The following is a 72089-nucleotide window of genomic DNA, read 5'->3' on the forward strand; positions in this document are numbered from 1 at the left end:
CCAGCAGCTAGCTACCAAGCTTCTGTGGATCTGATTGGGCCACCATGTTGGATCTCTGCCAAGTCCTCCAAAATTTTGAGCAATCCACGTTGCTTGTGACTGAGCAGTGACAACTCTACAGTCAGCATTACAATACCACTGCTGTGTTTACTGAAGAAATCAATGTTGAAGATGGAAACCGCTGGCATGATGCAAGTGGGGGAATCTGAAGATGAAAACGATCAGCGTGATGATACCAACATCAGGCAACCTGCCTCAGGAAACGCTGGTCCCAGCTATGACAAAGAACAGGACGAGGAACAGCTGGAGTTGGAGCAGGAATTGGATGCCCCCACTGCCGAGGGACAGAGCGGTGCACGTTGGACTTCCACAATTTATCGGGAATGGACAGCAGAAGAGGAAGAAAGTGATGCTAGTGACGAATATGGTGCATCACAACAATCACAACGCTCACAAGAACATGAAGACAGAGGAGTCTGACAGGATTCTCTGGCACACATGGCTCAATTCATGCTAGACTGCAATGAACGCGGCCCGTGCATTATTCACTATTCATTATTATTCATTATTCTGGACAACACCAATTACTGGGTTTATACCCAGTTTATACAAACACAATGTTAAAAAACTGATTGAAGAAAGTGTCAGACAGGTCAAAAATGGAACAATTCCAGCAGGCCCTTGAGGATGGAGACTTTAGAGAGGAGATTGACATCCTCCTCCTTCTCTAGCCAGTTGTACGCCGACAGACTGACTTCAGCAAACCCAGGAGGACCAGGAGGGCAGCAAAGAACACAAGCTGCTGCTAGTGCCCAAAAGGGAATGGTATTGGCAGTGTCCTTGGAGTGGGAACATTTTCTGACACCCATGCAGCAGCCCACAGAACAGCAATCGGGCAGTTCCACGTCCTCCAACACCAATCGCCTGGAGAAGATGGTCAAGGTCTACATGTCAAATGGCGTAGTAGCTGTGTTGAACAATCCATCTGCAGACAGACGGTGAGTGTGACAGCACAGAAGGACCATGGCAACTCACTCATAGTACCACAGTTTGATAGTGCTGCCCAAAAAATTATATGGATCCGTGGACCCGGGCAGTACTGGGAAGTGGGAACGCAGATTTTAGTACCTAAACACACGATACAACATGTTTTCCGGGGTCGGACTCTGAGGCACATACAGATGGTCCCGATCATCATCCTCATCATACAACTCTTCTCCTGAGTCTGACCCACCCACCACCTCTGCCACCCCAACATCCCCAGACACAGACCCCTCATCGTCCTCAACATTAACTTGGGATGCTGGCCTGAGCCAGACCTCCTCCTCCACATCAGGCCCCATCATCTCCTCAATGGCAGCCCTCATTAATCGCTCTGTCGATGGACCAATGGACACAACGTTCTCCTCCGGGGAGGGCTGCTGCTGACCACTGGCTGCTGGGGTGGATGTTATAGCTTGCGTGGGGCGTTGGCTGTTGCTGTTGTTGGGAGTGCTGCTCACAGCGGAGGTCTCTGAGGAACTCATGGTGAGCTCATATAGTGGTTGGCGGTGAGTGGAGTATTACTGATCCCAGCAATATACACACTGACTGGCAGAGTACGCAATGCTATATAGTGTGGCTGAGCGGTGTACACAGAGTGGCAGTAAACAATGATATATAGTCTGGCTGAGCGGTGTACACAGAGTGGCAGTAAACACAATGCTATATATAGCGTGGCTGAGCGAGGTACACAGTGGCAGTACACACAATGCTATATAGTCTGGCTGAACGGTGTACACAGAGTGGCAGTACACACAATGCTATATAGTCTGGCTGAGCGGTGTACACAGAGTGGCAGTAAACACAATGCTATATATAGCGTGGCTGAGCGAGGTACACAGTGGCAGTACACACAATGCTATATAGTCTGGCTGAGCGGTGTACACAGAGTGGCAGTAAACAATGCTATATATAGTGTGGCTGAGCGAGGTACACAGTGGCAGTAAACAATGCTATATATAGTGTGGCTGAGCGAGCGGTGTACTACTGTTCCCAGCAGCGACACACAATGACTGGGGGGGGACCCTGGCTAGCGTGGCTGGAGAGCGAACTACCCTGCCTGCCTACCCAAAGCTAAACCCACAGAGAAATGGCGGAGATATGACGTGGTTCGGGTATTTATTTACCCGAACCACGTGACCATTCGGCCAATCAGAGCGCGTTCGGGTCCGAACCACGTGACCCGTTCGGCCAATCACAGCGCTAGCCAAACGTTCGGGGAACGTTCGGCCATGCGCTCTTAGTTCGGCCATGCGGCCGAACGGTTTGGCCGAGCCCCAACAGGTGTTCGGCCGAACTCGAACATCACCCGAACAGGGTGATGTTCTGCAGAACCCGAACAGTGGCGAACACTGTTCGCCCAACACTAGTAGATGCTTTGTACTGCTCTTTAATCTGACTTGTTGTTCAGCTATTAGAAAAACAATTAACGTATGACCAACACAAAATCTTCTTTTTGTTTAGCTAAGCTAAACTAGTCTGGATAGCCAGTGAATTAATGAGCTGATAACAGAGGAATTCAGCTCTGTGACTGAAAAAATAATGCACACCATTGGAGTACCTCATCATGGAATTTAGTCTGTAGCTGCTTTTCCTGTTCAGTGCACACTGCTGTAACCTGGACACAGGTAAATGTATGTTACTCAGCAGGGACCCCCACCCCCTCCAGTTACTTAGTGCCCCTCACAGGTTGTAATGCCCTGACGGCAGCTCTGGTGATGGCCATTGGGTAACTGTGGATCAGTGTAATGCAAATTCTTTAACTATTTCTGGTACTTGAACTTTATCCTTTCTCATTATATATGTTTGCCTTAATGCTTTATGCTACTACATAATTTTCCGGTATAAGTAGTTTGTATTTATTTTTCTGCTGCATAAGATTTACAGTTATTCCCACGACCTGCGTTTGACCTGATAGAGGTCAGGACAGGAACTGTAATCTTGAGGACTTACAGGATCAACAGTGTCATTGCCTATATGTAGCAGCTTGGCATCAGTGTATATCTCATCAGGTCATTTATTTAGCTGTCAATGAGATTTTGCTATCATTGAAAGCAAAGATATAACGATAGAATAAACTGAATGAAGAGAAAACTAGGCCAAAGCCATTTCGGACCTCTGTCCTGCGCCGTTGCAATGTCTGGGATCACTGGCAAATGAGAGTGACAATAGCTGTCTACATAAATTACCATGACATGTGTTGAAGGTCAACTGTAATCCTTGTGCTTCACACAGTGGTTAGCGTTTGGCTCCCTGGCAGTTTACATTCACTGTAGTAATAAGATAGTAATAATATAGAAATCTAAGCACAAGCTAAATTATTGACTATAACATCAGCAAATTAATAGTGCTACCATGTATGTATACTTGAACGTCATCTTAATCTGACTATTATACTCTCTCTGATGTTAATCCCGCAGAAAATATTTAAGCTACCCAAGATAGCAGATGGATGGATATAGACAGTGTTACTGAGTTGCCATCTGCAGACTTAAGTACATCTTATGGCCACGTTAAGAGGTGCATCAATAAACCGAGTGCTCAGACTGCCTGTGTGTAGCTGTAACTTCCTATGACAGAGACAGATGGGAATCCCCAATTTATCAGGGGGGAACCAGTTACAGTTGGATGGGAGAATCCAGGTTGGGAGATTGCCTTTGTTTTCATTTGATACAAAGTAGCAGATTGCCTCTCTTTAACCATAGCTAGCCTGAGGGCCCTTTTACACTGGCGCGGTGCCTCAAATTGATGCACTGCTACTGCAGCCTAATACTTCCCACGTTGCTAATCTATTGCTATCGCAGAACTGCGTTACCGTGCGGGACCCGCGGCGACCTGCGTTGGGCCAGCATGTCATGTTAGCCTATGGCGACGCTGGGTTTTTAAAACAGTTGGCGTCGCAACTTTGCAGCGCGCATGCGCAAAAGTGTATTTTTACAATAGGCTGTAGCCTACCCGAAGCAGGAAGTGACTGCAAGCGCGCTTCACTTCCTGCCTGGCTGGTGGCCAGACAGGGAACACCTTGTACTAATGCAGGTTTTCTGAAGGTCTGTTTGGGGTGGTGCGGTGCGCCGGGCGTGATGCACCACACTGCTGACGCTGGTTTAGGCCTCGTTCACATCAGGGACGTTTCTGTGCGCTTTCCACAGCGCACTGCCCTGTGCGTTCAGCAAGGTAATTATTTTCCCATGTAATTAAATGTAGCTGGTTCACATCTATGCGCTGCGCTGAGCAGCGTTACAAAAACGTAGTGTTGCATGCATTTCTATGCGCTGAGCTGTAAAGCGCACATCAATGCAAGTGAATGGGTGTGCTTTTTTAGCGCATAGAAGCGCGTACAAGCGCATAGAAGCGCATGCGTTTTTTACCCCTAATTGGAGAAAAAATACATTTACATACAAAAACAAAGTTTTATTGACAACTGTTGCTGCTACAGTAAACAAAACGTGCTTTAAAGAAGCGCAGCGCAACGCACAGAAACGCGCACTAAAGCGCGCACAAGCGCATGCGTTTTTTGCCACGCGCTTTAACACGTTTTTCAGTGCAGCAGATGTGAACGAGGCCTTACAGTGTGAAACCAGCCAGAAGGAGGACAATGAACCACTTGAGGACCCAGCCTTTACCCCCCTCCCCCCTTAAGGACCAGCGCTGATTTAGAAGATCTGTGCTGGGTGGGCTCTACAGCCCCCAGCACAGATCAAATAGCAGGCAGAGCGACCAGATCGCTCCCCTTTTTTCCCCCATTAGGGGGATGATGTGCTGGGGGGGTCTGATCGCTCCTGCCTGCGTGTGGCTGGCGGGGAGGGGGGGCACCTCATAGCCCCCTCCACCGCAGGATTCCCCCTCTCCCTCTCCTCCCTCCCTTCCCCGGAGATCGGAGGCTGCACAGGAACGGATCTGTCCTGTGCAGCCTCTAACAGGCTCCTGCCTGTCGTGACAGCGATCCCCGGCCGTTGATTGGCCGGGGATCGCTGATCTAGTACAACGCTGCTGCTATAGCAGTGTTGTAAAAATGTAAACAAAGCGGATTATTTCCGCTTGTGTTTACATTTAGCCTGCGAGCCGCGATCGGAGGCCCGCAGGCTATTCACGGAGTCCCCCGTCGTGAATCGATAGGAAGCAGCCGCTCGCACGAGCGGCTGTTTCCTCATTAATTAGCGTGCAGCCGGCGACGCAGATGTGCGTCGCTGGTCTTGCAGCTACCACTTTGCCGACGCGCGTTATGAGTGCGCGGTCGGCAAGTGGTTAAGAACTTTATCAAACCCTTTGCCTGCATGTACATGCCTGGAATCTAAAGTTAAGATGTTTGAGGCCGGTTTCACTCCTAATGCATGCACAATATCACACCGCAGAAACCAGCCTACATATGACCCTGCACCATGGTGCGGTCCCAGTGTCATATGCATAGGATTCACTAGGATCCTAGGATCACTAGGATTCCCAATGTCCCGAGCATGTGCACCACGTAGCAACACACTCCCATCGTGCACACTTAGGGCTTGATTCAGTAAACCATGATAATTCACACCTTATGAATGATATCACACCTTATCAAAGATATCACACCTTATCAAAGTTAACACGCCTTATCAGAGTAGCATAGCGAGCACTACGAACGAATGCCTGCTAATTGGCGATGGCACTTGTCTTGCCCGGAGCCCCTGCGAGTTCGTAGCGCTCACTATGCCACTCTGATAAGGCATGTTAACTTTGATGTGGTGTGATATCTTTGATAAGGTGTGATGTCTTTTGATAATTGAGTTATCATGGTTTAGTGAATCAAGCCCTTACTGTGCCGCCCATTCGCAAAACTGTGCATATTTCAGAGTGGCCCTTTATTGTGGCCAGTGTAAGGCACACCTGTGCAATATTCATGCTATCTAATCAGCACCTTGATATGCCACACTCGTGAGGTGGGATGGATTAAGTACAACATTTTGGCTCAACTTTCTACTTTACTTGAAATATGAAAAGAATTCTAAGTTATTGCAGAAATATGCAAATGTTACTGCAAATCTATGCAGCTTGACTATGGACAAGTGAAGTGCTTTTACTGCAAGATTTGAGTTAGTCAATTTTACAATAGATTTTCATAATTATTAGTATAATTCTGTACCATAATAAATAGCATAATTCTCAATCATTTCAAATTGATTTGCGCTTCAGTAACAATCCTACTGACCGATTTGGACTTTGGTACATGTAGATTTGTTCAAGACATTTAATAAACATAATATAAACATAGCTGGCATTGGGATGTAGCTTTTGTAAAAGATAGCTGGCGGTCTAAGGGTTAAGTGTGGGAACATTTCAAAGGTTTATTACTTCTCTTTCAGCTTACAAGACAGAGTGTGGACTCTAAACATAAGCTATGATGCAATATTAAAAATTAAGACATTAAACTCAAAATAAAATTATAAAACTGATTTCCATGTTACCAATGTTTTACTTATCATTCATGTTACACATAGAATTAATTATCTTATAAGCTTATTTTCACTTCAGGTTCACTTCAACTACTGCAAGACCACTCCACGCCAATGGGCGTGGCCGCGGCGGCAGCCCTAGGACCGCCTAACGCCAATTGGCGTCAAGTCCTGGGGCTGCAGTTTGCAGGAGATTGCGTGCAGGCTGTGCGCGCATCTCCTGCTCGGGAGACTGTTAGACGGCGTAACCGCCGTCTATTTACATGTACAGCGCTGCGATCAGATTAAAAAAACAGACATAAATATATATATATATATATATATATATATATATATATATATAATAAACCCAGGGGGGGGTTTACGTTCAGACCCCACCAACAGAGAGCTCTGTTGGTGGGGGGAAAAGGTGTGGGGGGGGGGGAATCACTAGTGTGCTGTGTTGTGCGGCCCTGCAGCTTGGCCTTATGGTGGCCACTAATGATCCAATCTATTTCATCCAATCTTACCATTTCTATGTAATATAAGGTAACTGCCTGAAGTATCCATTCAATACATTCACTCAGTTTACTCTTCCACTACATAGATTTGGTAAGATTGGATGAAATAGATTGGATCATTAGTGGCCACCATTAAAGCTGCAGTGGCCAATTATGAAAATAATAGCCTGGCCTTTAGGGGGGTTTACCACTGTGGTCCTCAAGTGGTTAAAGTACCGGTTTAAGAGCCCAGCTACTGACCACTTTCTGCACCACAGAGTGTCTTTGCTGCAGGCTGCATTCTTCTCAGAGAGCTTGTGTCTGTCCCTTTTGCAATCTGAACAGTAGAATGATGCAATTCAAACAGCAACCTCAACCCTCCCACAGAGCCTGAATTGAACACTCTACTACTCGTAATGTAATCAAAATGTTTAGAAATGATTTTGTTTTTAGCAACAGGAGCCCCAATTCACTCAAAAAGAGCACTATCTCTGCAGGTAAATTTTCGAGTATCTTTGTAAATACACCCCTTTGACTTTCACTTTTTATCCTAATTTTTAGATATTGAATGTTCTAATGATTTACCTTGCCTGAAGCATACTGCTTGAAGATTTTCATTTATAGTGACTGCGATGCTGAGACTTTTTGTTCCTGCATGCTATATTTTACTTAACCAGTTGAAGCTTCATGACGTTAAAATAAGTCTTTGCACTCTCTTCCCTACAAAACCCTAGATAAGGTACATTAAAGCTATAATGTATGAAAGTGGATAAATTGTGTATTTTTCACTTTTTTCTCTATTTTCATTTGAAAATGCATAGAAAATAAGGTAATTACTGAAAACAACTATAAGCCACAAAAAGCCTAATTTGTCTGGAAAAAAAACAATATATAGATCAATTAGTTGTAATAGTTATTGATAAAGTTATTGCCAAAGTAATCAGAACTGAGCTGAACTGTGAAAATGACCAGGGACGTGAAGTGGTTAAAAACAGCCCTGCTGAAATCCACTTTTGTATTTCACTCCTTTTACTTCGTTGATCGCAACGTAACGTAGCCAAAAAGTCGCATTGTGCCTCAATGTTGTGGTGTAATCATTCAGTGAGGCATGCAGTACAATGATTGTAGGCCTCACTTCCACTGTAAATGCTTGTATTACATGGTTGACTCACAGCATGCTGCGTGTTACTGTGTCAGAACCCACTGCACTGCACTGGATGTTAAAGACCCAGTGGAATATAATTTCATTGTGTTGGGACGCAATGATGTTGTCCTTTCGGACACAACAGACTCCGTGTGAAAAGATCCCAAAGTGTCAGTCTTAAAAATTACAGAGTACAGCAAAATTGCCGGTACTACTGCAGGCAATGCACCGCGAGCTATGCTGTTAGGGTGATCCATAGTATTCAAGTAACGTGAGCATTGCTACGGTCAGGGGCATTGCTAGGATTCTTGGAGATCCGGGGCACCCATGGGCACTAGGGAAGTAAAGCCTGCGGCGCGCCCAAAACATAGGTGTGGCCATGGTCATGGGTGAGACCAAATTACATGAACTTAACAGTAACCTAGCGATAAAGGGCCTACCCAGCAAAATGTTGAATGGAGCCCCCCATCCTTAAATTTGATAGTTTACTATCAGTATAGGCATAGAGTAAAGATGCATACACACAATTTTGACTGGTCAATCAGTGACCAATTTTACCATCACTATGTAGTATGCAGGCCAAGAGGCTGAATACTATGAATACAGACTAGTAAAATTGGCTAATCAAAATTGTATGTGTGTAGCAGGCTTTACAGCTAATCCTGTACATACTGGAAGTAGCAGGGATCAGCACATGCTGCAGCTAGTTTAATAACAGTACAGGCACAGAGTCACAGCTTATACTATACATACTGGAGGTAGCAGAGATCAGCACACACTGCAGCTAGTTTACTATCAGAACAACATATACTGTACATGCTGGACGCAGCAGAGCTCAGCATACACTGCAGCTAGTTTACCATTAGTACAGACACAGAGTAACAGCTTATACTGTGCATACTGGAGGTAGCAGAGGTCAGCACACGCAGCAGCTAGTTTACTATGACTACAGGCACAAAATAACAGCTTATACTGTACATGCTGGACGCAGCAGAGCTCAGCATACACTGCAGCTAGTTTACTATCAGTACAGGCACAAAGTGACAGCTTATACTGTACATACTGGAGGTAGCAGAGATCAGCACACACTACAGCTAGTATACTATCAGTACAGACACAGAGTAACAGCTTATTCGGTACATAATGGAAGTAGCAGAGATCAGCAGAGGGGACAGAGAGAGAGGGGAGAGAAAGAAGAGAGAGGGGGGGAGCAGAGAGAGGGGGGGGAGGGGACAGAGAGAGAGAGAGAGAGGACAGAGAGGGGGCAGAGAGGGGGGGGAAGAGGGGGTAGAGAGGAGAGCAGAAAAAGAGGGGACAGTGAAAGGGAAGAGAGGGGGCAGAGAAAGAGGGACAGACAGAGAGGGGGGAGAGAAAAGAGGAGAGGAGAGAAAGAGGGGAGAGAGGGGGTGGGGCTGGGAGGGAAAGGGGGGACTACTGGGCTGGCTGTGGTTGCACTCCTGTTCCTAGCCTGCTGCTCCACTACTGACTGTCTCTCCCCCCAACCCCCACCCCTTGCAGTTGCCAGCAGTTACTTAATGTTTGTGAACTGCTGCAGGCTGCCTGCCTGGTGGTCTCTGTGACATCTGGCTGGGCTGGCTGTGACAAGGCAGGCACCTTATCCTGGTGGTGGTGAGTCCGAATCTGGCAACAGCAGGCCAGGGAGGAAGCCAAGCTGAAGTAGTCTGTGGAGGCTGCGTTCCTGGGTGGTGATGAAGAGGCTGTGGCAGTCTTGGGCCCTCGAAACCGGATCCGGTGGGTGGCAGGAGTCTGGACGCCAGGATGGCACCCGGCGTGGGTCAGCGGTCGGCCAAACAGCGCCATGCAGGGGGTAGAGCTACTTGCTCACTCTCCCTGCTCCGCTCCTGATTCGGCTGGGGGTGGGATGCTGCAGTCACTCTCCCTGCTCCGCTCCTGATTCGGCTGGGGGCAGGATGCTGGTGGTGTGAAGCCTCCCTGGACTCTGCCTGCTGCCTGATGACGTCCGCAGGCGCCACCCCCAACATGGCGGCCGCCGTGCAGAGCAAACGGTGGCTGCGCTTACTGGGATTTGGGGCACCACAATTTTGGCACCCCAGCGCAGACATACGGGGCACCCCAAAGCCATATCAGTGGCACGTGCCACGGTTATATTTCGCTAGCGACGCCGCTGGCTACGGTAACACTTGAGTTACCATATCTACGCTCACATTACTTGAGTACTAGAGAAACACAAATTTCATGCAAACTGGGTGCATGAAACAACATCATCTGGGAGTATATTTTATTGGACCAATTCCATGCTTCATTTAAAGTGAACCTGAGATGAAATACATCTCAGGTTTTATACTTACCTGGGGCTTCCTCCAGCCCCCTTTGAGCCCCCTGTGGTAGGGAGTGAGGGAAATGTTCAGAGCTCACCTCTCAATAGCGTCTAATGTAGATATATGACAAAGATTGAGACGGCCAGGCTGCAGGATGATTGTTACTCCCTTAGACTCAGGAATGCTGTCAGCAGCACTGCGCCCCCCCCCCCCTGATGTTTGAAGAGGGAGGTCGCCTGGGGCACGTGCCATGCCTGCACCCTTCTAGATACGCTTCTGCAAGATTACCATCCTGTTCTGCAGCTTTCCGTCCCGAGCCTGACTCGGGATTACCGATAAGGAGGTTAAAGGACCTCTGTCACAAAAATCTTACAGTTTTAGATACATGTAAACACATACAGATAAGAAGTATGTTTCTTCCAGAGTAAAATGAGCTATAAATTACTTTTTTCCTATGTTGCTGTCACTTACAGTAAGTAGTAGAAATCTGACATTACCGACAGATTTTGGAGTAGCCCATCTTCTCATGGGGAAGGGGTCCTCAAGGTTTTCTTTAATTTTAAAAGCACTTAGTGAATGGCAGTTGCTCCATCCAACTGCCAAAAAAAGCGTGCAGCGAGCAGGGAGGCTGGCCAGCATCTTTGTATAAATCTTTTTCAGGGAATGTCTTTATAAAGAATAAAGGCCATGCTGAGAATCCCCTATGGAGAGATGGACTAGCCCAAAATCTCGGGAATGTCAGATTTCTAATACCTACTGTAAGTGACTGCAACATAGGAGAAAAGTAATTTATGGCTCGTTTTACTCTGGAAGAAATGAACTTCTTATTTGTATGTGTTTTAAAGTTTAAGATTTTCGAGACAGTTCCTCTTTAAGAAACAGTTTTGATGCACAAGCTCACCAATGGCAACAACATATCCCTTGTCTGGTGAGTCCTAATTTACCTGGCAATATGCCTATGTAACTGTATTAATGTACCTTGCTCAGAGAGTATAATCAGTTCCAGCAGGTTGGGATGGGGCTACAAACTCAGGTCTGGTCACTGGAACTGCAGCAGCAGTTATGTGTCTTTAGCTGTCTAAAACTTGGCTTGAGACACGTAACGGCTCAGAAAAAAAGACAATCTTTAAACCGAAACAGATAAAGCTGACAAGCAGTTTCAGTACTGCTTTCTGCACTTTATTTTGTAAAACCACATTGGAAGGTTTGCCTAAAGTTTTACTTTAACAAGTTTAAATTGCATTTTAACACATATACATACATAATATATTAAATCAGTTTACTTCCCACCTAAGTTCACATTGGGGTAACTTATTTATACTTATTTTACGGTAGTTCTCCCTCTTTTGTTTGTATAATGTGTGTGTGTGTCCAATTTGGGATGTGGCCAAGGTTAGCTGTAAGAGAATACATTGTACCTTGGCTGGTGAAGTGACAAAAAAATTTTTCTCCGAATGTGCGAACTGCAGGCCTATGCCAACACTAACCTTCACCTCTCTAGTGTCTAATGGTAACTTCCTCTCACCCAGGGGTCTAGTCCTGGGAAAAGAGGTGAGTGGACTCACCTGAAAACCCCCTGCAGCGCGCATAGCGCAGCGCACCAAAAATGGTTGTGGTCAAGCATATTGTGGGCGTGGACATGGGTGGGGCCAAATATACATGACCTTAACAGTGGTGTAAAAGGTCAGCCGGGGAAGTTTGAGCTCTGCCGTAGTGTATCCCCCAAATTAGATGTAATCTGACAGCATTTCACCAAAAAGACACGTAATCTGGCAGAAGTTTCTCCAAAATACAGATAATATGGCAGTGGTTCCCCCAAAATAGACAATGTGGCAGCAGCAGTTCCCCCAACATACACACAATCTGGAAGCAGTTCCCCAAAATACGAGAAACCTGGCAGCGGATCACCCAAAATACACGTAACACCCAAAATACATATAATCTGGCAACTGTGGTCCCCCAAACATACACATAATCTGGCAGCTGTTCCCCAAAATACACTTAGTCTGTTAACAGCGGTTCCTCAAAAATACAGTTAATCTGACAGCAGTTCCCCCAAAATAGGTACCCCCAGCATAGGTAGCCAGGTCTATAGGTGTCCCCAGCATAAGTAGCTATGAGTATAGTTGTCCCTAGAATAGGTAGCCAGGTGTATAATGTCCCCAGAAAAGGTGGCCAGGTGTATAGATGTACTCAGTATATGTAGCCAGGTGTATTGGTGTCCCCAGTATATGTAGCCAGGTCTATAGGTGCCCCCAGAATAGGTAGCCAGATGTCCCCACAAGGAGGGGAGGCAGCGCAGAGAAGAGGGATTGGTGGGCACAGCGGGTAACGTCTCCTCCCCCCCTCAGGGCTCCCCTTCCTCCCTCTCCCCCTCCAGAACTAAAATTTGCAGGTGGCTGGCAGTGGGCAGGACTTACCTCCTTCCTTGTTCCAAGCGCTGGGTAAGTAGCGATGTCCGGTTTATTTGAGCCGGTTCTTTCCTGTGAGTTGAGTGATCCGGCTCATCACACTGAACCGAATCAGTTCAGTGGATGAGACAGGAACTGCAGCTGCACATTGTGTTCAGCTGCAGTTCCTGTCTCATCCACTGAACTGATTCGGTTCAGTGTGATGAGCCGGATCACTCAACTCACAGGAAAGAACCAACTCAAATCAACCGGACATCGCTACTTACTCAGTGCTTGGAACGAGATGGAGGTAAGTCCCAACTCCCGCCCGCTGCCAGCCGCCCGCAAATTTTAGTTCGGGGGAGGGGGGGGGGGGGGAGAGGGATACCCAAGGTGAGGGGGGGGGGAAACGTCCCCCCTTCCCCGCTGAGCCCACCGATCCCTCTTCTCTGCAATATAAAGATACAATAATAACATTAGAAATATCATATAAAAGTTGTAAAAAAGCGTTATCACTGACAAACTATGAAGTTATAAATGGACAGGAAAGGAGAGAGGATAGCAATGGCGATTAACATAGATTATTGGCTAAGCACAATAGGTAAGATTAGGGAGAGGAAAAAGGGGACCTCAATATGTATAAACTAAACTCAAGTCCCATCGCTTATTTAAACCCTGTGGTGTACGGGTACCCAACCTATGAATTCAAAAAGCCTCACGCTTCAAAAGCAATCTCTGCATATCACCTCCCCTAACTGGACAAACTACCCGCTCCACCCCCTGGAAAGCAAAAGAAGAAAGATCCCTCTCATGTACTGTTTTGAAGTGTTTGGAAACCGCAGATTTACGAAAGGTATTCCAATTTGTGCCACAATAATGTTCCGCTATGCGGGCTCTGAGATGACGAGTGGTACATTCCACATATTGTATACGACATGTCATGCAGGAAATAACGTAAATCGTGTGTTTAGTATCACAGTTCACAAACTGCTTGATAGGAAAACTTTTATTATGTGCAAAGGAAAATATCGAATTACTTTTTTTGTGACACTGGCAATAATTGTATGTGGAGAACCCGCAAGGGTAAGAACCCACTGTGGCTAGCCATGTCGGGGTAGGGGAGGAGGAGGGAGACCGAAAAAGACTGGGTGAAAGGATGGACCCTAAAGTACGGGCCCTCCTGGCAGAAAAGTGACACCCTTTGTCCAGGATGGTTTTGAGTTTTGTATCCGGATACAGCACAGGAATGTATTTTCTGATAATATTTGTAATTTTATTGGGCACATATACCCCTGGCTACATATACTGGGCACACATACCCCCTGGCTACATATACTTTGCCCATATACCCCTGGCTACATATACTGGGCACATATACCCTTGGCTACATATACTGGGCACATATACCCCTGGCTACATATACTTTGCCCATATACCCCTGGCTACATATACCCCTGGCTACATATACTGGGCATGTATACCCCTGGCTACATATACTGGGCACGTATACTCCTGGCTACATATACTGGGGATATATACCCCTGGCTACATATACTAGGCACATATACCTCTGGCTACATATACTGGGGACTACTATATTCATGGCTACTTATACTGGGGACACCTATAGACCTGGCTACCTATGCTGGGGGTACCTATTTTGGGGGAACTGCTGTCAGATTATCTGCATTCTTGTGGAACCGCTGTTATATATTTTGGGGAACAGCTGCCAGATTATGTGTATGTTAGGGGAACGGCTGCTGCCAGATTACGTCGTGTATTTCGGGGAACAGCTGCCAGATTATGTGTATGTTGGGGGAACGGCTGCTGCCAGATTACACGTATTTTGGGGAACTGCTGCCAGATTGTGTATGTTTTGGGGACCACTGCTGCCAGATTATATGTATTTTGGGTGTTACGTGTATTTTGGGTGATCCGCTGCCAGGTTGCGCGTATTTTGGGGAACTGCTTCCAAATTATGTGTATGTTGGGGGAACTGCTGCTGCCACATTATCTATTTTGGGGGAACCACTGCCATATTATCTGTATTTTGGAGGAACTTCTACCAGATTATGTGTCTTTTTGGTGAAATGCTGTCAGATTACATCTATTTTTGGGGGGATACACTACGGCAGAGCTCAAACTTCCCCGGCAGACCTTTTACATCACTGCTAAGGTCATGTATATTTGGCCCCACCCATGACCACGCCCACATGATGCTTGAACACGCCCATTTTTGGTGCGCCACGCTACGGTTTTCCAGGTGAGTCCACTCACCTCTTTTCCCAGGACTAGACCCCTGGTTTCACCACAATGTCAGCCATACAGAGCGCCCTGATGATCCGCTACTGATTGGGATGAAGTTAAATTCTTGGTCACGGTTTCTCTTTACGCAACTGCCAAGTCAAATTCCTTGTAAGTGCAAACTTATTTGGCCTAATAAAATTGATTCTAATTCTGATTAATATAACATTGTTATCTATATACAAATAAAGCAGTTGAACATCAAATGCAGCCATGGCTCTCCTGAAGAGTTAACCGAAGCCAATTAATTATATCTGGGAGGGCAAACACTGTTTGAAAGATTGTTCATTATTTCTTCTTGTTGGTAACTAAGAAGTTACCAAGATTGTACCTCACACTAAAATGGCTGCTGTGCAAGCTTCCGAAATTAAAGGACCACTATAAAAATCGTAAAAAAAAATTAAGCATATCCAAATTTCTTCCAGAGTAAAATGAGCCATAAATTACTTTTCTTCTATGCTGCTGTCACTTATAGTAGGTAGTAGAAATCTGACAGAACCGACAGGTTTTGGAGAAGCTCATCTTCTCATGGTGGGTTCTCATATTTTTTTTTTCAAATGCACTTAGCGAAAGGCGGTTGCTCCATTGAACTGCCAAAAAGTGTGAAGCCAGCTGGGAGGCTGGCCAGCCTCTTTGTATAAATCCTTTTCTGGGAGTGTCTTTGATATGACTAAAAGCGATGCTGAGAACATGAAGAGATGGACTAGTCCAAAACCTGTCGGCTCTGTCAGATTTCTACTGCCTACTGTGACAGTATCGTAGAAGTAAAGTAATTTATGGCTCATTTTACTCTGGAAGAAATGTACTTCTTATTTGTATGTGTTTACATGTACTTTAAAGTTTACATTTTTTTCACAATAGCGGTGCTTCAAGGATAAATAATATACCGTAACCTCTTAAATTTATTATAGGAATATGAGACTGCAGGAATGTTCTGTTTACCATTCCTGCTACACATACAATTACATACATACTAACATCTTTTCTACGTTCCTCATCTCTCTTGATTATCCATCATGCCATCATAGCTGCCTTGACTAGAACTGCCCTGCTGGTTCTAATATTTACCAACATAGTGTGAGCTCACACCTGTTCCTTAACTGGCCAGTTGTATGTTTGTGTGGCGTTGGTCTGCGTGAGCTGTGAGGGAATGGCCATCTCATTAGGTTTTTAGTAGTTGTAGGTTAGATGTGTAATTAAGATTTAATAAATGTATACTTTTCTTTGGTTGACTTTTTGCCTTAACTGTGATCACCTGTAGCCTCATTACTTCTCCATTCTATTGTGCCTATTACACATACAATTAATTTTCTCATAACTTTATTTTCATTTTAGATTTTCTTTAAGTGCAGCCGCATTTTTGGATCACTTTGCTAACAGCAAAGATTTTCAGATCATACACTATTATACCAAATTTAGCATTTATATATAGCAACCAGGCCTGAAACTTAGTATCTGCACCTTATTTGCTCTGGACCGGTACACACACAGTAGAAGGCCTGCACTAATCCCGTGATTTTGCTATATATATATATATATATATATATATATATATATATATATATATATATATATATATATATATATATGTGTGTGTCTGTAAAGACTATAATCCTATTTCCACTACAATGAAAGAACTGCTTTGTCTTTGCAAGATAAGACTAGTGCGGTTTATTGCCTAGTTTACATACATATTCTTTCAAAATACTGGTGCTGATGGAATCAAATGTTTCATAATGAAAATATAGTTACAATAATAAAAATAATGTTAGTAATTTTTACTCATCTTTGCACTAGAAGTATGTAAATGTATAGTATCAAAATGTGTTTTCTTTTCCTTAACCTTTTCTGTAAAACGGCACATCAGACATTTAAAGTGTCTTGATCATGAATGCTGTAGAGGGACAGAGTATATTTAAGAGATAATGATGGTGAGAGAGAGAGAGAGAAAAAGAGAGTGGCATTATCTACCTAAGTGGATAAAGAGTTTACAGAGGTGTTGACTCAGGAGTATTAGTTCCTCACCTGTCATGTAGCTAACTCTCCTAATAAGACATTCCTGCATTCTATCACTCAAGATCTGGATTACTATTTTACATCTTGGCTGATTTTTCTTCTTGGTTTAGGTATTTTTATATTTGTACTTTGCATTTCTTAATGCAAGATTTCCAGGCCACAAGTTTCTGTACCTGCCATTTCCTCTTGCACAGTATCATGGACATCAAGTACCTGATTGAGGAACTTAGTCTGTAATTCTAGCTCGACCAAAGGGATTTCACTAAGCTGGAAGCGGTGAATGCAGTGGGCTGAACTCCTTTTCAGACAAGGTTTGCTTTCTCTAGGTATCAAGTAGTTCATGTTTGGTTCAGGAAACTAAACAAAGATGGATTTTGGGGCACTGGAAACAGTGGTAGCCAATTCGGCATATATTACAGCCCGTGGTAGCTTTGATGCGGGCTTCAGCACTCAGATTACCAGGAATAAGAAATTTCGTTCCAAGCTCAAGCTTCCTCCCCTATCAGAATGTGAGCATTTGAAGGAACAACTTGATTTGACATTTGAAAGTATCTGTGTTAAGCAGCCAATTGGCAAGAAGTTGTTTCAGGAGTTCTTGGGGTCAGTGGACCAATTTGTCCCAGCATTGGAGATCTGGAGTGATATTGAGGAATACGATCTTGCTGAGGACGAGGACCGGTTGCATAAAGCCGCCAGCATCATCAACAAATATCTTGATACACATTCAAAGTATTACTGTATGTATTTAGAAGAGAAACAAATTTCGAAAGTAGTTGAGGTGTATAACAAAGTTCCGGATGGGCTTTTTAAATGCCTACTTAAATCTACTACGGATTATTTAAAGGAAAATGCGTACCCACAGTACAAGGAAAGCAAATGTTTTTCAAGGTTCCTTCAGTGGAAATGGCTAGAAGCACAACCCATTGGAGAGGACTGGTTCATGGACTTTAGAATTCTGGGCAAAGGTGGATTTGGTGAAGTCTCAGCTTCCCAAATGAGGGCAACAGGGAAAATGTATGCCTGCAAGAAACTCAACAAGAAACGCTTGAAGAAAAGGAAGGGATTTGATGTAAGCTTCTTATTTTTGCATACAAAAACATTCAGCTGGTCATACTTCCTTTAAAATATATATTTGTGGTTAGCACTTGTCCTGGAGTGCTGTGATTGGCTAAATGTCATATGACCAGAATGTTCTTTGTAGACTTAGCCTTTTGAAGGTCATAGCTAATCACACCTAGCACAGTGAGTTTTAATAATTTGGTCTACTTAAAGGACCACTATCCTAAACATTTTTAAAATTTAAAATACACATGTATAAGAAGTACATTTCTTCCTGAGTAAAATGCACCATAAATTACTTTCCTAGTATGTCACTGTCGCTTACAGTAAACCGCAAAAATCTGGTTTTGTACTTGTCCATTTCCTCAAGGGGGATTCTCAGTATTTCCTTTAGGCCAGAAACCCACTAGGAGCAATTTCTAATTGCTAGTGATTTGAAAAAGCTCTTGCTAATGCAATGCTATGGGTGATTTTTATAAAATAACATCGCTCAAGTGGTATCACACCCAAAGCATTACATTAGCAAGAGTTTTCAAATCGTAAAGTGCTCAGAAAATTGCTCCTTTGGAGATGGACTAGTTCAAACCCTGTCACATCTGTCAGATTTTTACTATGTAATATGGCAGCAAAATAGCGAAAAAAATATAGTGCATTTGACTCTGGAACAAATGTACATTTTATACATATGCATTTTAAATTTTACACAATAATAGTCCTTTAAAATCTTTGTTCCATATTTATAAGAAATTAGTTATTTACATATAAGTGACATGTATAAAAGTAATGAGCTACCTCATTTATAGCCACTAACTAATTTTATGAGATCCTACCATTACTTTTTGGCAACACAATATTTTATAGCACAGATTATTACAACTTCTATTTTCTCCATCTCCACTTGTACAAACAGCTCTTTCATGCTGGACAATAAATATATAACAGTATGAGGGTTTGATGATTCCATGTGTATTATTATATGGATGTGAGAAAGCCTATTTTTTTATTTTTAGCAGTATCAGCGCATTCCTCAGTTGCAAAGACAAGAGGCAGTAGCTGGGTGATATGAAGCACAATCCATCTATTACCTAAAATGACAGCCCAGTAATGCCTATGCAGTGATCAATAATTTCTACTCAGAATTGATATGTGATGGGGAGAAAGTGTTGCATGCCACATTTATTTTGCAATACAGCATATTTTCTAAAATGCATTGCAGCATGTGTTAACCCAAAGCACATTGGTCCTGATTCATACAATTTCTCATGAGTTAACTCAATGTTTTACTAACCTTATCCATACAATACATTTTCAGTACTCATCCAATGGGGCATTTTTAATTGTTAGGTGCTGCAAAATTATTATAAACTTAAATGCAATAATCCTTTTTCCTGAATGTTCTTGGAGGAGTTTTTATTTATAACTCTACAGCTTTTTGGCACTTAGCAAGTGGAAAAGTACAAAAAACTTACAATAGCAAAGTAACATAAAACTTTAATTAGGCCAACTTATTTTGAGTATGTTTTGCTTGGTGTTGGCAAAAAAGTTTTTTTTCTTATAACGGCCCTGCTATACAGTAATTAATGTTTTTTTCTGAGTTATATTATTTAGTATAGCAAGCATAGCAAGCAAAAAAAAGAAACCGTCACTCAGTATGTTAAGTCTGTTATTACGATCCTTAACCTTTTTTTTCAAAGATTTCTGTTTTTTTTCCTTGCTTGGTGCTGAAAAGGCATTGCAATAATGTAAGAAAAAAATCATACTGTATATACTCGCATATAAGCCTAATTTTTCAGCACACAAAATGTGTTGAAAAGTTACCCCCTCGGCTTATATACGACTCAGTTGAGCAGAATGAATGGTGGAGCAGGTTTTGTAACTGGCAGAGGAGCGTAAGGATCATGAACTAGTGATCCTGCTCTTGCCAGCTGGCTCCCTGCTGTGTCCCTGCCCTGCGTCCCCTTCAACATGGTGCAATGATCAGGGATTCTTCCTGTGTGGCAATCGCTGTGTCTTATATCTATGACCCCATCTAGTGGCGTCTTGAAACACAACTATCATCCTTGTGGCACATCTGGCTATGGGGAGGGGTGCTGACTTGTATTGGGGCCACATATGGCTACTGTGGAGTAGGCTATACTGGAGAGGGGGCTTATATGCGAGTCAATCACTTTTTCCTGGTTTGTAAGGGAAAAGTGGGTACCTCGGCTTATACACAGGTCGGCTTATATGCGAGTATATACAGGTAAGTTAGAACTCAAGAGAAAAGTTTGAGACATTAGGGCTTAGGTTTGAAAAAAAGAGGAAAAATAGAGATATGAGATATGAGAAAAGCTGCATGCATCAGGCCACTGACAATCGTTTTTTTCAAAAGCGTGTGACTGAATGTTGAAATACACAGAAAAAAAAAGAAAATAATCAAATTACCATAATGCTGTCTTTGATATGCTATTCAAAATACATTACTTTGCATGGAGAAATAGCAGTCACATGAGTGCTGCTGGTCCTCTTGCCCTTTCAAACCACTAAGAATGATCTGGAACTCCTGGCAGTCCATGACACGCTCCCTACCATTATGCGCCATTGAAATGGTGAACATACGTTATAAACCTAGGACACGTTGGAAATTTAACAGTGATGAGAGACAGAAGTGAATAGCCATGGTTAACTGCTTTCGGACCGACGCAGTTTAAATCTACGTGAGGCAGGGGGCGCTGCTGTTCTGACTGGACGTAAACTCTACGTCCCATTCACCGCGCGTCCCCGCCCGTTCCCGCCGCTCTCGCCGCTCTGTCCCTACCGCAATGTGCTGCCCTGCCACCTCTATGACGGCAGAGCACTGTGAGCCGGGCAGGAGCCATTTTCATTGGCTCCTGGCACTGTCATTCCTGTAAGCCGTTCCCATTGGCTTACATTGAGTGACAGGGCCAGGAGTCAATGAAAGCGGTGGTAAAAATAAAATATTAAATTCTATGAAGGTACGGGAAATCATGCACTTGATAAAACAAAATACAAATACAGGATATATAAATATAAAATAATTAAACAATATTGTCAAGAAGTGACTGTAACTACTTGAGTAGGTACAGCTAAACTCTGTGTAAGGTTTTTCTTCCTGGCTGTGTCCCTGTGGGAATGTTTCCCGCTAACCTTACTTTCAAGGTTATCCTAATCACTTAGATCACGTAAACAGGAGAATTAAGAGTAACCACAGAAGGCCTGAATCTATACTATATAAAAATGTGTCATTTATTTCCAGAGGGAAAATTTGTCCTATGTCAATACAGTAATTTGGGTAGAGAGCAGGTGGAAGACTCATACACAATTTACTTTGTCTCTTAAGTTTTCTCCAAGGAGATAATTTTTCGTCTTTTACAATTAAAGTGCCAAAAAGTAGGAGAATTTTTTTTTTGCTTGCTGGCAGCTTAAAAGGCATCTTATTGATAAGGTGTGAAAATATCACCTAGGAGAAAACTTGTGAATTGAAAGTGAATTGCATGAGTGCTGAAATCTCAAGATGGCAACACAAGTATGACAAGAGTAAAATAAGGGTAGTATTTCCTCAATTTGTGAGAGACACAAACTACTTGTTTGGAGTTTCAGTTTAATAAAAAAAAGTGTTAATATAGCTCCACCAACATCATACATGTATAATTTGTCGGAATCTTTTAGTACTTTTTTAAGTACTGTGGCTGGATAGTGTACTGGCTAAGGGCTCTTCCTATTCAGCAAGCCAGCACCTATTCAGTAAGAGACTTTGAGCAAGACTCCCTAACACTGCTACTGCCTATAACGCTCGCCCTGACGATGCACCACTTCACTTAATGGCGTGAAACGGCTGTCGACTTCCCCACTTGCCTGAACCTTATCTCTCACAACATGGGATATGTAATGTATGCCTTTTTACTATTTTCAATAAAAGCGAAATTTTATACTGGGATGTGCATGGCCGCTCTCTCTTTCTACTGAATATAAATGATCTGTGTCTGTCTTTTTTGGCAGAGATAAGTTCAAATAAAGGAACATTGAGTTCAGCTATGCTTTAAATGCCATGTTTGGAAAAAAATGTCCATATCAGAACCCCTAACTTATTACCAAGGTAATACTCAGGCCCATGATGTTAATGATGTACAGAAAGATTAAGATTTTATTTAGCCATTCTCCAGCTGTGGTTTCACCTACAGCATTGTATATGTGGGGAACCCTGAGATTCACAATTCAGAAAGCACTGGGAAGATCCAGAGGAGGAGGATGGCCAATAAGAGGCAGGCTTGCTGATAGGATAAAGGCTTGATGGATAGTAGACTTGCCTATGAATGATTGATTGCCACTATGCCACTATGCAAGGCAAGCCTTACCTTTGCCACTGCCTCTTCCTCCAAGCTCCCCTCCTACAGGCCAACAACAATGTGTGGCTTTGCTTGATGCCACTGCCAAGGCACAATACTGTGAGGTTGAAGCAGTGGCATACTAAGAGATTCTTGTGGGGGGGCCGATTTCTTCAGGGAACACTTCAGCATTTGCTGCCTATGGTGATCTGTGGTGATCTTTAATATGACCCAGTCCCTCCCCCTTCACAGAAAGCACATACACATAGTGGAGTGGTATCACGATCAAGGATATAATTTAAGCTTCTCTCTTGGCTCTTGATCAGCTTTACTATTCCTTAAATGCTGAATCAACAGACATGGGATGTTTTTTAAAAGTTTTCAAATGTCTGTATAGTTAATTTTTTTTGCAAACTCATGTGACTTGCAGTGAGGTCCTATTTTGTGGACAGACATTCAGGTTTTATCCTGTGCACTCTGAAATCTAGCTGTCAAGAAAAATCCTGTTTTGTGGCTATGCCCTCTCCATAGACCATAATGGAAGGCACTGTTATTGCATCTAGCCACATAAAATGACAGAAGGCAATACTGTACACTGCAATGACATAGTGCACTCTCTCAGAAGATTAGGAAAGACCCTATTGGCTCTCAGTGTGAGTCACATGACTATGCTGAAATGTAAAAAAATAGTTTACACTAAGCACCTTCTAACGACTGTGCATCCAACAAGAAAGGGTTTTGCTGCCCCCTTGCTGGGTGCTCAGTATACCAATGCTGAGATTACTTAGATTGCCATGTATGATACAAAACAGAACTGTAGTCTCCCCCTCCCCCCCCCCCCCCCCCCAAAAAAGAAAAAGGTGTTAAAGCCTGACTGTGTATAATTCTGAAATAATGCCCACTCCTCTCATGCCACAGTTTAAGTCAGGAACTAGCTTGCCAGCGAAAACAACTGCCAATTATCTTGTTAGAAGTTCTTTGCAAAGTCATGTGACTTGCACACTTGGTTACCCATATGAGTGGACCGCCAGATTATTTCCTGCTAACTTGCTGTCTGCAAACCACCCCCTCCACTAGCCACACCTATCCTCCATGTGCTAGCAATGAGGGATGAATTCACGCTACACAGTGTGCACTGTCACAGCGCATGCATGTCACAGTGTGTTAAAGCGTAGGCACTGGGAGCCAAAACACATTAGAACTTAATGGGAAAACACTTGTGTCACATGATAAAATGTCCAAGGTCATGTTAAGTTGCAATATGTGGGAGCGCACAGTTGTACTGTGAATTACTGTGAATGGTAACATGAAAGCCTATAAACTTTCATATTACTGTGTGGATTGCAAACTATGTGGAGTGCCTCATGACTGACAGCACCGCACATAGTGTGAACAGTGGCGTAGCTAAGGAGTTGTAGGCCCCGATGCAAGTTTTACATGCCCCCCCCCAAACATTCTATACGTAACAATTGATATGGCGCTCTAAAACCTGCCAATGGCAACTACAGTGTCAGAGGTGCAAGAAGGGAATGCAGAACAGTTTGTTAATGATTACCACTATTCAAAGTATAGAAGTGATTATTATGAGCACAGGAATAATAGAGAGCTAATACTGCAGTTGAGGGAGGGCCCTTTGGGGCCCCTCTGGCCCAAGGGCCCCGATGCGGTGGCTACCTCTGCAACTCCTATTGCTACGCCTCTGAGTGTGAATGAGCCTTATCAAACTTTACAAAGAGAAAGGAACAGTGATTCGCCATGCAGTCACTTTCTTGTTGAATCATTGCAGACAAACATGGGGGTGGTAGGGCGGGTAAATTTCATCGGAAAACACGAAATGTGCATCTGCTGAGCTAATTAGTTGCTATCAGAATGTGCAGTAAGCCCCAGGATCCGATGAAAAGGGATCCCACCACAGGCAGATATAAAGGGGGGGGGGGGTGGCAAGATGGTTTTTTCACTCCATTTTGCTTTGTCTGTGTGATAGGAGCTAGAGACAGAGACAGGGACGGAAGTGTATGCTGTGGAGAAAACATATACATCGGTTAGAACTGTGTGTGTTAAGTTACAAACTTCAGCAAAGTGATTTTAATCCTTCAGCTTTTTTGCAAGCTGTACACTGCAACTAATACTGTGAGATGAACTGTCAGCTATAAGATTCAATGCAGATTTACATATGTTAGAACTGTGTGTGCTTAGTTACAGTTACAGCAAGATACGTCTTGTCCTCCAGCTAGTTGGCTAGCTGTACACTGAACCTAGTACTGTAAGAAGAACTGTCAGCTATGGCATTCCTTGAGTGCTGCTGTGCTTAGCAACTTTAGTAGAAGTGTGTACGAATGGGTTAAACACTCCACTACTGCAGGGTCACATTGTCCCGTAACTAGCTGTATTGTACTATAACTAGTTATTGTATACTGATTTAGTACATATTTACTTACTGTACAAGCCCAACATAGCAGTTGTGTTATACTGTGTCCATTGCCCAATCCACTACAAATTAACTTCATTTTGTTCCATTTTGACATTTTCACTGAGTAGGGCTGACTGTTACATATTGCGGCCATTAGCGTTCTACAGATAAGCACCCCAAACATTACACCTCTGAAAAAATGTTGTAGGTTCATTTATTTCACAATTTAAGGACACTGACATGTTGATTGTGTTGCCTCAGCACTGATCCCACCAGATAGGTGTTACAAAAAAAATGTACCGTAAATACTCGCATACAAGCCGAATTTTTGACCCCCAAAAAGGGGGCCAAAAGTTGGGGGGTCGGCTTGTATGCGAGTCATGTTGGTCCGTGGGTCCCCCCCTCCGCTGGTCCGCGGGTCCCCTGCTCCCCCCATGGCCGCCGCCGCTGCTATTACCTGCTCGCATCTTCTAGTTCCCTCTCCGTGCTTGTAAACATTCACAGCAGCGCGCCCGGCGCTGCTACTGTGACGAGGCAGGAAAGAGCGCGGCTTCCTGTTACTATGGGAACCGCTCTTTCCTGGCTCGCCGCTCGTCACAGTAGCAGCGCCGGGCGCGCTGCTGTGAATGTTTACAAGCACGGAGAGGGAAATAGAAGATGCGGGCAGGTAATAGCAGCGGCGGCGGCCATGGGGGCAGCGGGGGACTGTACTGGCTAAACTGGGGCACTTTACTAGCTATACTGAGCGCTATACTGAGCACTATACTAGCTAAACTGGGGCACTATACTAGCTATACTGGGACACTTTACTAGCTATACTGAGCACTATACTAGCAATACTGAGCACTATACTAGCTAAACTGGGGCACTATACTAGATATACTGGGCACAATACTAGCTATACTGAGCACTATACTAAGCACTATACTAGCTATACTGGGGCACTATACTAGCTATACTGGGGCACTATACTAGCTATACTGAGCACTATACTAGCTATACTGGGGCACTTTACTAGCTATACTGAGCACTATACTAGCTATACTGAGCACTATACTAGCTAAACTCGGGCACTATACTAGCTATACTGGGCACAATACTAGCTATACTGAACACTATACTAGCTATACTGAGCACTATACTAGCTAAACTGGGACACTTTACTAGCTATACTGAGCACTATACTAGCTATACTTAGCACTATACTAGCTAAACTGGGGCACTATACTAGCTATACTGGGCACTTTACTAGCTATGCTGAGCACTATACTAGCTATACTGAGCACTATACTAGCTATACTGAGCACTATACTAGCTAAACTGGGGCACTATACTAGCTATACTGAGCACTATACTAGCTATACTGAGCACTATACTAGCTAAACTGGGGCACTTTACTAGCTATACTGAGCACTATATTAGCTAAACTGGGGCACTTTACTAGCTATACTGAGCACTATACTAGCTATACTGGGCACTATACTAGCTATACTGGGGCACTACCTACCCATACTGGGCACTTTACTAGCTATACTGGGACACACTAGGGGAATAAGGCGTAGGGGTGCTCGGAAAATTCAGCGGAATTATTATTTCCGCGATTCCGGACGGAATTGGATTAATTCCGATTCCGGTAGTCAAAACGGAATTCCTATACCTCTCAAACGGAATTCCGCGGAAATTTTATAATTCCGGCGGAATTTTCCGCAAAATCTCTCTCTCTCTCTCCTCCTCCTCCTCCTATATATATATAAGCTGTTTTGAAAATCTGCAATTCTGTACTGGAGATATAAGGGATGGATGGATGGATGGATGGAGGAGGAGGAGGAGGAGGGGAGAGAGAGAGAGAGATTTTAAAATTTTTCCGACGGAATTCCGTATACCGCGGAATTCCGCAGAACTGGTCCGGAATATCGCCGGAATTAAAAGGAAGCGGAATTTGGGATCGGCGGTATATGGAATTACCGCGGAACGGAAAAATTGCAATTCTGAGCATCCCTAATAAGGCGGCCAGCATTTCCTACCCCCGGCTTATATGGGGGTCAATCATTTTTCCCTGGTTTTTCAGGGAAAAGTTGGGGGGTCGGCTTATATGCGAGTCGGCTTATATGCGAGTGTATACGGTACATTCATTTATTTCACTGTTTAAGACACTGACATGTTGTATAACATTGCATGATGGGTGACTGCACCAGACAGGTGTTTGAAAAAATTGCACATTCATGTATTCCAGTGTTTAAGACACTGACATGTTGTACAGTGTTGCAGTACCACTAATTGCACCAGATAGATGTAGCAAAAAATGCTAGGATCATTTATTTCAGGCTCTATCTCAGGTCCTCCATCCTTGGGCCCAATATCACTGTGCTACTTCTAGACACCATTATGGGGGACATTCATTCCAGATGTCATACAGTTCATGATGCCAGCTAGCAATGCTGTCTCCTGCTCAGGTCCTGCTTTCATAGCATGTTTCTGCTACCTTCTGTATGCTGTCCATCATGCAAAATACCTATTTGCCTGGTGTCACTTTAATTTAAAGTTTCTATAAAACAAGGTTGATTTTTCTTCCTTATTGCCACTGATCTCTCACATATACCTTGCATTTGGTGATTCTAATATGTATAGGGGCTTTGCTATTTACTTTGATAAAGACGTTTACCTGTTTGTATAGATGTATTTATATTGCATATAAGTGGTAATTTGCATACACCATCTGCAGTGATTGTTACTCTCCTGCTTTGACCTTTTTATGCTATTGTTCATGACTTGAGATCTATCTATGGCCTAATGTTTAGGTAGTATTTTGCTGTATATCTTTTACCTTTATTACCAATAAAGTGGTTTGATTAAGAAGAAAAAACACCCATTGACTTTAAAGAAAACCTGTATTGAAAAAATAGGCTGGGGTGGGGGTGGGTACTTACCTCAGGAGGTGAAATCCTCTGGATCTGATTGAGGCTTCGCCCGTCCTCCTCTGTCCCACGGTGGTCTCGCTGGGCCGCTCTGAACAGCGGCCATGTAAATATTTACCTTCCCGGCTCCAGCGCAGGCACAGTAGCGGCTCTTGGCTCAGGATTAGGTGGAAATAGCCGATCCCAGTCTCATCCGCTCTACTGCGCAGGCGCAAGTCATCTGTGCCTGCACAGTGGAGCAGACCCAACTGGGATTGGCTATTTCTGCCTGATCCGAGCCAGGAGCAGCTACTGCGCCTGTGCTGGAGTCGGGGAAGGTAAATATTGCAGGGACTACTGTGACTGTGCCACAGCCTGACAAATTGTTGGCTTTGGCTTCAAAGGGGCCCAGCGAGACCACCGTGGGACGGAAGAGGACAGGGAAGCCTCAACTGGATCCAGAGGCTTCCCCCTCCAGAGTTAAGTACCCCCAGGGCCCTTTTTTCGATACAGAGTCCCTTTAATGGAATGTGCAAATTAACTGCTTCCAGACTGACGTAGTTGGAATCTAAGTTTTGCTGGTGGCTCTGCGGCTCTAACAGGACGTATATTTCAATTATTCACCGCCAAGCACTCACACCATCCTTGCTGTTCGCACCGCTTTTCCGTCACTGCACCCCCTTGCTTTGCTGTCTTAGTGACAGTAGAGCTTCCGTATCTCGGTCAGAGACAATTTCATTGGCTCCTGAACACATGATTACTGTGAGCCACTCACAGTAATCACAGATCACAATAGGGAAAGGACGACTCAGGTCCTTAAGAGGCCAGAGTCGTCCAGTCCTGAAAGGATTAATTTTAGTTCGAGGATTTTTTTTTTTTTGCGATACTGCCAGGGGCCTTCCCCCTCTCATCTCTAATCAGGAGCCTCTGCACTCTCACTAGATTCTCAGCAGAAGGTGCCCTGACCTCAGCTAACAACTTTCTAGTGTGTGTACAAGGCTTAACTTTAACACCAACCAAAGCCATCATACTAACCTCTCCAAACCTACCTAATACTTAAACCCTGCCGGCATGCTGCCAAGATCATACTGTTCCCAGTTCAACTGTGCATATCTTAATCCTTGAGATTATTGCATTAGGACATGGAACTAGGATTTGCTAACTACCCTTTACTCTTTGACTGTCAATGATGTAGTGTACTTTTCATAATTGTATATCTACAAGCATTTGCTATTGTGGATAGGTGGTCACATTTGTCTACCACTGGTTTAATTTTAAGTAAACACATTTTTAATTTTATCACAGTTTAAAAGCAGTACCTTAGTTATATAGTCAGATTTGTGTTAGAGCATGTATGGTAAACATATGTTTTATACCTAATGCAGTTTTAGTGAGATTTTGTTGTTTTTTACGAACACCAACAATAATTACAAACAGTTATTACTTTAATAAAAAATAGTATCTTTCTAAATCAAAAATATTATATTTTAATTACAATTCATGGATTGAGGTCTCTAGCAAACCTTCAGTCTGCAATATCTTGGGGCATGCTAAAAATGGAAAAGCTGAACTGGTCATCTAAAGTGCAAAATGAGAGCTTGGCAACAACAGGGGAGCAGTTGGTTGTGTAGCCATAATCCAGCTTGGCTTCACTCAGTGAGCAGAGTTATCAAAACCTGTGTGTAACGGTAGGGTGCTGCAACCCAGATGTCTGATTATAGGTGATCTGCAGTATCACCAAATAATACAGACACTATACCTGATTATGTGGTGATCTGCAGAATCACCAATAATGCAAGTATAGCTGGTAGAGATACTGACAGAGTTGTGTATTAGTGCAACCGTAACTTTAATAGTAGAGAGGAACTTTACCAGAAGAGCTGGTAAAGTACTATCAGTACACTGACTGTATATACTAGCACAGACCTTTCCAAAGGGCTGGAATAGGTACAAACAGTGAGAGAATAGGAGAATACAGACTAGTCCTTCACCAGAGGGGATGGCCAGGTACTAGTAGAGTAAGTGACTGTATAGACTTGATCAGACCTTTCCAGAGGAGCTGGAAAGGTGCTATCAGTCACTAATGGAGCAATAAGAAACTTTCTCCCCAGAGAAGCTGGTGAGACAATAGTACCTCACCAGTGTCGAGGGCCCACTGGTGAGTAGAGAGGTCAGACAGGCTAGGTTCGGCAACAGAAAGGTAAGTATCAGTACAGAATCGTGAGGCAGAAGAGTAATCAGTAATCAGGCAGAGTTCAGCAACTAATCAGATAGGCAGAAGTACAGTAGCGTTAAGCAGGAAGCAAGGTCAGAGGTATAGCCAGAATCATACACAGGTAATCAAATACAAAATAACAACAATCCTAGTCTTGGTGTGAAGTCCTTGGTTACAATACCTGGCTCTAGTCTAAGGTCTGAGCGCTAACACAAAGTATTCACGACAGCAGACAGGGAACGAATGAAGACTGGAGGCTTAAGAAGCGGAGGCACGCTTCCAGCCACTCCCACCACGGAATCTGCCAATCGGCGCGGCGAGAGTCATCAGTGACGTAACGTGCCTTCTGCCCGCATAAAGGTCCTTTCTCCGCGCGCGCCCACGCGAGACAGAAACCCTATGAGCTGGAGATAACATCGTTCCCGGCGTGCTAGACGCCAAGGAAACGGATAACGCTTGAGAGCCAGGGAGAGAGGCGACTGCAGACCCCCCCTGCGAGTCAGCAGCCGCCAGATCCATGCTTGTTACACTGTGCAAGTAGAGCTGGGGCAATTTGGGTGCAAAACAGGTGTAGAAAAGGAGCAGCTCAGAGCAACCTATCAAAATCCTTGATATGGGCATCTGCTTTATTTTATTTTTTTTTACTAATTTTGCCCAGCACTGGTTTCGATCAGTCTTGCCCATTCTGCTTGTTATTCCTGCTGTCGAGGATGGAGAAAGCATCCTGTCACCAAACTACCTCAGGAAAAACAATAATGTGTGGATGACAAAGTAGAGGGAGGACTCTGGAGATAACTGTACAGATAGAAGAAAGTCCATTACTGTTTAGGATTGTTTAAGTGTGTTTTTGTTTAGCATATGAAGCCTCATAGAAGTGGTACCTAATCCTGCCTGCTTCACCTGAGACTGTGGGCAGGAAATCCTTGTGGCCTTTGTGGTCCAGCTCTACAAATGTGTTATTTCATTCCCAAATCCCGCGGTATGATTATTCATATTATTGATTACAGTACCTTAAGTAATGACAGAAATAACAACCGTGGACTCACTAAATTTTGTATTGTGCTTACAGGGTGCCATGGTGGAAAAAAAGATTCTTGCTAAAGTTCACAGTAGATTCATTGTCTCTCTGGCTTATGCATACCAAACAAGAAATGAGGTCTGCTTAGTTATGACTATAATGAATGGAGGTGACCTACGGTGAGTTCAAATCTTTTTTTCACAATGTATTGAACATTAAAGGACACCTGAAGGGAGAGTGATATGGAGGCTGACATATTTATTCCCTTTTAAACAATGCACAATGCCTGGCTGTCCTACTGATCCTCTGCCTCTTATGCTTTTAGCCATAGACTCTGCCACATGCTTGTTTCAAGGGTGCAATTCAAAAACTACTGATGCATGAAACATCAGCAGGATGCCAGTCAACTGGCATTGCTTAAAAGGAAATAAATATGGCGGCCTCCATATCCCTCTCACTTCAGGTGTCCTTTCAAGAACTCCTGAAGTGAGAAGAATATGGAGGCTGGCATTTTATTTCCTTTTAAACAATGCACATTGCTCAGCTGTCCTGTGGCACATCAGCTAATTATAGCGCTAAAAGATTTGGACGCGGGTATCTTTTCAATGTTAAATATTGGTTTTGTACTTTTTTTTTAAACTTTGCACATGTTTGGGTGCTGTTGCGAAATATCGAAATTTTATCTACAACGATAAAGTACGATTAATAAATTGAGGTTTGTGAAACTAAATCTAGGCTTTCATTGTCTGATATTGTGTATGCTTATTACGATATTTTACTAATAAAATCGATATATGTGAATTATATTGATATATGTGACATTATGATTAAAAAATGTGTAATGATGTAATTACGATAATAGGTCATGATATGTAATGTCACGAATATATCGATATATGTGGATTATATTGATATATGTGACATTACGATTAAAAAATATGTGTAATGATGTAATTAGAATAATAGGTCATTATATGTAATGTCATGAATATATTGATATATGTGTATTATATCGAGATATGTGACATTACGATATAAAAAAATACGTGTAATGATGTAATTACGATAATAGGTCAATATATGTAATGTCACTAATATATGTCACTCGATATATGTGGATTATATTGATATATGTGACATTATGATAAAAAAATGTGTAATGATGTAATTACAATAATAGGTCATGATATGTAATGAATGTGTAGAAGGGTATTTATGCAGGGGAAGTGGTTAGGGTTAGGCACCACCTGGGGGGTGGTTAGGGTCAGGCACCACCAGCGGGGTAGTTAGGGTAAGGCACCATGAGGGGAGTTTTAGGGTTAGGCACCACCAGAGGAGTTTTAGGGCTAGGCACCACCAGGGGAATGGTTAGGGTTAGGCACCACCAGGGGAGTTTTAGGGTTAGGCACCACCAGGGGGGTGGTTAGGGTTAGGCAGCACCAGGGGGGTGGTTAGGGTTAGGCACTCCCAGGGGGGTGGTTAGGTTAGGCACCACTAGGGGAGTGGTTAGAGTTAGGCACCACCAGGGGAGTTTTAGGGTTAGGCACCACCATGGGGTCTAGGGGTTAGGGATAGGTACAGGGAGGGTTCTGTTTCAGAGTAGGGTTAAGTATAGTTAGAGTTAGGCACCACCATGGGGGGTTAGGGTTAGGCACCAACAGGGGGGTGGTTATGGTTAGACACAACTTAGAGAGGGTTCTGTATGAGAGTAGGGTTGGGTTAAGCTGTATTGTTGAATTACATTACGATATTTAACGTTGTTATATTTTCATTTTGAACTCCCATCTGTTTTAAAACGGTAATAATAATAATTGGAAATTAATGATTTTACATTACCGTTATTTATCGATAATTCTAAATTAGCAATACTTTTATTTTGCCGATAAATCGCGCCCAAATATGACCGTAACTTTTTCAAATGTACGCTCCTGCGTACAGAAATTCCTATGTTCAGTCTGCCTGTGCATAGATCTCAGTGAGATTGCCTGTAAACTCTGGGATGAGGGTGGTCAAATGTACACAAACATTGATGCCAATAAAAAAACAAAAAGAGTAAGGAAGGAAATTACATCACAGTTGACTTCAATCGGGGCCCTAATGATGCGGGATGTTAGGAACAGTTTTCTTTTTTTTTTTTAAATCCTAAAACTCATTGCAACAGGCTGTACCAAGTTCAAGTATCCCCAGAGCCCAACAGATTTACCTTTATGGATACACATTCCATGCAATGTAAACCTAGGTGGTAGAAGACCCCTGCCCCAATTAGCTGTGGCTAAGGGACTTATCTGATTGCTCCTCTGCCATTGGGGTATGAAAGAGGATCATAAAGTCATCCTCGTCACCAAGGAAGGTGATGATTTGTGCGTGAATGGAATGATGTGCTACCATCCCTTCCATGTAAAGAAACCTTCCCCCGTTGCTGGCCGCTGAGTGCTGACAACCATAGGGTTGCAGGAAGAGGTACTGAGGGAAACCTTTGTACATGCTCCAATAATAGATGGTGGTGGTGGTAGCATAGCGCCAGTGGGAAATGGCCACTCTGCTCAGCATTTTCAAATTTTCACTGGAAGTAACTGAGCTGAGAAAGCCCTGCCAGAAAACAAGGTGAGTAGTGCAGAGTGTTATTGCACTGGCCCACATGACTTGTGAGATAAATCTCATGTTAGCAATTATGAATCAAGTGTTCAGTGAGTTGTGGTAAACTATTGCAATTCAGACACAGGTTACTGAACAATAGTGAATTAGCCCTGTAAAAGTATAGTATAAGAATATGCAAAAATACTCATGCATCAAGGTCGGTGTGCCCACCGGTGCTTCTTGAGAAACATACTTAATCCATAAAGTATTCTGGGTAATATACTGTGTGCCAAATTGTGAAGTGTACCAGAGCCAAAGCTTGGGTACCAAATCAAATACTTAAATAGAGGGAAGCCTCTGGATCCTAATGAGGCTTCCCTCTGTGTCCTTCCGTTCCCCATCGCCGAGGACTGATCCTCCACAATTTACCAACAAGGGATGGTCGGCAATCTACTGTAATTGAGGCTGCGCTCCTCTTCAAGCATGCGCATGACTGCACTGCGCCTGAGCAAATACAGTTATATCTGCACAGCAAACCAGAGCTGCTCATGCACAATTGGCTTCATGCTACTGCACCAGCACACCCCTGCTTATGTGGCTGCAGCATGGCTGCAGCATGGCTGCTCATGCACAATTGGCTTCATGCTACTTCACCAGCACACCCCTGCGTATGTGGCTGCAGCATGGCTGCACTTGTGCCAGCATAGGAGCAGGGCCCCAATCAGCAGGAGGGGCTGGGTGAGTGGCAGAGGACCCAGAGGAAAGTCTCATTAATATCCAGAGGCTTCCCTTGTTTCTGAACCTGAGCTTTGGCTTGGGTTCTCTTAAATCTATTTTTCATCTTGACAAGAGATACAGTCATTTGTATAGAAGAAAATATCCTAGTAATACATGTATTTTTTTCCTCCTAGTAAGTTTTTTTTTCTTGCAAGAACAGGATAAAGAGGAGATTTCCACACTTATATATTAATCACTGGTGTAACAAAATAATCACTTTTATTAATTTTTTGCAAAGGTTCCATATTTACAATGTTGATGAGGAAAATCCGGGTATTGAAGAACAAAGAGCCTGTTTTTACACTGCTCAGATTATTTGTGGCATGGAACATTTACATCAAAACAGGATCATCTATCGGGACCTGAAACCAGAAAATGTACTATTAGATAATGAAGGTAACCATATTTCTTATATTTTATCTATTTTTGTTTAATAAACTCATTTGAGTTAAAGCTTTTAAAACCTCAGTTCAAAAGCTATTTTAAAACATATCTGGCGTGACATGTGACATGATGAATTCAACATACGGTAGGTACATATAGAACTGATTCTGCTAAGAAATTGTCTGAAATCACTTTCTATTTGCTGTACAGAAATTGTTAAAAAAATAGAGTTGTTATCTATGCAAATAAAGTTGTGAAACAGATCATGGAGCTCAACCTGGCTTCCTGAAAATGAAATAGAAAGCACAATTGTAACGATCGGTGTCAGCACACAGAGAGAATCTGATTATTGGTGATCTGCAGTATCACCAAGAATACAGATACCGTATTTTTCGCCGTATAAGACGCACTTTTTCTCCCCCAAAAATGGGGAGAAAAAGTCCCTGCATCTTATACGGAAAAGGCAGGGAATCCCCAACTTAATAACGCCCGCCGTTCCGAACCGCCGACCCACCGCCATGTTGGGGATTCCCTGCCTGCTATCCCCATGCCTGCCCGAGTCTCCTGGCCCCCCCGGATGGAGTGTTAATAGCGGCGGCAACTTACCTTTGGCAGGCTCCTGCGCTGATCCTATATCATCGCGCTGCCCCCCGCTAGCCTCCTCTGCCTCCCCCCTCTGTATCTGGCCCCCCGGGTGAATGAATAAGTATCGGCAGCTTACCTCCGCAGTGCGCCCGCGATGACTGCAGACGTCCGGCTTCAAGGCACTTCTCGCTCTAGTGGCCGGCTTTGAACTGCGCGTCATCAGTTCAAGCCGGCCACTAGAGCGAGAAGTGCCTGGAAGACGGACGTCTGCAGTCATCGCGGGCGCACTGCGGAGGTAAGCTGCCGATACTTATTCATTCACCCGGGGGGGCCAGATACAGAGGGGGGAGGCAGAGGAGGCGAGCGGGGGGCAGCGCGATGATATAGGATCAGCGCAGGAGCCTCCCAAAGGTAAGTTGCCACCGCTATTGACACTCCATCCGGTGGGGCCAGGAGACGCAGGTGGGAGGAAGGAAGGCTGGGGGGGGGGGGTAGAGGACATATGGGGGGCACTGGAGGACGTATGGGGGGCACTGGAGGACATATGGGGGGCACAGGAGGACATATAGGGGCACAGGAGCACACATGAGGACACACAGGAGGACACATGGGGGGCACAGAAGGACACGTGGGGGGGCACATGAGGACACAGGACACATGGGGGGCACAGAAGGACACATGGGGGGCACATTAGGACACACAGGAGGACACATGGGAGGTACAGAAGGACACATGGGGGCACAGGAGGACACATGGGGGCACAGGAGGACACATGGGGGCACAGGAGGACACACAGAAGTACACATGAGGAAATAGGGGGCACAGGAGCACACATGAGGACACACAAGGATATGTACAAGACGCTCCTGGAATATGGACGCACCAGGTTTAGTATTTTTTTTTTCCTGGTTTTCGCTCTCTAAACCTGGGTGCGTCTTATATTCCGGAGCGTCTTATACGGCGCGAAATACGGTATATACCTGATTATTAATGATCTGCAGAATCACCAATAATACAGATATAGCTAACCTCTGGACACCTATGTAATGTGAGTGTTTGGTGCAACAGTAATGACTTTGAGTGGGACCACCCGAGGAGCAGGTGGTCTTTGGCCGTATGGGAGTTACCTCCCTCAGATAAGTGCAAAAGACCTTTCAGCAGCCTGAGACGTCTAAAGGGGTGGAGCCCCAGGCTGAATAGCCGAAAGGCCCTGAGGCTAAGTGACACCTAGAAGGTGGGCGTCACAAGCAGGTCTGGAGACTAATCTCTCAATGGAGAGGGATAGCTCTCAAGGTCGGGCAGGCCAGGTCGGCAACACACGGGCAGATAAGGTACAGAGACAGAAGGCTGATTCGGAAACCAGGGGCAGGCAGGATTGACAACAGGATATCAGATATGCGTAGGTACCAAACCAGAAAGCAGAGGGATAGTCAAGAATGCAGTAGGTCATAACCGATATCAAACAATGCCTAGTCTTGGGTGTGAGGTCCGTGGTCTCTACACCCTGGAACTAGTCTGAAGTATAATATGATGGTAACACAGAATCCCTAGTCTTGGGTGTGAGGTCCGTGGTCTCGACACCCTGGAACTAGTCTGAAGTATAACACAATGATAACACAGAATCCCTAGTCTTGGGTGTGAGGTCCGTGGTCTCGACACCCTGGAACTAGTCTGAAGTATGACACAATGATAACACAGAATCCCTAGTCTTGGGTGTGAGGTCCGTGGTCTCGACACCCTGGAACTAGTCTGAAGTATAACACAATGATAACACAGAATCCCTAGTCTTGGGTGTGAGGTCCGTGGTCTCGACACCCTGGAACTAGTCTGAAGTATAACACAATGATAATACAGAAGTAATCTGGCTCAGTGTGAATTCCCAGGACCTCCTGGTTCAAACACACTGTGGGATCGGACTATGGTCTGAGTGCTTTCACGTAAGTGTTCACAGCGGCAGACAACTTGAGACTGACCAGCAAAAGGTATATATAGTGCAGCGCTCTCCGGCGCCACCCACCGCTGATCAACCAATGGCCACTAGTTCTGGGATCAGCTGACCAACCTGGTCAGCTGATCCCTCCTCGTTTGGAATAAAGGTTCTGCCTCCCTGCGCGCGCATATTCCTCAGTCTGTGTTCACTAACAGGCCCAGCAACCTCAGATGCACGCTACTGCATGCATTCCGCTGGACGCGGAATCAGCCACCTCGCCGCCAGTCTGCGCGGCGGCTTCTCCGCAATCTCTTACAACAATCCTTTTATTTGTGGGCACCAGGCCACGTTGCTGCCAAAGACTCACATGTGGTGGTCCCAATGTTTGCTTCACCAGAACTAGCGGGTGACTACTTAGCTGCCATGGACTCTGAGGTTTTGTCCCTCTGATACCAGATGGTGAACAGGCTGAAGGAAGGAGATCATGGAGGTGACACAATGCATGAACAAAGGCTGGAACAGTGGAAGAATTGAAATATATTTGTAAATTAGTGTGTATAGGAAAGAGTCTACTGTAAGCGAGAGGTAAACAGGCTTGGTCCATATCCGCAGCAAGCAGCAAACAAGCTTAATCTGCATGTTTTGCAAGGGTCAAGGCAGGTGTCAAACCAGCTTGATTGGTCTATTTGGAGAAGAGAATCAACATTTTCAACTTAAATTATCTCATGAGAGTAAGTTGTATAGAGAGACTCAACCTTACTGCAGCCCTCTGAGAACCAGTCAGTAAGGAGGGGGGGGGGGGGGTGGATTGTGTTCAGGAGGTGGAAATGTAGACAATATAGAAGTTGGTTAAGATATCGATACAGAAGGCACTTTGAGAGAGAATGGTAATCTATTCACAAGCTAAAAAAGACCTGCCTGACTTCTCAACTGGAGATGCACAGCTCTGTGATCTGCTTGCAAAGATTTTCTAGCACATTCAAATGTTCAGAGACCTGCTTGTCTTTGGTTTGACTTGATGTTATGGTAGTAACTGGCAAGTGACATGGGACTACCCAGGATGCAGAAGTCAGGTCAGGCTAAGGTTAGTATCAAGAGCAGAAGATCAGAGCACATCAACAAGCTGGGTCAATATGGTAATGATCAGAGATCCAAGCACACACTGAAGCTGCCTGACATTAGAATGCTAGACTGATGCCATGATGGAACATAGATGCAGTTCTGCAATGCCTAATATGCATCTTATTGCATGGAGTGTTCACTGGAGCATTTTATTGTGCATGCACCAACACTATGTGCTTGTGCATGCCAATTTGTGCAGTTACATAAAGCTAATGGGGTATAGTGCCAACATTGTTTTTTCTATGTGTAAATTTCTTTTTATCCTATACAAAATTATTAAGAATGTGTACTGAAAACATAACAGGACTCACATAGTTTGAATAGACACAAATTAATAACAAACTGGAACAAATACTGGCTTTGTGGATTATCATACTATTAAAGATAACATCAATCCACCATGTTTATATATAACTTTCAAAGATTGCATGAGAACAATATGTTTATCAATTATCCTATTCATTTTCAATCTTTTTTTTTTAAAACGCATATAAGGCCCAGTGCACACCAAAACTGCTAGTAGATCTGCAAAACGCTAGAGGTTTTTGAAGCAGATTTCAGAGTGATTCTAGGCATGTTTAGAGAGGTTTTCTAAACATTCCTAGCGTTTTTTTGGAGCATTTTTGTGTAGCAGATTTCATATATTGTTACAGCGAAGCTGTTACTGACCAGATAATGTAACAAAAACTCCTGGAAAACAGCTCTGATCTAGCGTTTTTCAGAGCAGTTCGAGTTTTCCTATACGTTACATTGAGGCAAAAAAGCATCTGCAAACTGCAAAAGTGCTGTAGGACCCACGTTTGCGGTTTGCTAAAAAACCTCAAACCGCTGGTGTGCACCATCCCATTGAAATACATTAGCCAAGCGTTTTCACAGGCTGGTGCGGTTTGCGGAATGCTTCAAAAACCGCTCGGTGTGCACCAGGCCTTAAAGAGTACAAAAATCTGAATGATGTGGATACAAATCCACAGATGGAAAATGAGTACACAAAATGTATTTGGGGATTTTAGGGAACCTGGGGTTTTTCATTAGAGATGAGAGATAACATTCACAAAAGTACCATGGATATCAAGACGGGAGAGGGTCTGAAACATAAATTGCCAAGAGAGACTGTCTAAAGCCTTTTCTATGTTACATAGTTACATAGTTATTTGGGTTGAAAAAAGACATATGTCCATCGAGTTCAACCAGAGAACAAAGTACAATACCAGCCTGCTCCCTCACATATCCCGGTTGATCCAGAGGAAGGCGAAAAACCCTTACAAAGCATGGTCCAATTAGCCCCAAAAATTCCTTCCCGACTCCAGATGGCAATCAGATCAAATCCCTGGATCAACATCATTGGGCATTACCTAGTAATTGTAGCCATAGATGTCTTTCAACACAAGGAAAGCATCTAAGCCCCAATTAAATGCAGGTATAGAATTTGCCATAACTACTTCCTGTGGCAAGTGAAATCATCATTAACGGATTTTTGGTCGCATTAGCGTGTTGTATAAGGTTGAGTGTTTTTTTTATACTGTCAATTGCCTGTTGAAATGGGCAAACCTGACCTGGTCTCTATGGATAAGGGAGAGGAGACAATTATGAATTCTTTGGGCCATGATGGAAGTTAAAATCTTGTAATCCATGTTAAGCAGAGATATGGGCCTATAGTTCTTAATGTTGTGCGTGTCTTTGTCAGGTTTTCGAATGAGCGTTATCTGCTCCTGTAAAAATTCTTGGAGCACAAGATGGTTTTAAGCAATATATTGCTAACATTTGGTTTAGAAAGGGGCTAGTAAGATATGTTATTTTTTGTAATAGAGGGTGATAAAGCCACCTGGGCCTAATCCTTTGCCTAATTTGAGGCCCTTAATGGTTCCTAGTACTTCTGCCAAGGTAATGTTACCAATAGGCTCCTCTCTCGTTTCCTAATTTATTTTAGGCTGGTGTAAGGATTGTAACAGTGTGTCATAGGGTTGAGGTTTACTGTACAAGCTATTATAATAGGAAAGGAATGCTTCATGTATTTTATTGGGATTAAAAGACAAATTGCCATCAGCGGTTCTAACTTTATATATATGATTGATCCTTGCTTGGGCCAGAAGTTAACCATTTGTCATTATTCATAAGTTTGGGCTTATTCATAAGTTTGTACAATTTGGCTCTTCTCCATTGAAGTGCTTTTTCGATGTTAGCAATGAGTCATTCTGAAATTTAGTTTGTTTGATTGCTTGGGTTAGGTGTCTAGTTGGTTGAACTTGATTTAAGGTGACTAGCTGTTGTAGTTTAAAAGATAAATTGTCCAAAGCTTCCATATGGCACTTTTTACAACGGGAGGCAATTTTAATCATGGTACCTTGAATAAAGCCCTTGGGGGCTAGCCAAAGGGTGTCAGGGATAACTTTGTCAGTATTGTTGTGAGCAAAATATGACTGGAGTTCCTCAGCTTTTTCCATCCTGGTTTTAGTGGATGTTAATAGTGCTTCACTGAGCCTCCAGTTGTATGATGGTTTAAACGGTTACTGAGGATCTGCTGAAAGAAGCAATAGGTCATGGTCTGACCATGCTACTGGTATGTGACATAAACAAGGGTAGAAGTCGTTGACGTATTAGTAAGAATATGATCTATGTTAGAATAGGTTCTGTGAGCAGGGTATAAAGAAGTACACCCCTGTTTAGAGACATATAATTCCCTCCATGCATCAATAAGAAAATTATTTTCAAGCTCAAACTTTAGTTTAGATTGTTGTACCTTGTCAGGAGAAGACACTGATTTGTTTAAGCATTCCTCTAGCGTGAGGCTGAATTCCCCACACCAAAAGAATATCATGACATTTGTATGAAGAATTTGTATGAAGACTCTAACGACTTGATCAGATGGAACATATGCATTATTAATGCAAATATTGTATTTGAAGAGGAAGCCTTTGATAATAGGGCAGCACAGTGGCGTATAGGGCAGCACGGTGGCGTAGTGGTTAGCTCTCTCGCCTTGCAGCGCTGGGTCCCTGGTTCGAATCCCAGCCAAGTCAACATCTGCAACGAGTTTGTATGCTCTCGCCGTTTCTGCGTGGGTTTCCTCCGGGCACTCCAGTTTCCTCCCACATCCCAAAAACAGACAGATAAGTTAATTGGCTTCCCCTGAAAAATTGGCCCTAGACTACAATATATACACTACACGATACATACATAGACATATGACTATAGTAGGGACTAGATTGTGAGCCCCTCTGAGGGACAGTTAGTGACTAGACTATGTACTCTGTACAGCGCTGCGGAAGATGTCGGCGCTATATAAATACTAAATAATAATAATAAAATAATAATAATAATAATAAAATAACACCCATGAAGGTCAGTTACCGTCTCCATGACAGTCAATGGTAGGGTATTCTTAATTAGGTTGACTGCACGTCTATGCTTCTTTTGAGCGTTGGACATATGATAGGTAAGATATTAGCTATTAAATTACTGTGGGCAGAAAGTATAGGTAATATGCTTCTTCTGAAGACATATGAAGTCTGAGCATATGTTTTGTAATCACAGAAAGCCTTATGTCGTTTGGGTGCTAACTCCAGGAGCTTTTTATTGTAATGTTAGAATGCCTTGCCCTGTTTTAAAAATCCTCCAGATTACCTTCCAAGGCAGTGATTTTGTCCTTGTGACACTCTGTCACATTGTGGTCATACTCCACAACATCCACAGGCCATCAAATTTCTATTTCCAGGTCTTTCACCTGTGTTCCAATGTCTTGGATCTGGGTACTGATGCTGGTAACCATTCAGTTCCGTTCGGAACACTTGTTGTATAGTGGAAACGAGGGCCACCTGATCCAGCAAGAGATTAACAGGTCCTCCGTCCGACATGCTGCCAGTTTCTTGGGGCAGTCTAGGAGGGGCTGTCAGGCCGGGGATGAAAACATGGCTGCCACTGATCCACTTCTGCAGGCTGCAAACAGCTCTGTCAAGGGGCTTGAGGCGAACTTGGTGGAGGAGCCCAGGGAGGTTTTCTTCTGCCTCTTGGCTCCCATATGTATCAGGGTAGCAACTTTTTAGCCGAGTCAAGGACCCGAGGTGTGCTTTATTAAGCCCTATCTGCAGTCCAAGCACAGAGTCATGCATCAGTGCATCCACTTCCGTTGGTGCCGTGCATGCGCTCCGCAATTATCACATTTGAAACTCTACACATTAAATTGGAGGCTGTAATTTTATTGCTTCCTTACATCCAATCAACCTGCCAGAGCACAGTAAGCATATATAAATAGTAACATATCTTGATTTCTGCACTCCTAAGGGGAATTCTTTTTAGTTATCAGTAGCTGTTATGCGTATAATGTTTTTTTTTTTCACTGAGATCACATAAGCACATAAAGGCATTACAAAATACCAGGCTTAAAAACATTTTGAAAATGTTGAAGCTTTTCAGAGCAATGGGAAAGTCCATTAGGCTTGGTTTACAGTGGGTGTTACGTTCCTCGTACAAGCAGCAATGCAATGCTAAGCAATGGGAAAGTCACACCACGAGCTTGATTCACTAAAGCGTGATAACTGCTTTAGTGAATCAACGTACGTTTATCACGCAACGTAAGCCTTTACGTGCACAAACCTTCGCGTCCGGCAGATCGCGTGATAACTGCTGTGATAGCAGTTATCACGCTTTAGTGAATCAAGCCCCACGTGTTACCCACATGTTGCGTTACACTGAAGCATACAGTTAATGAAAAGTATGCTTCACTGTCACTGTTAATGCATGTGTAACGCACTGCATGCAGTGTGCTTGGATGCCGCACGGTGTTAGACTGTACTGTAAACACCGTGAACAAAGCATAGGCGTTGCAGTGCAACAATCTGCCTTACAATGCGGCTGTTACACAGCACTGCAACGGACCACTGTGAATTTAACCCAAATGGAAGCATTAAAAGGCTACAAATTGCCACAAAATATATCACCAATCTGTGTGGGGCATTTTAAAGCTTTTTCAAAATATGTACTGTATGTGTCAGCACCCTTTAAATGTAATGCTAATATTTGAACACTCTCTGCCTATGACTTGAGTACCTGGTTCAGAAATAAGCATGATAAGAACTCGCTGCTTGATGGAAAATTACTCATTTCATTGGCTGAATTACTTTCATCATTGCTATTTGGATGCACTCACATTGAGGCTCTGTTCACATCTAAAATCGAATTCGCAAATTCGATTTTGTGTGCAAATTTCTTTAGCGCCTCCCAGTGCTTGCCTGAGCACTGTGTTTTTAAAAAAGCGCTTTTCTAAAGCACTTTTGCAGAGGGATTTTTTAATTCACTCCCTGATGCAAGTCAGGAATCTTTGACCCGGAAAATAATAAATACAATGTATTTATTGTTAAAATAGCGAACACAATCGTCACGCAAAAGGATTTTGTGAGCGTTTAATGCTCTTCCTATACCTTCCATTAGAGCAAAATCACCCCAAAAATGGTGCAGGCATCGCTTTGTTGAGCGCAAAGCGGACGAAATGCGTTGATATGAACCTTTTCATAGAGAATCATTGCACAAGCGTTTTGTGGACGATTTTGAAAATTGCCTGTGCTTGAAGAAAGGCCAAAAACACCCTAGATGTGAACGAGCCCTGAAAGTCTACTTGTACAAACTGCTTTCATATACCAGCATACACTAAATATATCATGCTTTTTAAAACCTGTATTTGTTTTTGATGAAAAGCAAGCTTGGAGGGAGTGCACTGGATTTAAGCACCTCCCTGATAACTTATTTCAATGTCCTAACTTGAGGCAATGTGCCTGGATTTATGTGTTTTTTTCCTGTAACTTGCCCTTGTGGCCAGGGTTTAATCCAGTGTACTCCCTCCTTCCCCTGCCTATGTCCATTGTCAGTACGCACACAGCTTATGCTTATGTATGGTGCACATTCATATATTTTGTTTGCTCCCTTGTACGATTAGTTTGATGCACTATCTGTCCCAGGAGAGGACGTCAGGATATGTGCTCCTAATCTTTAGATAGATTTGATACAATTAAAGTTTTCATGTCTGCACTGTGCATGTTACATGGCCAGAGTTAGGACATCTACGAATACTAGGGTAACTCTTCATGGTGTAGGTGACTATGCAAGAAAATATATGCTTTTGTACTAATACTCCTCCAGCTTTTAACCCAGCTGTAGGGATAGCAGTGATTCCTGGATGATTGGTTTCTGTGAATGCATTTGTATGAACATTTGCATGTAAGTGTGTGAAGGGTTAACTGTCTTCACCGCACCAAAGGTACAATGGACGAGGCCATGTCAAATCTTTGGTGAGTACATCCTTCCTTTTAGCCAGGGCATTGAAAATGGATCGTGGATGTGTATTCTGGAATGACAATGACTCAAAACACCTGACCAAGGCAACAAAGGAGTGGCTCAAGTAGAAGCACATGAAGGTCCTGGAGTTGCCAAGCTAGTCTCCAGACCTGAATCCAAGAGAAAATCTGTGGAGGGAGCTGATGTTTCAAGTTGCCAAACATCAGCCTTGAAACCATACTGACTTGGAGAGGGTCAGCAAAGGAGAGTGGGTCAAAATGCCTCCCGAGATGTGTGCAAACCTGGTGGCCAACTACGAGAAATATCTGATCTGATTGCCAACCAAGTACTAAGTCATCTTTTGATAGGGGATCAAATACTTATTTCACTCATTACAATGCACATCAAGCTCTGACTTTTGGACACTAGGTTTTTGGGTGTTTTTCTGTTGTTCTGTCTCTCACAGCTATAATAAGCGTGCCATTACAATTATAGACTGGTCATTTCTGGGTCTGAAGGCAAACAAGCAAAATCAGCAGGTGATCAAATACTTATTTTCCTCTCTGTATTATGTATTGTTTATTTTAGATGGAAATATATAAATTATATACTGAATTACATAGTCATCACTATGTACCACTAGTGGTGTCACTATAAATCATGGAGCCCCATCAAAACTGTGATGCTCTCCCCATGTTCCCACCCCTTCCCTTGTGTACCCCCGGTGACCCTCGCAGCCTGGGGGTTTATCTTGTAAAGGTCATAAAACTAGTGTAGACATCGTAATCTTCACGCCCATAACAAGTGTAGCCATGAAAACACCTAACCTGTGGGAATGAAGTAGTAGCTGGGCACCCCTTACAGCTCCGGGCCCCCCTGCAGTTGCTTGGGCTGTCCCCCTGTAGTTACGCCCCTGTGTACTACTAAAATTCCCAAATAAGCAGTGACTGAGCCTGAGTTTTTCACAGAAATTACTTATCCATTTCTAATGATTTTGACTGTGATGGTTTTAGCTGATAAAGAAACAGGTATTAAATGTCTCATAAAACAAAGTCTGTGTTTACTGTTCAGGAAATGTTCGAATCTCTGACCTTGGGCTTGCTGTTGAGCTGAAGGAGAAGAAAAACAAGATCAAGGGCTATGCTGGAACTCCAGGTATGCAGGAAATAGATGGCTGTTTATTTAGCTGCACTACTGCATTAAAAATGCATTATTAATTGAAATGTGTTAATACTTATTATTATTAATTGAAATGTGTTAATACTCTGTGTTAATACTTCATCCTACTACCAATTACTGAGTCTGAGAGAGCCTAAGAGCTTTGAGTCCTATGGGAGAAAAGCCCTATAGAAATGTTGTTATTGTAAATGAGCAGTTAAAGGATACCTGTGGTGATATATGAAATGATGAGATAGACATGTGTATGTACAGTGCCTAGCCACTAATAACTATGCTGTGTTCCTTTTTTTCTTTCTCTGCCTGAAATGTTTAAAAATCAGGTATGTAAGTGGCATTTCCTGTCTGAGTCAGGATTGGGTTAGACTACAGTGTGACCCTAAGTGATAAGGATTATGCAGGAGAACAGAGGCGCCAAAAGGATAAAAGGAAGCTAAATGAGCTGAAAAACCAAATTCTTGGTAAATAGAGGAGGTAGTGGTGGACTTACCTCCTCCAAGTAGACACACAACGACTGTAGTAAAAACAGTCAATATATTTTATTTATGAACTCCAAATATGCAACGCGTTTCACAGGTTTGATCCCGCTTCATCAGGCAATAACAACGGAGCAATAGCATATGTGGTCAGTAGAAGAGCCAGGCACCTCTGTCTACTGGTGCCTGGCTCTTCTACTGACCACATATGCTATTGCTCCGTTGTTATTGCCTGATGAAGCGGGATCAAACCTGTGAAACGCGTTGCATATTTGGAGTTCATAAATAAAATATATTGACTGTCTTTACTACAGTTGTTGTGTGTCTACTTGGAGGAGGTAAGTCCACCACTACCTCCTCTATTTACCAAGAATTTGGTTTTTAAGCTCATTTAGCTTCCTTTTATCCTTTTGGCGCCTCTGTTCTCCTGCATAATATTGAGTCCACCCTGGGTGGAGGGTTGAACCCCCTTTTTTCTCATCTACAGAGAGTGACTTCATATACCTGAGTGGGGTCAGGAAAATCTCCCCACCTGCCTTTACAGTGGTTGCCTAATGGTAGCCCTGGTTTGTGAGTATTAATATTTACTCTATCTAGTAACCAGTTTACCAGTACATATTACACTATTGGGGCTCTTGGTGTTCCTTGTTTTTATCTAAGTGATAAGGAATTACAGTCATAAAACACTTTCCTAGCAGAAAATGGCTTCTCAGAGCAGGAAAAAGATAAAAAGGATCAATGGTTCATAGATTTTAGCTCTGGCAAACTTCAATGAATGTGTCATTGAGCAAAAGCAATAAAACAGCAAAAACGTAAAAAGTAGATTTAAATATAAAATATAACTGTGGGTATCTAAAAAAGTTCTAGGAGAAGGAGGATCTATGCAATTGTTTATCTTATCAGTCTATTTTCACCTTGGGTGTCCTTTAAAGGAATCCTGGCATAAGAGTAATATTGAAGGCAGTGTTACATGCTTGACGGTGTTGCTGATCCTTTCTGTTCCATACCATTTGAATCACTGGCTTAATGTTAAGGCCAGTTTCCACTAATCCAGCGCGCATCTTGCGGGATGCATGCCTGCACTTGCAGAGATGCAAGTATACATCAGAATCTCTGTAGCTAGCACACACACGCACGCACGCACGCACGCACACACACACACACACACACACTGCTGGGCACGGCTGCAGGGATTTGTGGGCTATGGGTTTATTGATGTTAAAATAATAATAGTGGCGCTGTGCTGTCTTGTTTGTAAGCAAAGGATGTTCAACGGGTGGAATGTGTCACTGCATTGTTGATCTTAACCCTCCTGGCGGTATGAAAAATTCCGCCAGGAGGCAGCGCGGCAGTTTTTTTTTTAAATCATGTAGCGAGCCCAGGGCTCGCTACATGATAGCCGCTGCTCAGCGGCATCCCCCCGCCCTCTTCGATCGCCTTCGGCGATCTCCGATCAGGAAATCCCGTTCAAAGAACGGGATTTCCTGGAGGGCTTCCCCCTTCGCCATGGCGACGGGGAGGGATGACGTCACCGACGTCAGCGATGTCGTGACGTCATTGGGAGTCCCGATCCACCCCTCGGCGCTGCCTGGCACTGATTGGCCAGGCAGCGCACTGGGTCTGGGGGGGGGGGGCCCGCGCGCCGCAACGGATAGCGGTGATCGGGCGTGGGGCGGCGGCGATCAGTGTGCTGGCGCAGCTAGCAAAGTGCTAGCTGCATCCAGCAAAAAAAAAATTACGAAAATCGGCCGAGCAGGGCCGGAGAAAAACTCCTGCGCGGCTTACCCCGAACTACGTTCGGGGTTACCGCCAGGAAGGTTAAGGCTTGTACACACGTGCAACTATTCCGCCCTTCTATCATCTAAACTTGGTCTGTTGGATGATAGTTGGGTGTGTGTACGCTGGCAACAGATAAGGGGCTTGATTCGCTAAGACAAATAGCATGCCTTATCATTGATAACATGCCTTATCAAAGTTAACATGCCTTATCAGAGTAGCATAGATAGTGCTACGAACTTATGCCTGCTAATTGGCAATGACAAGATCTCCACTCGTCCTGGCCTGAGCCCCTGTGGGTTCGTAGCGCTCACTATGCTACTCTGATAAGGTGTGTTAACTTTGATAAAGCATGCTATTTGTCTAAGTGAATCAAGCCCCAGACGTCTAACTGATGACAGGCGGTTTGCACAATCCAACCCGAGGAACAACCTGCCCACAAATTTTGCAGGTTGGCCACGTGTGCTCATTTAGTTTGCACGACTTTTTTGTTTTTGAATGTGGACTTGTTGGTGCGCACACAGTATTTAAATATTTAAATAAGTTGGTTGTTTAGTTGATCAGTGCGTGTGTACGTAGTTGTAATGTAAACAACAAGTTTTGAGGCTGATCATATTGTGTGGTTGGTTTTGCATTAAGTTGCACGCATGTATGAGCCTTTAGCCATACAAGTAATCTCTCTGTACTGTCCGTAATTGCCAATATTTAAAAGTTTGCTGAATAATCACATCAAATTATCTAATAGGATTTATGGCTCCCGAACTACTAAATGGAGAAGAATATGATTTTGCAGTGGACTATTTTTCTTTGGGCGTAACTGTGTATGAGATGATTGCTGCACGTGGCCCATTCCGAAGTCGAGGAGAGAAGGTAATTCATATTTTCCTCTAAAAATATTCAGGTTGAATATTGCAACGTAGGAAGACAGACAAGGGGACATGATTTACAAGTGGAGGAAAAAGTGTTTGCCATCTGTTTAGAAAGGGGTCCTTCACAGTGATAGTGGTTAAAATCTGGAACATCTTATCTCAGGAAGGAGTTATGTCAAACTCTATATCTGCATTTAAAGAGGGCATGGATGCTTTCCTTGCATTGAAGGACATCCACGGCTATAATTATAAGGTAATTCCCGGGAGAGGTGATCCAGGGATTTATCTGACTGCCATCTGGAGTCAGGAAGGAATTTTTCCCTTTTAAGGCTAATTGGCTGAGGCCTTGTAAGGTTTTTTGCCTTCCCCTGGATCAACTGGGATATGTTCAGGTTCAGGATGGTGTTTTATTTATTTATTATTTTATTTTATTTTATTTTTTTCTTGTTGGACTTAATGGACGAATGTCTTTTTTCAACCAAACCAAAAATGAATATATTGAGTGCTTTTGATGACTGATTTATTTAATACTGTGAGCCTTGCAACTCTTAACGTAGACATATATGATTTAATTGTTTTTATTTTTATAGAGAAATCCATTTGATTGAATAATATGAAAAAAACAAATTAACATACCATACAAGTATGACTCATTTTTCTGAAAATGTAAATTTTGTAAACACATCCAATCAGATATTTATGAAACATTCAGAAAGATCAATTATGTTATCTCAATGGAAAAAAATATTTTACATTTTCTATACAATTGATCATTTTTATTAAAAAACAAAACAAAAACAAAACAATAAAAAAACACCGGACCCTTTCACAATTTAAACATGCTGTTGCGATGTAATTGTCCTTTAACCCCCTTGGCGGTATGAAAAATACCGCCAGGGGGAAGCGCAACAGTTTTTTTTAAATTTTTTTTTTTTTTATCATGTAGCGAGCCGAGGGCTCGCTACATGATAGCCGCTGCTCAGCGGCATCCCCCCAGCCCCGCCGATCGCCTCCGGCGATAGGCGATCAGGAAATCCCAGTTAAACTGCCGCGCTCTCCACTCCTGTAATCACAAAAGACAGACTCCGCATAGGGTAATATTGTTTTAGTCCTGCTTTTCACACCATTCCACCAACTCCAAATCACTTGTGCTCTGTGCTCCCCAGGTGGTGAATCATCTGTCTCCCTCACCCCCTGTTCATAAATGCTCACCAGATTCTCTCCACCTCAGTTGTCAGGTGGGTCTCACGTATATTGCAAACACTTGCTCCCAATCCTCTCTACCTCAGCTGCCGAGCGGGTTTTATGGATATCACAAGACCTTATTCCTGCGCTGGCAGCGTCATGTCGTCACAGATCTCCGCCTTCAATGCCGCCCACTGTGCTTCCGCTAATCAGGAAGCACAGTGGGCGGCTTTGAAGGCGGAGATCTGTGACGACATGACGCTGCCAGCGCTTGGATCGCGGAAGTGGTGGGTAATTCTCTGCTTGTCTCCCTACCGCCGAGCCCGCACTTGCCACCGCTAAATGGAGGGGGAGAGAGGTAGAAGGAGGGGTCCCAGGTGAGGGAGGGGGGGATATTTTCCCCCCTCCCCACTGCTGCCCCCACTGCTCCTCCTTCTAGCGCTGCTTCCCCCTCCTGCTCTGCTGCTGTGGGGGGTCGTGGCGACACCCCCCTGGCTGTCTGTCACCCGGTGCACCACGCCCCCCTGCGCCCTACAGTAGGAACGCCACGGTTCCCAAGCAATCCTTGTATAGTTCTTTTTTTATTTTCACTGCAGAGAGCAGTAGAAGTTGGCTTGGCTTAAGCTCTCTACCTGTGTCTTCACTCTGCCCCCCTCCTTTTCTACTGAAGTGTTTCAGCCACAGTGATGTGTCTATCTTTTCAGCAGAGAGGGGGGGCCGAGTGAAAACACAGACAGAAAGATTCTTGCCGACAGTGATTACATTTGCAGATGATCCAGAGATAAGCAAACTTCTACTACTCTCTACAGTGAAAATAAATGTTTTTACACACAGGGAATTCTTGGGAATATTTTCAAATGTTATTTTATGTAATTAAGAGTAGTTACTGAAATTTTAGTTTTGAGTGTATAACCCCACTTTAAGCTTCAGCCAAACCACCGCCTGTTGGCTGTAATCATCTTGGGTGCCCAGCTAAAGTGTTTTGATGTATGCACTGGGCAGGCAACTCACAGCTATACATTCGAAGAAGGTGGTAAAGCCTTGGGCCAGTGCCCAACATTATGACATGAAAGGGACCTGCTTGATGGGCTTATGTGATTATTGGATGTCCAGGTCTTTCTGTCATCAGCCCACCTAATTTAATACATTATTCAGCTTCTAAAATTACAGTAGCCTCTTCCTAATCAGTTTCTGAATAATCCTCTTTTGTCATTAAACCAGAAGATATAAACACTCCATTTTTTCTAACTTTGACTTCCTGTATGGATTATAGTTTCAGAGTCCAGGTTGTGTATTTATGTGCATGAGTCCATAGTTTATTGCGTTTATTGAAGTAAGAAATCCCTTTAACTGGGACATTAAGAATAGTCCAATCTTTATTTTAAATAGTCACGGACAAGGCATCATGCTGAAGCGTATCATCGTTCTGGCAGAGTGGTAAGCGGTGTTATACTCGTTCTACTATTTATTGCTTTTATGTATTTGTCATTCTAGGTTGAGCCTAAGGACTTAAAGCACAGAATCATAAATGAACCGGTGACATACACAGAAAAATTCAGTGTGGAGTGCAAATCTATCTGTGAAGCCTTACTGGAGAAAGATCCCAGGAAACGGATTGGATTTAGAAATGGAAGTTGTAATGATCTTCGAATACTTTCTTTCTTCAGATATATTAACTGGAGGAAACTTGAAGCAGGTATGACTCACTAGCTTTGATGTTAGACTAAAAGTGTTTGTTGGCCTATGTAATAATATAGCTTACATCACCAGCAGCAGCTACTAAAGGTATAACAATCTTTACTGCAGAATACACAAGTAAATATTTATTACAGAATACACAGGTAGAATTAAATATTAAAAAATGCCCTATTAAGGGAACCTTAAAGGGCAACTGAAGCAAGACGGATATGGAGGCTGAAATATTTATTTCCTTTTAAGCAATACCAGTTGCCTGGTTATCCTGCTAATCCTCTACCTCTAATACTTTTAGCCACAAACCCTGAACAAGCATGCCGCAGATCACGTGTTTCTGACGTGATTGTCAGATGTGTAAAATTAGCTTCATGCTTGTTTCTGGCATTATTCAGACACTACTGCATCCTAATAGACCAGCAGGACCACCAGGCAACTGGTATTGTATAAAAGGAAATAAATATGGCAGCCTCCATATATTTCTCACTTCAGTTTTAAACTGTGGATAGTACTTTCCCTATTCCCTAGACCAGTCTCATCCACTAATTGTTCACCTGTATTCATCCCCACACATGCAATCTAACCAGTATCCTCACATCTCGTGACTAGCAAAACACTAACTATATAAGCCTGTGTTAACCAGATAAATCCAGAATTTGTGGAAAAGTTTTGGGCTTATTCGATTGTATGGAAAAAGGTGAAACACTCCCTCAGGTGCTCAACTGAAGCAGAAACTTTATACAATTGCAATCTGGCCCAAAACAGGCTCCTTATTAATGCCACAAGACCCACAATTAAAGCATCGCCAGCAATGAGTATCGGTGATTAAATCAAATTGTAGAAGGTGCTGAGTTAGTTTATTGCACAAACAGTGTGTCAGCACAACACATGTTTCTCAGCAACACCAAGCCTACCATTCTCAATACCAGTACCAGTCATAATTCCCTGCATACGCCAGACTCACCCCCTCATGCCTCAACACTAGACGTTCAAGGAACTGGATGGATTTTCCAGATAGAACTCTGGCCTCAGAGGCGTGCCATCAATGGGGGGATGGCGCCACAATACTGAACTAATATTAACTCCAAGAAAATTATTTTTTAATCACATGCTGGGGTTTCCTATTGGTCTGTTGAGCTGAGCAATCAGATTCCTGAGCAGGTAGGATTTTGGTTGGTCAGACAGATATGAAAATCCAGTAAGGTATTTTAATATGCTTTTACTAGGGTTCCTTGTTAGTTCATTATTGCATAACAGACCTTTGAATTTTCTGCAGACATTTCTCATTGGTCCACTGATCTGGCCAATGACAATTCTCCGGAAGGATTCCCGTTGGTCCATCTCCTTGCAGAAGATGCAAAAATGATACTATCCATGTTCTCTTTTAGTATTCTTGTGGAATTGTAGTGCAGATGGGACATTGAGTGGCACATCTTTCAAAGTTTGGAGAAGACCACTAAGGTTTAAAAATAAGTTTTGTAGACTTTGATTATGGTAAGGAACAGTAAACACTTTTTTTAGGAAATGTAATTATTTTTTAAATAAACATAGCTTATTCTGATGCATTAACTTTTTGCAAGATCAGATAAGGAACTCTCTTCTCTGGGAGGGAAGAATTACTGGAAGGTCCCTTATTATAAAGCACTATCAGTTCCCACCCTCTGCTAGCTCCACATGTGTAGGTGTCATCGCTTTTCTTCTGGTGATCAGAGGAGGGAATGAGCTGAGGAAAGATGTCTGCCCCCTATTTGCAGAGCCCTGCCCCGTATCATGAGCAATCTAGACTGTTGTTATATAGGCAGCTGAGACCCATGTTGACCTGGCCCAGTCACTCTGGCAATACAAGCCTGCATGAAGGATGAGTGATTAAAAGAGGCTTGAGGATGGTGGCAAACTGTTTTTTTTTTTTATTTGTAATAAAGTGTTAAGAAAACCATAAAAAATTCACAAAACAAAACTATAACATAGAGCTAGTGAAGCAGTAGGCAATATGATGCAAGGTACTGAAGGCAGACGCGTCGTAGCTGACGATGCATACTGTAGCTATGCGGGGGCGGAGGGACGACAGAACAGCGCATATGTGAGATCATGCTGTGGGCGGGGAAGTAGCGACTTCAAACAAGTTGGCCACTGACCAGGTGAGTAGATCCTCTGGGCAGGTCGCTTGGGGTGTCGGCAGTCAGGGGCTGACATACACACGCTTGATTGTCGGCATAGGCAAATTTTACCCACCTCAGCCGACTTTAATAAATCGTGTGTACGAGCCTGTACAATTGAATCAGCTGGCAATCTGTGTGAACTGCAGGGTAATGGAAAAGTTGCTTACAATGAGCTTTTTACACCTACAATTGAATAAGGACTTTGATGTTTATCTAAGACCTAAGAATAGAGTCTTTTTTAAGAAACCGCATATTATTATTATTTATTTTATTTAGCACTGTGCGGTGTATGCAATTAACTGTGTTGAGTATAATAATGTGCATAAAGTTTTACTGCATGATGAGTAGATCAGAATGCAATAAATTGCATGGAATGCACTACGCTCTACTCATCATTGTGCATAAGATATTACGCACATAATTCTGCTTAATGTAGTTCATTGCATAGACCCCTATGTCTCTTATAAAAATGCTTTGAAAAATAGACAGTGAAGACTGTTACTTTGATTATAACTATTCCTTATAATATTTTTTGTTGTTGGCTTTAAAAGGTATTCTTCCACCGCCCTTTGCCCCTGACTCCAAAACTGTGTATGCTAAGGATATACAGGATGTTGGAGCATTTTCAACAGTGAAAGGGATCAACATTGAAGACTCTGACAAGCAGTTCTTTGATGAGTTTGCTTCAGGCACTATCCCTATACCATGGCAGGAGGAAATGATTGAAACTGGTATTTTTGAAGAACTAAATTCAGAATTAAATGATGTCAGAAGAAATTCCACAGCTAATGACAACTCAGCTAAGTCTGGAGTATGTCGAATTGCATAAGAGAACACCTGCAAGATTTGTATAAACATACAAAAGAAATTACTAACTTGTCTGTCTTTTGTGTGAACTTTCTATCCTAATGTGAGAAGATTCTGACCTGCAAAGCACTTCATTTAAGATGTTAGATTTTGGGTAATAGTGTCTGTTGTGATCCACATGTGAAGTAAGTTGTGCATATGGAAAAACTTACTGGAAAGGACACAGGCAATGGTCATAGAGCTGAAACTCCATACATCTCACCTAATTTTGTGGACCTTATTTGTTCGAATGCATATAACTTCTATTCCTATTTGCTTGCGTAATACCTTAAAATTGTATACGTTTTTTCAACTGAGGATTTTTTTAAATCCTATACTTTAGAGCAAACAATGCTAAGTGGTTAATTCTGGGTTGTTGAGGACCCAAGTTCAGGACAGACTGTCTTCTAATCCCTTTTCATTGTAAAAACATAACAAAAACTTGAACCGTCCGTTTCAATATTGATTAGTACACAGATGGTTTCCCATAGATTTCTACTGGACATTTAAGTTTTATTTTCGGCATTAGACATTGTTTTAGCTGTATTATTAAGACCCTTCTCCAGGGGACATTAAAAACTGCCAAGTAGAAAAAAAACAAAGTCCTCACCTTACCAGGAAACCTTCCTCTGGTTCCCAGTTCTCCCCATCTTAGCTTTTTACATCCTCTCTCACCCAGCATGGCAGGGAGGTCTTCAGCAAGTTTCACTGTTGTCCCATTTCTGTTAATTCTGCGACCCATCTTTGGACATGACAATGGTAAGTGCTGTCACAGTGGTGCTAACCAGAAGGGGCCCATCAAGAGAGAATAGGAGAAATGGTGACTAAAGGGAGCCTTCCTTTGGGTAATGGTATTTTTCTATACAGATTTACCTTTGCCTGGGTTTTAAAGTTGTACTTAAAGTTACATATGTTATCAAGGTAAAATCATAATTTCATTAAAAAACTAATGATAATGCAATAAATTAAAAATTACTAAATAAAAGTAAACCACTTTTGATTGTATTTAATGTTTCAAGGCAACATCTTATATTTCTTTGTAAATAGTTTTTTCTTTCTTTTTGTTCGCCCTTTTTTTATTAGACAAAGAAAATTTTATCTACTGCCAGTGAACTGATCTTGAATCCTATATACCGTATTCTAGCATACCGTATATACCATATTCTACTGTATTCTAGCATTGAAAGAGGTACATAGGTAGCACCTCTGCTTCTGGAAAAGTATATGATTAATTACCACTAGGTCAAACAGTGGTCAAAAGGCTGAAAATTGATGTTGCATATTTCTAGTCTTTACAGCTTCTCCAAATAGATAAGAGTCTGTTCAAGTCTGTTCATTGGAATCAATAGGTAATAAAAAATATTCTTAATTTTTTTCATAAAAATCTGTTGAAAAGGAGCAGAAAATGGCAACATTCGTCTTAATAAGATGGGCTGCCTTTTTACACAGTACTGATGTTATCACAAATACTTATTTTCTGTGGAATACAACATATTTAGTTGATTACTGCTTGTTTCAAGGGCTAAATGTAGATACATAATTTGTAAATATATAAATATATATTTGAAAATAATAAAAAAATACAATAAAAATACAGATAGAAAGACGAGTCAATTATTTTCTTTCCAAGCTGATATTTTTAGAAATAATTTATTTTCCTATTATGGGGTCAATTCATTAAAAATTTGTTAAAGTTGTGTGTAGACAATTTTACAGATACTTATCCAAGGTACGTAAAGTGTGCAAATAGAGCAACTTGAATTTTCTAGGTAATGCACACATTGCTAGCAATGTTCTGGTTACACCACCATGTTCTAGTGTAATGTGCATTGCACAAGTAGAGTAAAGCACGCAATGCTAGCAATGCATGCATTACCTAGGTAATGTGAGTTTTGCTAATTGCGCAACTTACATTACATACCTTGCGTAATTATCGGTACAACTTTTGGTGCGCTGCCAGTGCACAGTAACTTTACCAAAATTTATTGAATCAACCCCTATACTCCCGAGAAGTGTACCCAGCTTGTGCTGTATCGCCTTTCATTACATACAGGGTATAGATGCTTTGTATTTAATAGATGTTATGTTTTGCTAAGGAAGTCAATGTAAAATGTGATCTAAAGACATTTGCTTTGTACATTGAGGAATACAATGTATAGAATGGCATTGGTATGATAGGAGCACCAATTTCAGACATTCAAATAAAAATAGAAAAACAAGTTTTTCTTAACCTAGTTGTTGTCATCATTTTAGGAGTACATATTTGATTGTTATTTGAAAAATAATGACTATATTTCTCCATAAATTGTACATTTTCATGACCTTTAAATGTGTTGGTGATATATGATATAATTATAAGAATCTGGGTACAGCATTGTATTCACCAGACTTCTGCAAAAACATAAGTCATGATCTGGTGCATTTCAAATATTTCTTGAATGTTTGTAGTATTCTGAATCTCCAGTGTGAAATGGCCTTGGGGAATTTATTTTCCTACTAGACTATTACATCATTATTTTGAAAATTCTGGGCTTTTCAGCTCTGTGGTAGCACTATACGTCTGTGCCTTTCAGCTCTGTGGTAGCACTATACGTCTGTGCCTTTCAGCTCTGTGGCAGGACTATATTTCTATGCTTTTCAGCTCTGTGGTAGCACTGTACGTCTGTGCTTTTCAGCTCTGTAGTAGCACTATACGCCTGCGCTTTTCAGCTCTGTGGTAGCACTATACGTCTGTGCTTTTCAGCTCTGTAGTAGCACTATACGTCTGTGCTTTTCAGCTCTGTGGTAGCACTATATGTCTGGGCTTTTCAGCTCTGTAGTAGCACTATACATCTGTGCTTTTCAGCTCTGTGGCAGGACTATACTTCTGTGCTTTTCAGCTCTGTGATAGGACTATACTTCTGTACTTTTCAGCTCTGTGGTAGCACTATACGTCTGTGCTTTTCAGCTCTGTGGTCGGACTATACTAGTGTAGTTTTCAGCTCTGTGGTAGGACTATACTTCTGTGCTTTTCAGCTCTGTGGTAGGACTGGCATTTTACTCTTGAACAAATGTATGGTTTTTTTTTTGCATGTTTTTCCCAGGGAAAAAACATATATAAGATATTGTTCTAATTACATAACATATGTATTGCACTGTCCACATTTTGATTTTAGTGAATTTTATATAGTGAATCAAGAGAAAACTGTTTTAGACATTTTCCATTTTTACAGCTTCTGACTGAAGCCAATTCTGATGTCATTTCCTCCCTTACTCTTTGTTTTTCTCCTAGAAACTGCACTGTCATATTTAGCTTGCTTTGTAAACACATGTGAGCACAGCATAGATCGGATTTCAGAAGCTTCACACTGAACTGCCTTCAGCCAATCAGTGAGGAGCAGGAATGTGGAAGGGGAGATGACAAGTTTCCCTCTCATCGGCAATGTACCACATAGAGCCAGGCAGACTGAGATAAGATTTATTATGACAGAAACATTTCTGATTATATTGGAATGCTTGCAATGCAGGGTGAGGTTGCAGAATGCATAATAAACTCAGAGCAGTGGGTAAATGGAATTAGATTTTATGGCTGACAATCCCGCTTTAAGAGAAAAGGAGATATTGATAATCATTGCAGGGAAATGTGGAACCAGCAATCTCTGTGCTTTGAGGTGTTATGTTATCAGGTGTCACCTGATGGCTTCCTGTGATAGAGGACCTTTTAAATGTTACTCTGACATTGATAACGGGATATATATTTTTGCCTGATTAAAATATCATGGTTGATATGCAAAATTTCAATATAGCAAAATTACTATTATTTTTATTATGCATTATACATATACACACCAACAATGTTAAAAACTCTTATAAATCCATGTATGTCACCCATCCCTGTACAGCATCTAACGTGAACTTGCAATAAAATAATTGTATTATAAATAATAATCAACGGCAATGATAATTCATGAAATTCAATAAGATTGCAATCAGGAATTATATTGCAGTATATATCCCTCAGTGGTTCCTGATAGGACCGTGTTTCTTAAAGCTGCTATTAATAATTGCAAAACTTATAAAAGTACTGATATGCTGTCCAGCAGGTTAAACAACCATAAAGTGCTACAGTGCCAAATAAATGCTTCACAAATACTTAATATAATACCACCCATCTATCTATCTATCTATCTATCTATCTATCTATCTATCTATCTATCTATCTATCTATCTATCTATCTAATCTATCTATCTATTAGCAATTACAATCTGACTATCAAGCATCTTATTAGAGATTAATTAGATAAGTGATTGAGATCTACACTCTGTTTTGGTGGGCTCCTGGCTGGCAGGGCGTAGATCTCAATCACTGTCCGCAGCCGCAGCGCGCATCCGCCGTTTCTGCCGCTCCCCACCGATCGCGCCGCTCAAACCCGACGATTCTCACTGCATCTCACAGGCTCTGCCTGTCTCTGACGGCAGAGTCATGTACGCGGGTCAGGAGCTGATTTCATTGGCCCCTGGCCCTGTCTTTCAATGTAAGCTGTTCCCATTGGCTTACATTGAAAAACAGGGTCAGGAGCCAATGAGAGTGGCTCCTGACTGGCTCACATGACTCTGCTGCCATAGAGATGGCAGAGTCTATGTCCTGGGGGTCTCGGTGAGTGGTGATGACAGCGGTTGCGGCGGGTATGTGCGGCGATTCGTCGGGATTCGTCGGGACTTGTCGGGATTGGACCAGCTGTCTCTGGTCTTTAAGTGCCCAGAGACCGCTGGTCCTTAAATGGTTAAACATGCTGCATGTAAGGCCAGCATGGTCGATCAGCTGCGCACCGGTATTGGCATGTGATATCAGGACGAGCGACGAACATGACGGAACCCCAACGCTTTTTCCCCTAATGTGAATATGCCTCCTCCCCCATGCATTTAATACTTTACTTGCCTGTTGTCTCCCGCTGGGGTCCCCTTGCATTTTCTGCACTGCCGCTGGGCCTCTGTAAAGCATGCGGCGCATGTGTAACGTCACACACGTGCCACATGCCTAACATTGGAAGCCCACTCGCAATAGGGAAGATGAATGGGGACCATGGCGGGAGACAGCAGGCAGGTAAAGTATTAAATGCAGGGGCGGGGGGCACATTCACATTAGGGGGGTGGCAAAGCTGTGGATGCGGCATCAAGAGACCGATTCCAATTTCCTAAGAGATTTCATGCTGAAATCTTTCGGGAATTGGTTTGCTGGTGTGGTGTATGGGAAGTATTGCTCTCTGTTCAGATCCAATCAGATAGAGATATGTCTCTAGGTCCATCTGCTCATACATCATCAGATGTATGGGCACCTTAACCATTTCAGCGCTTCGTTTTTCACCTTATGCATCCAAGTAATTTTCACCTCCCATTCATTCGCCAATAACTTTATCACTAATTAAGACAATGAGTTGATCTATATCTTGTTTTTTCCGCCACTAATTAGGCTTTTTTTTGGGTGGTACATTTGCTAAGAATTATTTTTTTTCTAAATGCATTTAACAGGAATATTAAGAAAAAAAGTGAAAAAAATCATTATTTCTCTGTTTTCAGCCACTATAGCTTTAAACTAATACATGCTAATATAATTAAAACGTATGTATTGTATTTGTCCATTTGTCCCTGTTATTACACCATTTAAATTATGTCCCTATCACAATGTATGGCGCCAATATTTTATTTGGAAATAAAGGTGCATTTTTTTTCAGTTTCGCATCCATCATTATTTATAAGCTTATAATTTAAAAAATATTAGTAATACATCCTCTTCATATGCATATGAAAAAAGTTCAGACCCTTAGGTAACTATTTATGTTTTTTTTATTGTAATTTTCTTTTTTTGTTCATTTAAAAATTTATTTGGGTAATTTTTGGTGTGGGAAGTAAACTAAGTAAAAGTAAAACAGTTAATTTTAAAAGTACGGTAATAATATGTGTTTATTTAATAAAAAAATGTATGTGGATGTAGTTTTACTATTTGGCCACAAGATGGCCACAGTCAAAATTTATAGTAGTAGTATAGTATAGTATAGTATAGTATAGGGAGGATGGGAAACTTAAAATAAATATAAAAAAAATTGTGCTGCGCTGCCCCCTGTCGGTTTTAATTAACCGCCAGGAGGGTTAAGATTGATACTAGCATTGAAACTGTCTATCTGAAACTTTATCTAAATGACTAGTACTGCAGTACTGTCTTTCTTTATTTAACATTGAATTTAACCACCCTGGCGTTCTATTAAGATCGCCAGGGCGGCTGCGGGAGGGTTTTTTTTTAATTAAAAAAAAAACTATTTCATGCAGCCAACTGAAAGTTGGCTGCATGAAAGCCCACTAGAGGGCGCTCCGGATGCATTCTTCTGATCGCCTCCGGCGGCCAGAAGTAACACGGAAGGCCGCAATGAGCGGCCTTCCGTGTTTCGCTTATCTCGTCACCATGGCGACGAGCGGAGTGACGTCATGGACGTCAGCCGACGTCCTGACATCAGCCGCCTCCGATCCAGCCCTTAGCGCTGGCCGGAACTTTTTGTTCCAGCTACGCTGGGCTGAGGCAGCTGGGGGGACCCTCTTTCGCCACTGTACGCAGCGGATCGCCGCGCTGCGGCGGCGATCAGGCAGCACACGTGGCTGGCAAAGTGCCGGCTGCGTGTGCTGCTTTTTATTTGATGAAAATCGGCCCCGCAGGGCCTGAGCGGCAGCCTCCGGCGGTGATGAACGAGCTGAGCTCGTCCATACCGCCCGGCTGGTTAACCACTACCCACCCCCCGGGACGAGTGACTACATCCCTGCAAATCCCCTCTACCCCTTGCAGGGATGTAGCTACTACGCCTCTTGCCGATGCGCACTCCCACTCATCCCCCACATGCTCCCATGATCCTTATCACCGCCGATTATAAGACAGGAGATGAATGAATGGGAACGCAGATCTCTGTCCCTATGTGAATGATCGCAGGCATCAAAGAAATGCCGCAATCATTTGTTTACTTTTGATGAAACCTATGTACAACTTACTTTTAATTTATAGTCCTATAGGTACGCAATAGGAAGTAATGCGTAAGGACATCTTGTGACCAAATAGTAAAATTGCACCTACACACAATTATTTTTTTTAAAAGACCCACAAATACATTTAAAATTAACACGTTACCTCCCACACTATCTTATAATCACCCACATTTTTTTGTGCATTTAAAAAATAAATACAAAAATTACAAATTTAAAAAAATACATTAATAGTTACCTTAGGGAGTGAACTTTTTTTATATTTAGATTATATTGATAATTAAAATATAAACAAGCAAACAATACAGAACAATGGGCAGACTACATGAGTACTTTTGAATATATGTCAAAATCCAGAAACTCTTAACAGGACTCAGAACAGGAATATTATCAAGACTTATTAACCATTAATTGAAGTGTGGGTTACTTCCCCAGCTTACACCCCAATATTAAAGCAATCTTGCCCGCTAAAATGTAAGAAACCAGCAGAATGCTATCTTACAAGTAGGAGCATGCTATAATAGAAAACAGAAAGAAAGGTAAGGAAAAAGAAAATGAGAGAAGGAGAAGAATCAGATAACTATTAGAAACTACAAGAGAAGAGTAGTGGCTCGACCTACAACAAACAACCAAACTCCGCCTAAGGAGCAAAATTTCCTATGCCCTAGTCTCAATCCGAGCTACTGACGTAAAATGATGTACCTTCCCAGACTTTGTCAAATAAATGCATTTTATCAGATAGCTTAGACGTAAGTAGCTCTATTTTATAGATATGAGTTAATTTGGCCAAGAACTCGTGCATACTGGTTGGATTCAGGTCTCTCCAATGTTTAGCGATAAGACATCTCACCCCAGTTAAGTAATGATTTAATACATTTTGTACATAAGCCTTTGCCTTAGGGAGGGGGCAACCTAAAATACAAATCCAGGGGTCCATGGGATAGATATCTCAGTGTGCTGAGAAATTAGATGAATAACTGTGTCCCAATACCCAACTATATTCGGACAGTCCCAGAAAATGTGGTATAGAGACCCCATCTGCCTACATGCCCTCCATTATAGAGGGGAAACTGTGGGAAACCATTTATGCAGGGGTTCGATACCACAGCATCATAATTTTATATATGTTTTATTTTGTCAGAACACATATAGAGGTCTTAGCCACGTTAACCCATATCTTAGACCATGTTGCTAACGGTGTAGTGATACCACAGGCCTCATCCCAGTACCAGATGTATATATGCTGAAAATTCTCCTGAAGGCTAGAAGGGACATTAAGCCATGTATATAGCATTTATACTAAGCCCTTTTGTTAAGGGCCCTGGTCCAAGATGGATTCAAGTTTCGATTGTCAAGGAAATTACAAAGAGGGTGATAAAGTTCTAAGAAAATTCTGTATCTGCATGTACTGCAAGAAATAAGTGTTCACCAGTTGTAGTTTCTCTTTTAGAGCTGCGATTAAATAAAGTTTGTAATCATAATGATCCATTAGGTCATCAACAAAGTGAATATGATGCATATGCCACTTAGAAGCTTTCGGAAAATAAAGTCCAGGTATGAAATCCGGAGTTTCCAGAATAGGTCTAAGAGTAGAATCCTAGGGAAATAATATAATTTTCTTATTCAAAGAGTGCCACAAATGCAGTTTAGTTGTTATTGATGAGAACACTTTCACCAAGTTTAAAATGACTTTCCTTCCGGACCAAAGAGCAGAGCTAGGGTGCCACGGTGCAAACTGATGAAATTCCATTCGAGACCATGTGGCATGGGGAAATTTATAAGGGACTGATTTTTTTTTTAATATGTATGTCAAGAGATTATATTACTGATCATTTTTAAACTATGGGTTAGTAAATAGTGATGGATGCAAAACTGAAAAGAAGCACCTTTATTTCCAAATAAAATATTGGCACCATACATTGTACTAGGGAAATATTTTGCAATAACCAGGACAAATGGGCAAATAAAATGTGGGGGTTTTAATTATGGTAGCATGTATTGTTTTAAAACTATAATGGCTGAAACCTGAGAAATAATGAATTTTTTAAATGTTTTCTTTTTTTTTCCTGTTAAAATGCAGTTAGAATAAAATAATTCTTGGCAAAAAGTACACCCCAAAGAAAGCCTAATTGGTGGCAAAGAAACAAGATATAGATTGTTTTGTTGTGATAAGTAGTAATAAAGTTACAGGTGAATGAATGGAGGGAGCACTGAAAGATAAAAATTTTAAAGGGACAAACGCTTGGAGGTAAAGTGACACAGCTCTGCCAGCAACACATAGGAGTTGTGTCTCACTAGCAGATCCCAGTCACATGAGTGCTGAATGCAGCTAACCACTGGCCTTATATAGTGTTTTGGCTGCCCTGGTGTCATGTGTGGTTGCAGACAGCCAATAGGCTGCCTACAGGGATGCTCATCACGAGGTCGTGATCAAGAGTAACTGGTGATCACGAGCTTTTTTTTGCTATCACGAGGTCGTAATCGGCACTAGTGATCGTCTCTTGATCACGAATGCCGATCATGAATGCACCCGTTACCCGACTTGTGACCACTAGTCGGTATTCGTGATTAAAAACCCTCCGACTTTAGCGGTTAATAGCAAGGCCCCCTTACATGCTAGAAACACCAAATTTGCCATATGTTAAGAAGAACAGTGGGAGCAAGAAGATTTTTTTTTTCAAAAAGACCTTATAGTTTTTGAGAAAATCGATTTTAAAGTTTCAAAGGAAAAAAATAAATATACATTTAAATGCGGTAAATGACAGTTAATGTATTTACTGCATAACTGGCTACCTGCCACCACAAAGATGGTAATTCCTAGGGCCCTTCAATCAAGAGATAGGATCTCTGTTTTATTGGAGGACATTACACATTATGAGGGTGTGGGGATGTTGCCGGGCTGGCTGGGTGTGCCGAATTCGAGCCATCGAATCATTCTTTAATCTAAGTGGATATTTGATGTGAAAACAGGACTGCAGAAAAAAAATTTACTCAAAAATATGAATATATCAAAATAAGATATACATATGGAAAACTATGTTCACATACCCCATCCCTAAAAACACGCTGGATGAGAGGTTATCACAGTTCTTGCCCCGTCCTCTCAAAAACACCAAAAAAAAGCCTGGCTGGCTCTGCTAGTGTCTGAATCACACACCTGGAGCAGCATGTGGCAAGTGAAGTGAGACTTTTGTCAGAGCTTCTCATTTGCATACTCATTCTGGGTCAGTGGTTTAAAAAATTACAAGCAGAGTGCCAGCAGGACAGCCTTGATGAATTAAAAGGAAGTAATAAATATCCCTCTCACTACAGTGTCACATTGTACTGTATAAGATAACAGTCTGAGTGCAAGATCTGTTCTGCACTGGGCATAGCAAATTGTCACTGCGTAGCAAATTGTTCTAAATCTGGACTCCAAGCAGACAGCTAAATACACAGCTGGAGGACAGCATGTGCTAAATGTTTAGTTTGCCAAACCTTTTCAATGTTATGCAGGAATACCCAGACAGCTCATGGTGACCCAGAACCCTGACAGATGAGAACCATCTAGAATGTGTACATGGCTTAAAGTTCTAGCATGTGTACAAGGCTACCAAAAGATAGTAGTAGTGGGAAAAAATCAATACATTGCAAAGTGAGTTAAAAAATAGAAGACAGATTAACAAATAATTGATATAAGATGTGTAATTTGTTCTCATTTTTGATACATTGTGATCCTGCAGGTAATCCTCTTTACTACTGGCAGACATGAACAAGAATGGACAGCACCAACTGCCATTACTTATATTGTGAGTTATACAGTATATGTATGTATATATATATATATACATACAGGAAAGTCCCCGTTTTCTGGAAATAGTTTTGGGAGGTTTTCGGGGATGTTTGCAACCTCTTAACTACTTACCAAGCCTCCAGCGATGTCTTGCTCCTAGCGGCTTCTGGCGTTCATGCACGGCTCCTGGCGTGTCATGTAATCCGAAGTGGGTTAGGTGACACGCCGGCTTCCGTTTATGGAAAAAGCAAGAAAGCCGCTAGGAGACCTCTAGAAGCAAGAGGAAGGCTGCAAGACCTCGGCGAGTATTTGTGGGGGAGGTTTGGGCTTTTCAGGCTGGTTGCTCAAGCAACCGCCAAGAATATGTATCCAGCATCAGGAGATTCCAGGTGTCTCCTGTATATATATATATATATATATATATATATATATATATATATATATATATACAGTGGCGGAACTACCAGGACTGCAACACCTGCAGCCGCAGGCGGGCCCGGAGGCTCTCAGGGCCCCCATGATACACAGCATTGGCCACCACTTACGAGAGCTCCGGGAAAGCCCATGCTTGTTACAGCTTAGCTGGCTGGGCACGCACTGGCAAAGGAGCCTGTGCTCAGCTACTTCAGCCGCCAGCCAATAGGACTTCGGCAGGCTGGTAATGTGAAAGAGGATTGGATGCAGGGAAGTAGGCGGGGCTATGAGAGATAGAGATGCTCCAGGAAGGAGAGTGGCTCGCAGAGTGATCTCTCATGCCCCTTTCCTCTTCCCGCGGCAGATTTAAACATGCTGGCTGGCCGGCCAGTTCCCTCACTCCACTCCTCACACAGCTGGATGGATGATTCCCTGAGCCTGGACTCTGCTCACACAGTGGTGAGCTTATCTCAGGCATTCCTAAGTCTCGCTGCTATCCTGGTAAAAGGGGGAGGGGTACTTAACCCTTTCAGCAACACAGCTGCCTGTGTTGCTTTCAAATGATCTGGCATTCCTTTTCCTCAAGTAGTATGAGTAGTATGATGTATGTAAAACAGTGAGTTCTGCACTATTCTTGTACCAGCTGTACATTTTCTCCTGTTCTGATACACACACACACCACACACACACTTTCCACAAGTGCATAATACACTTGTGGAAAAGTAATGCCAAAACCTTTGCAATCAGCACAGCTAAGTTGCTGAAAGAGTTAAATACTCCCCTCCCCCCCCTTGCTTAAGGTGCTCATACATCAGAAAATGTATTTTTTTTATTTTTTTTAGGCATTTTAGTATTTATATTGCACTGACATTGCGCAGCGCTGTACAGATTATATTGTCTTGTAATTAACCGTCCCTCAGAGGGGCTCGCAATCTAATCCCTACCATTGTCATATGTCTATGTATTGTAGTCTAGGGGGAAGCCAATGAACTTATCTGTATGTTTTTGGGATGTGGGAGGAAACCAGAGTGGCCATAGGAAACCCACAAGGACACAGGGGGAACAAACTCCTTGCAAGTGTTGACCTGGCTGGGATTCAAACCGGGGACCCAGCGCTGCAAGGCGAGAGCGCTAACCACTACGCCACCGTACCGTATGAGCAAATTGACCTAGAGACAGATCTCTCTCTGATCAAACCTGATCAGAGAGAGATCTGTTGGCTGCCCATACACCACAGGTCGATTCCCGATCAATTTCAGCATGAAATCTGTTGGGAATCAGCCTTGTGACACCACATCTGCCGCCTCGCCGCAACACGCACTGTGACATCACACACACACCGACGTTATGCCGGCAACCATGCGTGGTGTGTATGAGGACAGAGCCCGGGTTGGTGGAGAAGGGGGGGGGGGGCATTGAAAGTTTCGCAGGGGGGCCCAGTGATTTCTAGTTACGCCCCTATATATATATATATATATATATATATATATATATATATATATATGCACAGAGGGATGATAATGCTTGCTTGGCAGTCGGAAAGAGATGTTGTTTCAAACAATGCAGCGAGAGAGAAAGAAAGGGTATTGGCTACTGATTGGGATGAAGGTAACTCTTGGGTTAAAGTTCCTCTTTAAGACTGACAGCACTTTTTAGTATAGTAATCATGACTTGCTGAAAGTGCAGAGAGTGTACAGGATTGCAGGAAACGAATACAAAGACATACTAAGGAATAAAGAAAAATGTTATCTCACCAGAACACCTTTATATATCCCAGAAGATGTTAACTCACTCTTATCAGACCATCTTTAGTTGTTATGAGGTAAGTAAATACACATATGCTTTTAAATACACTAATTTCAGCTAACAGTCTAGAGAATTGACATTCACTATTTAGATATTGTTACGTGTATTGTTAAGATATAGATAAGTGCTAGCCATCTAGATAAGAATGAAAAAAACACAACATTTTGCTGATGATAAATGCTGTTGAAGGTTACTGTCAGCTGTGTAGGAATGGCCACTCCAGTTGGGCATAGATGACTTCATTTACTTCTCTTGAGAAGCTCTTGTCATTAATTATCCTCACCTAGTATTTAAAGGCAATACAAACCTTCACCCATACGCTAAAGGATTACATAGAATAACAAGATGCTGGATTCCAGCTGACTAACCTCAGAGCTTTACAACCTAATTTTTGTGACTCCATATTAATTTTTTGGAAGAGAGAGGAGTAGGGAGACTACCATCTTCATTCTCTAATTAACAATGCCAGTTGCCTGACTTATGTGCTGACACTCTGCCTCTACTACTAGTCTGAATCCTCACGTTACATGCTTACTGCAGGTGTGATTTGAGTACAAATAAAGCCAGAAGCTCAGCATGACAATCAAGCAACTGGCATTATTTTTAATGTAATGAATATGGCAGCCTCTGCATTACTCTCACTTTAGGGTCACTTTAACAATGTTCTTTTTTGGGGGGGAAAGAGGGACTCATGATAGGTTGAAATGGGGAGACAAAGGCTATGCATATGATTAATGTTCACAGATGTAGCAGGTTGTGATAGATTTGTTCCAAACCCAAGTATAAAAGCATAACAAATGGGAGAAACCTTTTTTTGGGGGGTGGGAGGCACCTCGGACCCTCTCTCAAGATGTTCATGCTGTGTAATTTCTCCCTCCTATTGCAATTCTGGTCTTCACCCCATGTTGGGTTACACATCTTATCATCTATCATGTCCACCTCCTCCACCTCCTCCTGCCTGAACTCAGTCTCACAATAAATGCAGACAAGTGATGTGTGGTAAGTGCATGTTATAACTTGGTCTCTCTCCAGTTAGTCTTCTCTCTCCGTCTACCAACCAAAGGCTTACCACTCTAGCCCACTTTCTTTTACACTTTCTGAAAAACACATGCAGCTATTAATTGCTGAATGTGTCCCAAAAAGGGTGGCCACCAAGGATTGTTAATTGCACTTTGTTTATTGTCAGAGGCACTAACTTCTTTTGACAAACACAAAAGGAAAAATAACCACCTTCTTAAATGAATTTACCATGTTGAAAAAACACACACATAGTGGAGAACTTTTACTTACTTATTTTTTGTAAAAATTGTAATATGATCTTGTAAGAAAGACACTAAAGAAATGACAGACCCCCATATGACTAGGATGAAGTTTGTGGCTAAACATTTACAGAACTAACTTAAGTACAAAAATAAAAAAGCCTCTTTACATCTGGAACAGTTTTATGACAACTATTGTACTAAAGTGAAGCACTTTCATTTATTTTTCCAAAATGGTAACACCAACTTGGAAGGAAATGATGGACAATAAAGGAAATGATGGACCCCCAGTAACACAGGATTGACTGTATGACTGCAAACATTCAAACAATAAGCGGAGTATAGACCCTCTTTATAACTGGACCAACTGTGCAATATAGTTTTGTGCTTTATCTATTTTTAAATATCAATAGAAAATAATTAATTAATGTCCATTGGTGATCACCACATGACAAAAAGACAGTTGTTATTAACTTCTAAAAATTCTCCAAGATAAATAGTAGGATCAAGTATGGTCCTGATAGGTGAAGACCAAAAACATAAAGCACTTGCCAATACAATATAATGTTGTGATGGCAGCAGTCTGTTTCAAGCTTAAAGGGGCACTATGGCGAAAAATTGTAAAATTTGAAGAGACTCTGTAACAAAATTTTCATCCTTATTTCTTCTATCCTATAAGTTGCTATGCCTGTTCTAATGTCTGGCTTACTGCAGCCTTTCCTACTTGCACAGTGGCTGTATTATCTCTGTTATATGATCTAATCTTCTCTCCTCTGTCGGCTCTGTCGGCTAAGGCTGGAATGTGTGGAATGTGTGGAATGTGCTGGGCTGCTTGTGATTGGATAGAAGCTATACACACCCTTTCCAGGCCCCCTGCAGGCTCTGTATGGATGACTCACACACTCTGCTTATGTGAGCCTATCACAAGCTGGTTAGTTTGTGTGTAAACACTGCCTAAAACTGGCAATTACAAGCCAGGTTTGCAGCAGAGAGTGGCAGAAACAGCACAGAGGGGCCCAGGAGAACATAATGAATAGAATGGTATGCTTTTTGTTGTAAGAATTTTAGAGTACAGATTCTCTTTAAAATATGTACAAACATACAAATAAGAAGTATTTTCCAGAGTAAAATGAGCCATAAATTACTTTTCTCCTATGTTGCTGTCACGTACAGTAGGTAGTAGAAATCTGACAGAAGTGACAGGTTTTGGACTAGTCCATCTCTTCATAGGGGATTCTCAGGGATTTATTTATCTTCAAAAGCAATTAGTGGATGGCAGATGCTCTGGCCAACTGGCAAAAAACTGTGTAGCAAGCTGGCCAGCATCATTGTTTAAATCTTTTTTTTAGGGAATATCTTTATAAAGAATAAAAGCCTTGCTGAGAATCCCCTATGAAGAGATGGAATAGTCCAAAACCTGTTGCTTCTGTTAGATTTCTACTACATACTGTAAGTGACAGCAACATAGGAGAAAAGTAATTTATGGCTCATTTTACTCTGGAAAAAACGTACTTCTTATTTGTCTATATTTGCACATATTTGAAATTTTACAATTTTTTCGCCATAGTGCCCCTTTAACCGAGCTATTTTTAAGCATAGATAAAGCAGTACAGTACACTAAAAACATATAAATAGACAATGCTTAAAGTGAGCCAGAGACGAAGCACCCTCATGTATTTACCATATATATCAGTGGGAACATTAGAGAAAACACCTACCCTACTCTTTGTTCATCCTTCACCGCCCAGTCTGCTTTTTATCAGCCCTGAGAAAATCCCTGACTGAGCATTCAGTCTGTCTTCTCTGATGTCTTTTCAAGCCCAAGCCTGCCCCTTTCTGGCTCTGCTTTCCTGTTCAGTACACTCACAGCATCACAGAGAGCTGTGATGAGATGGAAGGAGCTGCTGCTGCCGAGGAATGAATTATGGTATATTGAAAAATGTTTCTTTTTTATCTAGATTTGTTAGTCATAAGGTTTTTCTGATGAACTGTGTTTTGCATGGTGTTTTAGTAAAAAAACACAAAAAAGAGAGAGTGACGAAAATACCAAGTATAGTATTTATTTTGTAAAATCTATCGAGGGATATGTTTATTTTGTGCCAAAGCGTTAATCTCTGGTTTCTTTTAATCTGTACTACAAGCAACCAATTTTCAAAAACATACAATTTTATGTAGTTTCCAAAAGTGAGTGAACAACAACAACAACAAAGGAATTACCTGTGATGTCCAAAGAAAAACTCAGGAAGTTTATCAACTGTGATATCACGAAGACTAGTAAGAAATATAAGAGACCTCATAAGTGACAACCAAACTAAAAGGACCAGAAGGGATCCATAAAAAATGAAATGTGCACCAAAAAGCAACTAAAAAAAGAAGTAAAATACCAATTAAGTGTAATACCATAATAGTGTGCAGTATAATGAAAGAACCCCTAGGAGTAAAGAATATCCACCCATGATGACAGTACTATTCATATTGATAATCAGTATATATATTAAAATTAGATATATACAGTACTGTGTATACTGGGGTTACCATTAGGGTACTTTCACACTATGTCCATAGCTTTGCAATGGACAACATCATCACATTGCAACATGATGCAATAATATTCCAATGAGGATTTCTCATTGGAGTGTGATGCGGCTGGTTTCTGTACTTAAAGAGGAACTCCAGCCTAAACAAACATACTGTCATTAAGTTACATTAGTTATGTTAATTAAAATAGGTAATATACCGGTAATCTCTTACCCACACTGTTTTAAAAGAACAGGCAAATGTTTGATTTCATGATGGCAGCCATCTTTTTGGTTGAAAGGAGGTGACAGGGAGCATGAAACACAGTTCCAACTGTCCTGTGTCCTGAGCACCTCTCCCAGTTGCTAGGCAACGTGTATAACAACATAGGAAATCCCATTATGCTCTGCACAGCATCAGGGAAATAAGCCCGGGCTTTTTTTTCTTTGATGGGCGGAGCTTAGCTAAAAATGCAGCTAA

At 42.3% G+C, this 72089-nt stretch overlaps 1 protein-coding gene across 1 annotated transcript; it reads left to right on the forward strand.

Moving 5' to 3' along the window:
• The first annotated feature begins 17113 nt into the window (after positions 1–17113).
• GRK1 (G protein-coupled receptor kinase 1) lies at positions 17114–57069 on the forward strand. Its single transcript, XM_068268105.1, has 7 exons — positions 17114–18169; positions 31073–31200; positions 34614–34771; positions 45732–45815; positions 48834–48958; positions 51637–51838; positions 54545–57069. The coding sequence occupies exons 1-7, from the start codon at positions 17468–17470 to the stop codon at positions 54820–54822; spliced, it is 1677 nt and encodes a 558-aa protein (XP_068124206.1). The 5' UTR covers positions 17114–17467; the 3' UTR covers positions 54823–57069.
• The last annotated feature ends 15020 nt before the right edge of the window (positions 57070–72089 follow it).

This window comes from Hyperolius riggenbachi, chromosome 2 (assembly GCF_040937935.1).
Source record: "Hyperolius riggenbachi isolate aHypRig1 chromosome 2, aHypRig1.pri, whole genome shotgun sequence".
In the NCBI taxonomy this organism is placed as follows: domain Eukaryota; kingdom Metazoa; phylum Chordata; class Amphibia; order Anura; family Hyperoliidae; genus Hyperolius; species Hyperolius riggenbachi.

Excerpts from the sequence above, each read along its gene's own strand:
- GRK1 (XM_068268105.1), top strand. The coding sequence starts at position 17,468 with ATGGATTTTGGGGCACTGGAAACAGTGGTAGCCAATTCGGCATATATT. Across the intron at positions 18,170-31,072 it reads AGAAAAGGAAGGGATTTGAT|GGTGCCATGGTGGAAAAAAA; the intron begins GTAAGCTTCTTA and ends TTGTGCTTACAG. Across the intron at positions 31,201-34,613 it reads ATGAATGGAGGTGACCTACG|GTTCCATATTTACAATGTTG; the intron begins GTGAGTTCAAAT and ends TTTTTTGCAAAG.